We start from the raw sequence: 72,089 nt of genomic DNA, 5'->3' as shown, positions 1-72,089 counted from the left end.
ATTTTCACTATCTTCAATGCGTGAGCTTTCACCTTTTTCTTCAATTGCCATCATACAAGTGTTTGCAACTTCTTTGTCACTAGTTTCATCATTTGATGAAGAGTCACTATCACTCCATGTTGCTGCCATTGCCTTTTTGCTTTTGTCCTTTCTAAACTTGTTTTTCTTCTTCAATGTAGGACACTTTGGCTTAATGTGGCCTGGTTTGTTACACTCGTAACAAACTATTTCACTTGAATGATTTGGAGTCTTTGGAGCATATTTCTTTGTGAACTTCTTGTATTTGCTTCCACCTTTAAACTTTACACCAAATCATAGTCAAACACTTTTTAGGCCAATAATGATGTTTAAAAGAAAAATCTTTTGAGGGATTGAAAATAAGCATCATTGACTTTTACTCCCCAATTCTTTTCACAAGTAATCCTAAAAATAAAACTTAACTTCTATACTATATGTACCTTCAATTCTGATTTTCAATGCAGCCTTGGAAGGTAACCTTTTCTTCTTTTATCTCCTTTGATTCGTCCTGTGTTATCCTTAGAATGTCATCCTTTCTTCAGAAGCACGAATCCATATTGAAATCCTTGTGTCTTTTTCTTTGAGATGCACAACACTTAAAACAATGTTAGTTTGATTCTAGTTGAGTTTTGGTATCATCAAAATCTATGCTCCTTTGAGCTTGTGGGGTCAATAAATATTATAATAATTTACATTTTAATTACATACCCAAAATAATATTATAAAAGTTCTTGTGCAATTGCTCAAATAAATTACATACATATAATTACTTGCATACATCAAAATCTAACGTATAAGCGTATACCTATGATATATCCGGAGCTAATCCTAATGAGTCTTCAAGGAATCTTACTCAACTGCTCTATAGTCCTTTCACCTGCGACAGCATACAAAGCTATCGCTGAGTAGTAAACTCATATATATATATATATATATATAGTGACAATTTAGAACAAAAATTGGAAATGTCGATTTCTTCAAAAATCATAAAATCAAGTTAATATTTTTAATGGTACAAATCAAATAATTGAGTGACCTCAGTCAATAATTAAATTTTTTTCCCAATCGTAATTGGTCATTTGAAACAATTCCATCAACTATGAAAATAGTTATTACAAAACAAATAATCTCTTTCAAATCAATTTTACTCAAATAACAGTTTAAAATCACCATTTCTCACTTTCTAAAACCATTCTTTATCTCACTAACAATGTCGGACTAATCCGTAAGGGCTATCTTCAAAGCGATTCTAACTCCCTATGGTTGGGGAGATCGAATCATCATGTACAATACAACACCACAACAATGTAACTTCAGAAAGGACCATGAGAAACTTAGATCTAACCTCTAATAAGAGGAGAATCTAAGCATATGCACGCACCATGATAATCAAAACAAAGCTAACTCTAGTGTCTCCTCAACAAATGAGGGACGGGTAATAACCTAGTCAAGCATCTATAGTGAGATATAAAATACATCATGAATCTCTTTGTCCTTTTTGTGAGCATAAATCACAATACAATTCAATTCAAAGTGAATTCCAATATCCAATAATTTTTTTATGCCCATTACAATTCAAAGCATATTTAATCAATTTCTCATGTTAAGTATAAACCATTTTTCAAATCAATTTTCCATGTAAACCATGTAAACGTATTTCAATCAAATTTTTTTTGAAGCTAGTCTCATTGAATTCATAACAAAATAAAATTATAATTAATTTCATTTTTCAAAACTAAACTCATTCATACCATAACACATTTCAATAATCATTGAAATAAATTCAATAATTGGTAAACATAATACATAAAGAAACTAAAATCATTTAATCAAATAAAATATGCAAAACATGAACAATTTAAAACTAGTTGTGCACAAACCCTTTTTGTTGACTCAATTTACTCAAATTTTCATTTCTCCTTCGAAAATCCCTTTCCAACTGAAACACATAAATTTAAAGTGCTTCAGTATCCATTTCTAATAATTAAATTCCAACAATTTCTTTGCAAACTTATCCTACTCATTACGGTTTATAAATTCGAGTCCTTTGCATTTTTGTGTATAGTGGCACTATTCATTACACTATTCAAGTCAAAATGTTGACTTTTCCATACTTATAGGTTTATTAATTCTAATTGCACCCATATACCACATTTTGGGTGTCAATTTTATTAGCATTGATTACCAATTCAATTTCTAATTTCCCTAGGTGCAAATCCAAAAAGTCAGTTTTGGGTTACTGCTTTCTATTGTTCCATTGGTCTGCCTACAGTGGAATTTTGGCTAAATGTCCTTCACCAAAGTTTTTTCTTATTGTCTTAGCTTTAATTTCCTTTTTGAATCACTCCATTTGAAGTTTTGTAGCTCAAGTTATGGCCATGTTTCTAAGGCTGGCCAGATTGGTCCAAACCCAGATTCTGGGTACCAAATTTGGTTCTGGCAGTTTTAAGCAACCAAATTTGGTTGACAATTTGACTTGGTTATGGGCAGAATTTGGATTTGTATTCTTCATTAAAGTTGTAGTACTATGTCATAGCTTTCTAATAGTTCAAAAATCAGGTCATTTGGACCTGCCTAGGTCAAGTTATGGCTAAATGAACAAATACTGTTCATTTTGTCATTTATGTACAGTGGTAGTGTGCCTTACCCGGATTTGACCTAATTTTACACCACTTTTTGTTCCATTTTAGGGCAAGGTTTCTTCACCAAAATTATTGCATTATGTCTTAATTTTCATCTCCAATTGACCTCACAACAATTGGAGGAACCAATTTCCAGTTACACCTATCTGAATGGGTAAGGGTCAAGCTGTCCAAAATTGAACATCACACATTCACAATCCCATTTCAATTTTAACCATTCAAACACATTCTAAATTACACCAATTAACTATTTTAAACCTTACTTAGGTCAAAGTACATCAATTTACCAAATTCTCAAATTTTCCCCCTAAAACCCTAAGGGTCAAGAACCCTAATTCGCTAATTGTTACATCTCATGCAATCAAAGTATATAAATCTCATTTACACATTCCATCAAGCTTGCTAACACTTTTAGTTTCATTAAAATCCATCAAATCCTACCTTTCCCTATCATGGCCGAAATTCATGGGGTCTCTTTACTTGTATAATTCTTTCAATTTTTCATCAAATTTCAACTTCATTCAAGTATCTAAGCATAAAGATAAGGAAAGAATTGAAGGAATAACACTAACCTTTGTATAGCTTTTCAGTCTTCAAATCTCTTCACTTTTTCCTTCAATTTATTTCTCCCACCTTCTTTACAAGTCTCAAATATAAGATTTAATCTAAGAAGCTAGAAAATTATGATGGAATTGAGGGTTAGGGAAGCTCCAAAGTGAGCTTTAATGGAGGAAAAATGTAAAAGAGAGAGAGAAGAGAGTGAGGAGCAATTCGACAAGAAGAAGAAGGAAATGGGAAAATAAGACTTTTATTTTAATTGGTCACTTTATGTTGTTATTATCCCACAATTTTTAAAAATTAAAATTATAGATTAATTAGGTCATGCTTACATGGGTGTGATGATGTCATAATTCTAATTTTCTTTTCTTTTCTTTTTCCTTTCTTTTTCCATAGTTCTTTAATTTAAATCTATACTACAAAATTTTAATTCCTCATATTTTATTAGATGGTTAGGCCATGAGTCACCTCTAGGGGTGAATTGACAAATTTGTCGCTCGCCAGTCTGATCCGATTTACTAAAAATTCAGTATTTCTTCCGGAACCCTAATCTAATTATTTGATCTGGTTCTCTACCTTTTCCTGTGATTTTCACATTTCCCCTAGCTTTTCAATTTTTCTTAGGACTGTGGTGTCATAATGTCCCATACGAAATTAGGGTTTTGACTGATCTCGCAGTCACTTCCCAGTGCAGTCACCCATCGCTGTGACCCCCGGCTCATTTAACCATTATGCTTTGTTTCCTTTATTTCCTTTTTACCTTCATGTAATTGCTATTTATTTTTGTTCAGGGCTTTTCTAGATGGCTTCAATATAGTTCTAATCCTCTTAATTTTTCAGATCGACACCGGTCACCAGAACAGTGAAATGCACAGAACTATGCATATAGGGGTGTTATAATTCTCCCCCCCTTAAAAGAAATTTCGTCCTCTAAATTTTGCCCGCTATCAGTCCTTAAACAGTCGTATGTATTGTTTTCTCACGTCTTTCTCACATTTCCATATGGCTTCATAGTCTGAATGATGGTCCATAACACTTTACTCAATGGTATTTGTTTATTTCTTACCGGTTTCATCCCATGTGCTAACATCCTTATGAGTTCTCCATACTACTTACTTTAACTTGAATTAGGGACAACAAAGGTTTATCCTTATCCCATAATTTTGAGCTCCATGGTTGGGCTCTTAACACTGTCATAAGTTAACTTACTTCGAAGCTCGCGCTTCTATGTGTTTATGCCATAATAAATATTTTTCCTAATGTCATTCCTTTGCCATCCTCATCTTTACTTTTCTATTTACTTCTTTTTCCATTCCACAAAGTAACTTTGATTATTTCATCCCTCAGTCTTATTTTTTTCCTTAACTCGACTGTCGAGTCAAAATTTAGTACCTCTTAACATCCCTAATAAATTCACTATACTTCGATATTACTCTGTTTTGGTCCTCTGACTATTCTAGTCAACACTCTCTCATTGATATTCATAACGTTTCTTTATTATATTTACACCAACTATTCAAATTTTCACTTCCACATCTCTTTTATCTATCGATATTCTATAGTTTATTTTTCACTGATTTGAAATCAGTGTCTTCTTTTCTACTTAACTATAAACTAGCCTCTAATATCTTAAGAAGGGGGTCTATAAAACTCTCCTTTTTTCTCTCATCATATACTAGTCATAATCTAGTCATTATGGTCCGCACAATAGAATTGTGCTCTTTCTAAGAAATACCTAGCCAATTATTCTTATCCTATCCCTGTCTTAATTAGAACATCATTTTACAATTTATGATTATCATCCATAGCATCCTGTCTCCTTCAAGGGAATGAAATTTTTCTTTGTGCCTTGTTGTTACACTAATATAATACTATTTTTTGCTAAACTTTAGGCGAAAGATCCATGACAATATCAAAATAATTACCCATATCAGAGACCGGATGACTTTACTGTATAGGTGTTATCATTAATTTATGACTATACTAAAATTTGTAGTTTTATAATGATTCCTGACGTATCGTAGTTCATGTTAGATAACTGAGTCAGTGACTCTAGCTATCTTATAACTATATCGTAGTTCATGTTAGATAACTGAGTCAGTGACTCTAGCTATCTTATAATTATAACCTTTTGATATTCTAACTTTAGAGTTTTAAATCCCTAAGTTGGATTTTCAAACTCATTTCCAATAATAAAATTTTGTCCTGGCATAATTATACCAAAACAGATGTCATTTGCAACTATTCTTATCTTGGTGTACTATCGAGTAGTACGTAGCTCTACACAATAATCTCAAGTCAGTACTGTAATCTGCAGCTTACAGTACAAACAATAAGAACATTGCATAGTTACTACGATACATCCTCAATAGATCAAACTTTCCTATATCTTATCCTTCTCAAATTCACTAATATTCAAAACTTATTTTGATTACAATATCCATTAATAATTACTAACAGTAACATCTTTGCCCTCATCCAGATCAATTATATTATTGTAACTTACTTTTAGGTCCTCATGCCTTATATTAAGTAGGCTCACTAATTAGCTTTATAAATTATTGCATGCTAGCAAATACTTTTTGCTGACTAACTCTTCCAAAACTAATTTCACTTATTATCGTAGTTTTTATCCTAAAGAACTATTCACTAATGCATCAAAATTTATTCCCATATAAAGGAACAGCAACAGAACATATAATTCTAACACTAACATACAAATAAGTAGTGTTGGGATCAAATAATAACTAGTTGTTTCTTCCAAAATAAAAAACTTGCTAGCAGCTATATCTAAAGTTTCTGCTCTTTCTCCCTGGCAAATAGTGGACACTCTGATTAATGCGTTACTATGTTCGGGTTGATTCATTGTGCTATGATTGCGAGGAATACCAACTCTATTTTTATCTTGGCCCTGACCAACTGTCTGTGAACTTTGAAGAGCAGATCGAGGTGCTCTAGTACAATCTCTAGCGAAGTGTCTGCGTTCAACACAATTGTAGCAGGCTCCAGTGGCTTTATGATAAATACCCCCATGTAGTTTGCCACAAGAGTTACAGATGCGGGGAGGATAGGAACTTCTAGTTGTTCGACGACTAGACCTTGGTGTCCTCTGTCCTGAAGATCCGTCTCTATCATATCCATGAGCTCGGGGTCCTTCAAATTCTTTTCTCTTCCCCAAATTACTACTCGAATTCTGACCCACAGATTTGTCACTCTTCTCTATTTCATGTTGCCCTTGTGGGGGTTGGGTCTGTACTTGGACTTGGCTGACAGATTATCAGCCATTTGTTGAAAGAAAGGGGCCAGTTGCTGGGCCATTTGCGCAGTAATTTGTACTGGTGGAACTGTTACAATCGGGCCTTCGACGCTCTGAGGAGCTGGGGCCTCACCTTATACTTTCGCCGTCACAGACTGTTCTATTGTCTCATCCTTCTCTTCCATATCTTTTTACAGGATTTTCTATATCCTGTACAACCAACACAAGGAGATTTCCCCCCTGTCAGTTCATATTTATGATGTAAATGTATTATATGTATTAAACATTAGAGCAGTTGTACTTACCAAAAAAATTATTTCAAATTCACAATTCAAAATTTACATTAAAACTTGCCCTGATACCACTAAATATGTCACACCTTACCCCTCCGTAAAGTATAACATGCTCTCATAGTACACCTAATGAATTACCATACTTTGCCTACCGGTAACCCATTAAATATACTACAAGGGATTTTAAAACAATTTTCGATCATTTTTATAGTGGTGGGAACGTTGAATATTTATTAAAAAGCATTTAATTAAAATTTTGGTCATGGATCAAATCCTCTATTAAAATCTGATGTTACGAAAATTTTTCAAAATTTCGGCAGAGTGCCAGTTGTATTTTGAGAAAACAATTCTTCAAAACCTACAAAGAAAAACACTCCCAATATTTTTACTCAACCACAACTCTAATATAAATAATTTTCATCTCCCAATTCAATACAATAAACTCAATTCAATTTTCAAGCCATACTTTTCATAAGGAAAACCATACATGGATTTTAAAACTCAAGAAGAATTTTGAATATCATACTCATTAGGGTAATAAAATTAATATTACAACAATATACAGGTAAATAAAATCTCAAATTAATATTACAATAATTTGCATTTTAATTAAATACCCAAAATAATATTACAAAAGTTCTTGTGCAACTGCTTAAATAAATTACATATATATAATTATATGCATACATCAAAATCTAACGTACAAGGGTATACCTATGATATACCCGGAGCTAATCCCAATGAGTCTTCAAGGAATCTTACTCAGCTTATTTATAGTCCTTTCACTTGCGACAGCATACAAAGCTATCACTGAGTGATGAATTCAGTGGTGTACAACTATAATTTAAAGTATATATATATATATATATATATATATATATATATATATACACGGTGACAATTCAGAACAAAAATTGGAAATGTTGATTTCTTCAAAAATCATAAAATCAAGTCAATATTTTCAATGGTACAAATCAAATAATTAAGTGACCTTAGTCAATAATTAAAAATTTTTTTCCAATCATAATTGGCCATTTAAAACAATTCCATCAACTATGAAAATAGTTAATACAAAACAAATAGTCTCTTTCAAATCAATTTTACTCAAATAACAGTTTAAAATCACCATTTCTCACTTTCCAAAACCATTCTTTATCTCCCTAACTATGTTGGACTAATCCGTAAGGGCCATCTTCAAAGCGATTCTAACTCCCTATGGTCAGGGAGATCGAATCATTATGCACATTACAACACCACAACAATGTAACTTCTAAAGGGGCCATGAGAAACTTGGATCTAACCTCTAATAAGAGGAGAATCTAAGCATGTGCACGTACCATGGTAATCAAAATAAAGCTAACTCCAGTGTCTCCTCAACAAATGAGCGACGGGTAATAACCTAGTCAAGCATCTATAGTGAGATATAAAACACATCATGAATCTTTTTATCCTTTTTGTGAGCATAAATCACAATATAATTTAATTCAAAGTCAATTTCAATATCCAATAATTTTTTTATGCCCATCACAATTCAAAACATATTTAATCCATTTCCCATGTTAAGTATAAACCATTTTTCAAATCAATTTTCCATGTAAACCATGTAAACGTATTTCAATCAAAATTTTTCCGAAGCCAGTTTCATTCAATTCATAACAAAATAAAATCATGATTAATTTCATTTTTCAAAACTAAACTCATTCATACCATAACACATTTCAATAATCATTGAAATAAATTCAATAATTGGTAAACATAATACATAAAGAAAATAAAATCATTTAATCAAATAAAATATGAATAACATGAACAATTTAAAACTAGTTGTGCACAAACCTCTTTTGTTCACTCAATTTACTCAAATTTTCGTTTCTCCTTCAAAGATCCCTTTCCAACTGAAATACATAAATTTAAAGTGCTTTGGTATCCATTTCTAATAATTAAATTCCAAAAATTTCTTTGCAAACTTATCCTACTCATTACATTTTATAAATTCGGGTGCTTTGCATTTTTATATATAGTGGCAGTATTCATGGCACTATTCAAGTCAAAATGTTGACTTTTCCATACTTGATAGGTTTATTAATTCTAATTGCACCCATATACCACATTTTGGGCGTCAATTTTGTTGGCATTGATTGCTAATTCAATTTCTAATTTCCCTAGGTGCAAATCCAAAAAGTCAGTTTTGGGTTACTGTATTCTACTGCTCCATTGGTCTGTCTACAGTGGAATTTTGGCTAAATGTCCCTCATCAAAGTTGTTGCTTATTGTCTTGGCTTTAATTCCTTTTTTGAATCACTCCATTTGGAGTATTGTATCTCAAGTTATGACCATTTTTCTAAGGCTGGCCGGATTGATCCAAACCCAGATTCTGGATACCAAATTTGGTTTTGGCAATTTTGAGCAACCAAATTTGGTTGACAATTTGACTTTGTAATAGGAAAATTTTGGATTTATATTCTTCATAAAAGTTTTAGTGCTATGTCATAGCTTTCTAATGGTTCAAAAATCAAGTCATTTGGACCTGCCTAGACCAAGTTACGACCAAATGAACAGATTCATTTGATCATTTTTGTACAATGGAAGTGTGACTTACCTAGATTTGACCTAATTTTACAACACTTTGTGTTCTATTTTAGGGCAAGATTTCTTCACCAAAATTGTTGCATTATATCTTAAGTTTCATCTCTAATTAGCCTCACACCAATTAGAGCAACTAATTTCTAGTTATACCTATCTGAATGGGTAAGGGTCAAGCTGTCCAGAATTGAACATCACACATTTACAATCCCATTTCAATTTTAGCCATTCAAACACATTCTAAATTACACTAATTAACCATTTTAAACCTCACTTAAGTCAAAGTACATCAATTTATCAAATTCTCAAATTTTCCCCCTAAAAACCTAAGGGTCAAGAACCCTAATTCACTAATTGTTACATCTCATGCAATCAAAGTATATAAATCTCATTTACACATTCCATCAAGCTTGCTAACACTTTTAGTTTCATCAAAATCCATCAAATCCTACCTTTCCCTATCATGGCTGAAATTCATGGGGTTTCTTTACTTGTATAAGCCTTTTAATTTTTCATCAAATTTTAACTTCATTCAAGTATCTAAGCTTAAAGATAAGGAAAGAATTGAAGGAATAACACTAACCTTTGTATAGCTTTTCAGTCTTCAAATCTCTTCACTTTTTCCTTCAATTTATTTCTCCCACCTTCTTTACAAGTCTCAAATATAAGATTTAATCTAAGAAGCTAGAAAAATTATGGTGGAATTGAGGGTTAGGGTGTTAGTAGTATGCCCTAGAGCATATCATTTAGTATATATCTTGTACATGTTTTATTAATAAAAGGCATTTTCACTTTTCCGTTTAAATAATATATTTATGTGTATTAGAAAAGGTCCATTGATATTTTGTTAGAAATTCTATTCTTAAGTTGTTAAGAATATGAGTGACAGTATTTCTAGCACAAAGTATTATAAATTGGTTCACAATCGAGGATACTTCATAATAAGGACATGACTTATCCGTAAAGATTATATTCATGTTTGTTCCCAATGTATTTATATGAGATATAAATAAGATGGAATGGTGAGTCTTATGCCATATAACAAACATGATAAGCACTTATACATGATAAGTAGACCGAACCAGTGACATTTATGACAAGCACATGGAGTTTACTCTTGTCAATGTATTGTCATAAATCATATCAGTGCATATAATCTTTAGACCTGAGATAGCATAGTTATCTTATATATAGTTGGTTTGAGTTTGATACTGCTTTCATACTTGTACTGTGTATGGGTATATGGGCATGTGTTGGCTCCTACTAGTTATATATGGAGGTAGGTGTTGATCAAGATGGAATCTGTTACCCTAAGTAAATAGGGATAAAATCCTATGTTCATTTAATTATTCTTGATGTTTCAAGTTCCTAGCCAGGACAGATAGATTTAATCAGAAAAGAGTTTCTGATTTGAAAATCTTTTTAATCAAGAAATGGAATTAAAAGAGAACATAATATTCATAGCATATGGGGTTTAACATAAACCATGACTCCAGTTCGAATTGGAATTTTGTAACAGAGAGATTCTAGTGCATGATAATATATGATTATAGGTTCATTTAAGGTAAACCTTATTACTAGTTGGGTGACTATGGCATGCTATGCTAGGTATTAACCATAGCCTATGAGGTGCCTAAAATGATTTTGAGAAATCATTTATGATAAGAAAGAGTTATGATGATATTAAGAGTTGATATCATATGTCATTGCCAATTAGTGATGAGCCTAGTGAGTCACACACATACACAAGTAATCACTAAGTTAAATGTGATTTAATTAATAAGTTAAAGAGTTTAATTGATTAATTAAATAGTTTTGGTTTGCAATTAGATTATAAAGTCCCTAGCATGGCTTGAAACCAAATATAGGTTATTAGATGTATAGTATAAGTTAAATTTATGTTTAAAGTGTTTAAATATGAATTTAATTATGATAAATTAATTAATAGAGATTAATTAATTTATTTATATTTGATATAAATTGATTATAAGAAGAGAAAAAAATTATTTTGGGTTGAGAACTCAAAATTAAGACACAATGGTATTTTGGTCATTTTCACAGGGAAACATGTGGCACCATGAGATGGTGACATGTGGCACACATAAGCTTGCCAATTGTCTTTTAATCATGTAAGATGATCAAAGTCAAAATTAAATCTAAGTTTGACACTTGGCACAATGTAATTGGGTCAATTAAACTAAGAGCCAATCAGAATGTGACATGTGGTAAGGGTTTTAAGTGGTGAACTAGCTATATAAGGGAAAGGATGAAAAAGAAAAGTAACAATCTGCTATTCTTTATTTTGTGCCACCACCCAAAGAAGCTCTCCCCTCTCTTCTTCTTTATCTCTCATCAATTCAAAGAGAATTGCCAACATTCTCTTGAATTAAAAATACTAGAAATTGTTTCTAGTGTCCTGTATGCATCTATAACATCTTTACAGGCAAAACCTATATTTATAATTGATTGGAAAGGCTTGAGAAGCTATTCAAGGGGCTGCCATTGGTGATCTTAGTGTGGACAAGCTGGAGGGACAACATCTGGTGTCCTAGGTGCATCCCAAAGGTGCCAAACACAACTACAGTGCATGAAAAAGTTAGTGCACTTATTTTTTATTTAATCTAGGGTTCTAATGAATTAATCTGTTAATTCTAAAATCTTAAATGGAAAATGTTGATCCAAAAATATATTAAAAGTGTTTTAATATGCTGTTTATCATTGAAATCAAATAAATAAATAATGAATCTTGCATGATGCATGAGACCCTAGAAGAAAAATTTTGAATTCAATTATCTAAACTTATGTTTTTCATGCTTCCGCTCCTTCATAGGGAAGCTCCAAAGTGAGCTTTAATGGAGGAAAAATGTAAAAGAGATAGAGAAGAGAGTGAGGAGCAATTCGGCAAGAAGAATAAGGAAATGGGAAAATAAGACTTTCATTTTAATTAGTCACTTTATGTTGTTATTATCCCACAATTTTCAAAAATTAAAATTATAGATTAATTAGGTCATGCTTACATGGGTGTGATGATGTCATAATTCTAATTTTCTTTTCTTTTCTTTTTCCTTTCTTTTTCCATAGTTCTTTAATTTAAATCTATACTTCAAAATTTTAATTCCTCAGATTTTATTAGATAGTTAGGCCATGAGTCACCTCTAGGGGTGAATTGACCAATTTGCTCCTCACCGATCTAATCCGATTTACTAAAAATTTAGTATTTCTTCCGGAACCCTGATCTAATTATTGATTTGGTTCTCTACCTTTTCCTGTGATTTTCACATTTCCCCTAGCTTTGCAATTTTTCCTAGGATTGTGGTGTCACAATGCCCTGTATAAAATTAGGGTTTTGACTAATCTCGCAGTCACTTCCTAGTACGGTTACCCATCGCTGTGACGCCCGGCTCATTTAACCCATTATGCTTTATTTCCTTTATTTCCTTTTTACCTTTATGTAATTGCCATTTATTTTTGTTCAGGGCTTTTCTAGATGGCTTCAATATAGTTCTAATCCTCTTAATTGTCAAGACCGACACTGGTCACCGGAACAGTGAGATGCACAGAACTATGCATATAGGGGTGCTACATTCATGAACTCATGTTGTCTCCAAATTTTAGCAGCCAAGAAAAGTGTTGGGCTTTGATGTGTTCAAATGATGTAAATGAGTTTAAAGATGATTATTGGTATGAGTATATGTATGAGAAGTGAAAGGGATTGAATTGATTGAGTTTGAAATTTAAAATTAGGGTTTGTGTATATGAATTGAGGAATTTTGTCTATGCTTGAGATTGACCTAATTGAGATGAAATTATTGCTTATAGAAGTGCTATGTATGCAAATTAAAGTAAGGAAGTTGGAGAAGATTGAAATTTTGGGAGTGTTTTTTCTGCAAGTTTGGGACTCATTGAGTCCAGCTTAAGTTTTGAGCCATAACTGATTTTGTGTTGCTCCAATTGGTATGAGGCCAATTGGAGGTAAAACTACACCCAAAACACTCCATTTTCCATGAAGAAACTATGCCCAAATTCTATCCAAAACTTGACCTAAACACTATCCCAATCCGGATGAACCTGTACAAAACCCAGAAAATGACCAAATGAATAGTACATATTCATTTGGTCATAACTCCCTCTATACTAGTCCAAATGACCTGAATTTTATACCATTGGAAAATTAGACATAAAGCTACAATTTTCATGAAGACCACAGAACCCAGAAAGGCTAAAAACCAAACCAAATTTTTAGCCCAAGTTGGGAATGGTCCAGAATTAGGTTGTCTAGAAACTGCTGGACATAAACTTACCAGACCAGTTTTGGCAAAATGGCCATAACTTTGTCTACAAGAATTCAAATATAATAAAACTAGTGGTAAAATGTCCAAAAGACACAGATCTATAAATTTGGTATTTTAACCAAAACTCAAAAATCAAGAGAACTAGGTTAAATTGTTAGAACAAGTCAATATATCAAAACCTGGAATCTAATCAAACTTCATTTGACCCCAGAACAGTCTTTTAGTCATATCACCCACTAGAAAAATCCAATAAGATTGAGCCATACATTTACAGAAACCAAAGAAACAGGGCTCCAACTTTATTTCAGAAACCTTCCTCAAATTATAAATGTAAGGACTTTAAAAGTTGAGCTGAAGTCACTGACCTGAACTGAATTCCTGCTGGCACAGGGTACATGAGTCCAGGTTAGTTAATTGGCCATAAATAATTCCACAAAACTTGAAAAATTGTGATACAAATTTCTCAATGATCATAAGACATAGGAAAAAAATTTCTATGAAGATCACCATGTCTAAAAGTAACTGTGACATGTTCCATTAATTAGGTAAACTCTAAGTCCAAAAGCTACCTAGTTAAGGAACCAGAATCTGGAAATGAGTAAGTTATGGTTATCCAACCATAACTTGAGTTGTGAAAATGAAATTGACATGATTCAAAAGGGAAAATAAAGATAAGACGTAGAGAAACAACTTCCGTGAAGGAAGTGTGGCCAAACAGTGGCTACAAACTGATCAAATGGACAGGTAAAAGTAAGACACAAAAACTGAACCTAAAGAAAGGTCCATGAGATAAATTATCTTATGGTAGGAATTTAACCATAACAAGCCATTAAACACTAAACCACATGAAAGGGGTATGTGGGACCTATTTTTCCACTATAAAGTGATATGAACATTCCAAATAAATAAGTAATAATGTGTCATTACCCATAATATACCTATACTTATTTATTTAATTTGGATCAATTGGTATACCAATTAGGGACTACAGATAGCAGTACTGCCCATAAGAATAATTATTAACAGATAAAATCTATTTGACATGATTGTTATATAGGCTTTATGTCGGTCCATTAGCCATTGTGCCTAATATTATATTTGGCTTAAATGCTTGCCCGCAGGCTTCATGCCTGACATGACCGACGTATACTGGATAAACATATGGCTATCTAACTAGTATACTCTCATGTATCTAGTTTTTATAATCCGTTATAGATTTCTTGGGCACTGATAAAAATTAATTAAGACTTAATATACAATAAGTAAACAGAAAAGATCCCTATAATTTCAATTGTTTCCAAAGTACAGTAAAAATGTAAAATACCTAGAAATTATGATTTTTCATAGAGAATTATTATTTCAATTGTTTAGTTATTGTGATTATAAATTATGCACCATTAAGCATTATGCTTAGAGCGTTGATTTTCCATCGCGTAGGTATTGGAGACCAATCCGAGCAGCAGCAATAGCAGTGCTCATATAGAGACCGATCAGATTTGCCAGTGTCTACTAGTCACCTCGACAGTTATAATTTTATTGGTAGAGCCCATGTATGTCTAGATTTTATTCTTTTGTTCATTGTACATAAACACATGATGTATTTCATTTTGGATTGTAATTAAACTTTGAGATTGTAATGTAAACTTGTAAATTATTGTCTATGAATTTCTATTATGAATGCAATAGAAAATACCTTTTGAGATCTTAAAAATAATTATGAATGATATGATACAATAGAATATGATATGGAAATGTGTGAAATGAATATGAACATGTTAACAAGTAATTAGTGGAACTCGCCAGATGCTAATAAAACAGAGGAGGCTCTGTCCGGGTTTCCACAGAAACAAGTTGTATAAAAAAAAATTTACACATGGATTACTTGTTTTTAAATGATATTAAAAAATTTACAATGGACATGATAAGACAAGATAGGGTGCTCTGGCACCGAATGTGACACTTCTTGCTCAGCTATACAGTAGACGAGTAATGGGCGTCACAAAAATTTTCACTGGTTAACTAGTTTTGTAAGACAGAGAATTTCAGACAACAAAACTAATTAACTAATTTTCACAATGGGTTAACTAATTTTGCTACTGTTTGACTTAAATTTTGAAAATTTGAGTTTTTGAAGAAAAGTTGTAAAAAAATTTTTAACCATTCAAAAATCTTAGAAATGATATAAAACACTTTTTAAACTCTTGAATCTAAAAACAAAATTGATTTTAGGTCTTAAATGGCATAATATCTTTAATCTTGTAAAATGGACCTAAGAACTTAATTTCTATCCTATTTCTTTATGGACTTTGATTCGTCTTGTGTTATACAAGATGATAATCTCCTTTTGTATCAACCATGTCAATAGAATAGTCCTTCCATCAATGTGCATATCATGACCTATAAAATCACTTCAAATGCTTATGCACCAAGGGTTAATGTCTATTTCATTAAGTTTTGTTATCATCAAAATCAAGCTCATTATAGCTTACAGGGCCTATAATCTCCCCCTTTTTGATGATGTCAAAACTTAATGAATCTATGAAGATCATAAAAATTAAGTTGTATAACTATCTACATATGTCATGTATGCAAGAACTTGCTTTGAGACAAGCTCCCCCTATATGTATGCACACGATCATTCAAAATGCAATAAAGTTGAAAAGCAACAAAATAGCTGATGTGTCCCAACCGCAAGTGCACAGATCGTTCAAGTAGTATAGAAAAGGATATCGTTCCCACATAAAGTTGTGTTTTCAATTGAATTTTTGATGTAAAATAAAATATGTTAAAATTGTATTTTAATCAAATAAATAAAAGAAATTTAGGAATTTGAAGCACAAGGTATGAAAATGCAAAACTAAATTCAAACAATAACTAATTTAATAATTCACAAAATAAAGAAATTGATAATATTAATAATGAAAATTAATAAAATGAGATTAAACTAAACACTCAAAAGTAAAATTTCAAGCAATAATTGATAAAAGACGATTCTGGAGTTAAGGGTTCATATTTAAGTCATTTTGGGATTTTTCCTAGCTAGCACAATCCATGAAATTTATGGGTTTAAAGGAGATTAATTTTAAAATCCTTTGAAAACTCTTTCGAGTGAGACTAAGAGTGCCTTAATTAACTTAATTCTACTTTTGTGGAGTTAAAATTAACCAAGACCCATTAGGTTCTTTAATCAATCTATTAAAATCCTCTTAACTCTTATTCTATTTCTAGATCTAAGTTAATTAAGTCTAATTTCTTGATTAACTATCACTTGGTTTTCTCTTTTCAGTGCTTCAACCAAGGATTAAGAACATAACTTAATGGGGCTCTTCATTAAGCATGTGAATAAGCACACAAGAAATGGATTAAACCTCATAAATTTCATTAAATTGGGACTAACCCAGTTCAAATCAACAAAAATAACTAAAATATTACATCCCTTACTCTAGAGTCAAAGAAAACTACTCACAATCTATGTTTAACATAAGAAATTCTAAGTAAAATAGGAAATAAATCGTGAAAATAAACTAAAACTAAAGAAACCTGATTGGAGAAATGTAGAAAATGGTGAAGAAGAGAAGAAGAAGCTGGATTTTGCTCTCCAAGAATGAAAGTCAACTGCTCCTCTATTTTTCTACCTCTCTCTTTGTCTTCCTCTCTTTCTTCTTATAGCCAAAAATGAGGTAAGGGCACTATTTATACCTTTTGACAAATAACCCTAAAAATGGTGTGTTTGAGGAAGGGATTCATGTGTAAAAATTCTTCTGCCAGCTCATTATGAAGCCTTGCACAAGTTGTGCAAGCTTCCTATGCAGATTCTGAGCAAATTTGGTAATTCCAGGTGCTTCCCATGATGTAGCATAAGTGACGCATGAGACTGCATAAGTTATGCAATTGGTTGTACAGATTTCAGTAAGTTTGGGTGCTCTTCCGTGAAGCTGCATAAGCAGGGTGCAAGACTACTTAAGTTATGCAGTTTTTCGTGAAGCTGCATAAGCAGGGCGTGAACCTGCATAAGTTATGCAGGTAAGTCATGTAGATTTCGACAAGTTTAAGAATTTGCTTCTTCTCCCTGTGCAGAACTGCACAAATTATGTAGCAGGTTATGCACATTTCAGTCACTTTGCATTTTTCAACTTTCAAGCTTTATTTTAGATATCTTTGGCTATAGGAATCACTCCTCACTAACACAATTACTTTTTAGTGCCTCAAAAACACCATTTTCACCTGTAAAACAAAAGAAATTACAATTTAACCCATAAATTGACAGTTATGAAAAATCATCTAAATAACTAATAAAATTAGCTAAAAGTGACTAACAAATAAATGAAATGGCCATGAAATTAAACCTAAATAACTATGCAAAATGCACGTATTAATAGCTCCCCCTAAATCTGATATTCAAAGCATTTTGAAGATAACAATATAAGTAACATGTTAAACAATTTCTAAGATCAATTCAATCATCATATATAGGATATATCAACCATAAGTTAATCATAAAAGAGCATCATTGTAACACCCCTATTTGTATAGCCTGGTATATTTTACTGTTCCAGTGACCGGAGTCGGTCCGGACAATTAAGGAGATTAGAATCACACTTAAGACAACTAGATAAGCCATAAACACAAATAATTAGTAATTGTCAATTAGTTAAGTATAAATAAGAAAAATAGAACATAAGAAGTTAAACGAGCCGAGAGTCACAGCGATGGGTGACCTTCTCAGGAAAGACTGCGAAGTCAATTTAAACTTAAATTTCGAACCGTAAAACGTGACGCCGCGGTCCTTAGGACCATTACAAACATAGTAGAAAATAGAAAATCACGAAAAAAAAAACTGTTAAGCGAGTCAAATAATTAGTTCAGGAATCCAGAAGAAATATTGAATTATTTGCAAACCGGGTTGAACCGGCAAGGGGCAATTTGGTCAATTAACCCCGGGAGCTGACTCCTGACCTAACTGTCAAATAAAAGAAAATTTTGGAGTCGAGAATTAAATTAAAGAACTAATAGAAAAACAAATAAAAAAAAAGAAAAAGAAAAGTTGAAAAGGTAATGACATCATGTGGTGACATAAGCATGATACAATAAATTTTTATTTTTAAAATTTGACATTTTGGGATAATTACTAACAATTAAAAAGAAAAAAGAGAAAAGAAAAAAAATGGTCTTCTTCTTTAACTTCAAGCCGTCCAGTCTCTCTCCCATCCCTTCCATTTACTTCATGAAAACCTCCATTGAAGCCACCTAAAGCTTCCTTTAAACCCTAAATCTTGCCATGAAATCTCTACATCCCATAACTAAAACTTGTGTTTGAGCTTTGATAAGAAGGTTAGGAGTAAATAAATCAAGCAAAGTTTGAAGAATTGGAGAGACAAATTCTGCTCACTTAAGGTAAGCTAATCCAACCTTTCTTTTTAGTATATATGATGTATTTAGGGTAGAAATGAATGAGATTATATGAAGAAATTGGAAAATATTGCATGATTAGGAAGAGAGGGAATTTCAGCCAGCATTGTGGGGAGTGTGATTTGCATGGTTTGATTGATTTGGATGGGAATATGAACCTCAAGTAGTTGAGTGATTATAGTTAAAGGCTTTGAATTAGCTAAATGCAAAGAATTGGTGAACTAGGGTTTTGGACACTTAGGGTTTAGAGACAAAAATGTGAGAAATTGGTAAATGATGTCTTTGACCTAGTTTGAAGTGAGAAATGGTCATTTGTGACCAAATGAAGTATGTTAGAAGTGTTTGAACCAAAAGCAAATTCGGATTCAATGTGGTCATGCTGCAGGTAGCTGGACCAAGGTCCCTTTGAGGGACCAAAACTGAAAATTTACAAATCCAATTAGTATGAGACCAATTGGGAATGAAAATAGACACCAAATGACACAATTTTCATTTAGGAAGCATGCCCAAAAAGTGACCAAAACCTAGTGAATAAATTGACCAAATCTAGAAATTCTCAGTCTACCCTATACAAACTGACCAAATGAACAGTGTTTGTTTATTTGGCCATAACATGAGCTAGGCAGGTCTAAATGACCTGAAATTTTACCAGTGGATAGATGAGATATAGACCTAAAAATTTCATGAAGAATACTAACCCAAATTATGCCATAACCAAGTCATTTGGCCACCCAAATTTGGTGACCTAAAACTGCCAGAACCAAAATTTGCCCAGAAATCTGGGTTGAGTCCAATCCGGCAGCCATGACTCAAATGGCTATAACTTAAGCTAAAAAACTCCAATTGGAGTGATTTAAAAAGGAGAATAAACTTAAGACAATAGGGAACATTTTCTATGAAGAAAGTTTTACCAAATTCTAACAGAAAAATGACCAATGGAATAGTGCAACTTTAGACACCAAAACTAAAAATTATCAAATTTGCCTAAAAGACTTAGAATTTGAGTAAACAACCAAAACCAACAAATTTAGTGACCAAAATGTGGTATGTGGGTGAAGTTGGAATTCCCATACCTATTAAGCCTTAGAAAGTTTACAATTTGACTTGAATAGTATAGTGAATAGAAACCCCAAAATACAAAATTTAAAGAACGTCGAGTCTAGCACATTAGAGCTAGGTAAAAGTGAATTTAAATTTATTTTTGGATTTGTGCTAAGTTATGATACTGAAACACTGTGAAACTGTGTGTTTCAGTGGAAAAGAACACCGGGAAAGAACTCGAGGAATCGAGTCAAGACCAAGAGGCGACTCGTTTAAGGTTTGTGCACAACGTATAATTTTTGTAAATTATCTTCTGCATATTGTTTTAAATAATGTGAAATATTGAATTATAACATTCTTATGATGCTTTTGATTTAAATTGTTGAAAGTTAATTGTGTATATTTGAAATGGCAATGTTTAGCAAATTGTTAAGATAAGTTTTGAAACCACAGTGTCATGACCATATATTTGAACACCTCACTAGCATGACTAGTGGGGGTAATCAGTTTCGAATTTTGATTCCTTCTCTGGCTGAAGTGTTGAGGTGTGTGCTAGTAGAAGAAGAAATTGAATAGATATCCATATATTTGAGCTAGCTAGCCTTGTGATGTGACTTCTCCTTAGCCTCTGGCTATTGAGATTATATTTGTTTCGAATGGCATGATATAACTGTGGGTTTTATGAAATGTGATTTGATACTTCAAAATGAAATTGTTTGGGATTAAAATCTCATAATTCATGTTTTGTATTTAATTCTCATGTTCAGTCCAATTTTTGAATAAATGTGATTTAAATTCTGCATAAAGAATATTTTAGTATGTTGTGCACCACTGAGTCCTAGTACTCAGCGATGGTTGTTATTGCTGTCGCAGATTTAAAGACTAGAGGAGCGGCAGACTGAGCTGCTGAGGATTGTGGAGCGACTTAACTTGAAGTTATATTAGGTATAAGTTATACCCTGACTGTAAATATTTATTTTGATGTATATAATGCACGTAATTGTATGGACTTGTAAAATTAGTCATGAACAGCTTGTACAAAGTTTGTATAAAGTTTGTAATAAATTTTAGTTTGAATTTCTTTTAATGTAAATTTTTAGTATGATGTATATATAAATTGTTTATCTTTAATGAAATAAGAATGAATGAAACTGATTGACAGTATCTTGATGATTACTGATTTTTTGGAAATTGATAAATGAGGATTGTTGAATTTTGAAACTTGAGATTGATTGTGAATTTGAAGAAGTTGTTGAGAAAAATTATTGGAAGTGCTTTTTTTCAGGTATTTGAAGAACTTTTTTCTCAAAATATAGACGGAACTCTGCCAAAATTTTTATAAAATTTGCGAAAAAAATAAAATGGGCCAAAAATTTCAACTAGCTTTCAACTTTAATTAAATGTTTTGATACCAACTAGAAAATGCTCACCACTTAACAAAAGTAAGAAAACTATTTTAAAATCCCTTGTAGGGTACTTAATGAGTTATCGGTAGGTGAAGTTCGGTAGTTTATTAGGTTTTCTACGGGATATATGCCTTACAGAGGGGTAAGGTGTGACATGTTTTAGTGGTATCAGAGTAAATTTTTGAAGTATGTTTTAACTTGAGAATTTGTGTCTTTCTTTGTTAAGTACAACTGCTCAATGTTCATATTTGTTACATACAGTGCATTACATCATAAATATGAACTAACGGAGGGAAATCTCCATGTGTTACTTGTTCAAGAGATACCCTAACTTCAGCCTGAAATGGAAGAAGGGGATCGCTCAGTTGAGCAATATGTTGAAGTTGAGGCACAAAGGGAAGTCCCAGCTCTACAAAATGTCAGTGGGTCAGTGGCACCAGCCCCACAAATGTTGCAGTTTCCTGCACATTTCGAACAGCAGATGGCTGCGATATTCCAACAAATGGCTGGGGGTATGCCTGCTCAAGCTCCACCCCAGACTGTTGTGGTGCAACCTCAAGCTCCAATTAGACAGTATCATAAGTTATTAAAGTATGGGGCTACAGAATTTAAGGGTATACTAGACCCGCTTGAGGCAGAGCAATGGCTTGAAAGGATGGATAGAGTATTTAAGAAGCTGCACTGCCAGGATGAATTGAAGTTTGAATACTCTGCGTCACTACTGCAAGGGGATGCGTATGATTGGTGGAAGACCATCCCCCACAGCTTAGCTGAACCACCAGTATTGACCTGGGATGACTTCATCAGAGAATCTAGACAGAAATACATCCCAGATGCATATGTTGATCAGAAATTGCAAGAATTTTTGAGTTTGAAACAAGGGAACCGATCAGTGGCAGAGTATGAGAGGGAGTTCTCCCGCTTAAGTCATTATGCTGGGAGTCTCCTTTCTACCAGCAAGGCAAGACGCAAGAGATTTGAGACTGGTTCGAAGCCCAGTTTGAGAATGCAAGTTGTGGGATTCAGACAGCAATTTTTCAGAACTCATGTCTGAAGCACTCGAGTTAGAGAGAATTGAAATAGAAGCGACACCTGTAAAAGAAAAATTAGAAAGGACTGAGAAAATAGAAAAAAATAAAGGTGAAAAGTTAGTAGAGCAAAGTTCTAGTGGTACCTCTAGAAAGAAGAAGAAATTTAGTGGACCCAGCAAGGGTCGAGGTGGAAGATTTGGAAGGGGCCGATTCTCTGGACAGAGACCCCCTAGGTGCAGTCGCAATGAGCAGGGTTCATATCCCGCTGCCTCGTGAGACTTGTGGCAAGATTCATGGGAGAGAATGCTATTGGTCTACGGGAGCCTGTTTTAACTGTGGATGCAAGGGCCATCTTGCTAAAGACTGCACTAGTGCTCCTAATATACTCCAGCTCCTATGACTGTAGAAGTATCTATTCAGAGTCCTGCTCCCAGAGGTTCACAATCAGTTGGCAGAGGTAGAGGCACTACTTCTGGCAGTCAGGGCACGGTTGGTCTGTCAGCACAAGGAAGTGCTTCAGCCAGAGTTTATACGTTGAGATAGCGAGAAGAGGCTGAGACTTCTGATATTGTAGCTGGTATTTTTTCTATCTCTGAACAAGAAGTATTTGTGTTGTTTGATCCGGGTTTAACCCATTCATATGTTAGTGCTAGCATAGTCAGTTCACTTGCTGTTCTATGTGTCCAAATAGGTTTTGAAGTGCTAGTAACTAGTCCGTTAGGACAAGAGGTTCGGGTCAATAGAATCTATAGAGACTGTCCTTTGGTGATCCAAGGATATGTTTTTCTGTCAGATTTGATTGAAATGCCCTTCAGAGAGTATGATATCATCTTGGGCATGGATTGGTTAGCCAGGCATCACACCATGATTGACTATAGACTGAAGACAGTCACTTTTGGTCTCTCTCTGTATGGTGATGTGATAATACATGGGGAGGCATTTACTGCCATCAAACATCATTTCGGCTGCACTAGCCAGAAGGATGATCAGAAAGGGGTGTGAAGCATACTTAGCACATGTGATAGACACCCAAGTGGGGAGCCTATCACTGAGAGACATCCCTATAGTATGTGACTTTTTGGATGTGTTTCCTGATGAATTACTAGGATTACCTTCAGAAAGAGAAGTGCAGTTTGAAATTGATGTTATGCCTGGTGTGGACCCAATCTCTATAACACCATATAGAATAGCACCTGCAGAATTGAAAGAGTTAAAAGTGCAGTTGCAAGAATTTCTTGACAAGGGCTTTATCCGCCCTAGTGTGTCCCCTTAGGGAGCGCTAGTGTTGTTTGTTAAGAAGAAGGATGGCACTCTCCACTTGTGTATTGATTATCGGCAGTTGAATAAGGTGACAATAAAGAATAGATATCCATTGCCCCGCATTGATGACTTGTTTGATCAGTTGAGGGGTGCAGCTGCGTTCTCCAAAATTAACCTGAGATCAGGTTATTATCAGCTGAAAGTACAAGAGCAGAGTATTCCTAAAACTGCCTTCAGAACCTGCTATGGCCATTATAAGTTCTTGGTCATGCCATTCGGGTTAACTAATGCTCCGGCTGCTTTTATGGATCTGATGAACACTATCTTCAGACCATACCTCGACCAGCTTGTTGTGGTATTTATAGATGATATATTGGTCTATTCGAGGAGTGCAGAAGAGCATGATAGACATCTGCAGATTATACTACAGACTTTAAGGGAGAAACAGCTATACGCCAAATTGTCCAAGTGTGAATTTTGGCTAAAGGAAATATCTTTCTTGGGGCATGTAGTATCAGAAGAGGGCATCAAGGTAGATCCAAGTAAGATTGAAGTTGTCCTTAATTGGAGGCCACCCAGAAATATCACAGAGATTCGTAGTTTTCTGGGTTTAGCTGGATATTACCGTCGGTTTGTGAAGGGATTCTCCATGTTGGCATCTCCATTGACCAAGCTGCTTAGAAAAGATGTGAAATTTCAATGGATGGATAAATGCCAACAGAGTTTCGATGAATTGAAGAAATGTTTGACTGAAGCTCTAGTCCTTACTTTACCTACTCCGGGTGAAGAATACACAGTTTATAGTGATGCTTCTCACAATGGGTTAGACTGTGTATTGATGCAAGATCAAAATGTCATTGCCTATGCATCATGCCAGCTAAAACCGCATAAGAAGAATTATTCGACACATGACTTGGAGCTCGCAACTATTGTGTTTGCTCTTAAGATTTGGAGACACTATTTGTAAGGGGAGAAATGTTACATCTACACAGATCATAAGAGTTTAAAGTATTTGGGCACCCAAAAAAAGCTGAATTAGAGACAGAGGAGATGGTTAGAATTGATAAAAAAAAAAACTATGATTATCTGATAGACTATCAGTCAGGGAAAGCTAATGTTGTGGCTGACGCCTTAATTCGCAAGACTATGGCGAGTCTACGGGTTACTCCTTTATCTATGGTACATGAGTTGAGATCATTACATGCCAGCTTAGAGATTAATGATGAGGGGCAGACAGCAGTTGCATGGCATGTACAGCCAGTGTTGATTGATCAGATTAGAATGGCTGCTCAAAATGATGAAAGGTATCAGAAGCTGTTGGAAGAAGTCCGGCAGGGTAAGAAACCAGAATTCTCGATCAGAGATGATGGTCTACTGCTACACCAGGGCAGAATGTGTATTCCTAATGATGTCGATTTTAGGCAAATCATTTTGAAAGAAGCACATGAGTCTACTTTTACCATGCACCCTGGTGGCACAAAAATGTATAGAGGGCTAAAGGAGCATTACTGGTGTATAGGTATGAAAAGAGATGTGGCAGAGTTTGTTTCTAAATGCCTAACTTGTCAGCAAGTAAAGGTAGAGCATCAAGTACCCGCTGGGTTATTACATCCACTACCAATACCAAAATGGAAATGGGAGAGAATAACAATGGATTTTGTGATGGGACTTCCGAGGACACAGAAGAGTCATGATGTAGTTTGGGTCATTGTTGACAGATTGACCAAGTATGCTCATTTTCTGCCAGTCCGGATGGACTACAGTTTAGAAAGATTGGCCAAGTTGTACATTGATAAGATTGTGAGACTGCATGGAGTGCCAGTATCCATCGTATCAGATAGAGATCCTAGGTTCACTTCTAGATTCTGGGGTAGTCTTCAAAGAGCCCTAGGAACTATATTAAACTTTAGTACTGCATTCCACCCACAGATAGATGGCCAGTCTGAGAGGGTAATTCAGATCTTGGAAGACATGCTACAGGCTTGTGTGATTGAGTTTGAGGGTAGTTGGGATACACACTTGCCTTTGATTGAGTTTGCTTACAACAACAGCTACCAATCAAGCGTTGGGATGCCTCCATATGAAGCTTTGTATGGCAGAAAATGTAGAACCCGTTGTGTTGGGATGACGTGGGTGAAAGAAAGATGATTGGGCCAGAAATTGTTCAACAAACTGAAGAGAAAATCAGATTGATCAGAGATCGACTTAAGACTGCATCAGACTGTCAGAAGTCCTACATTGATTTAAAGAGAAGAGATATTGAGTATGCAGTGGGTGAGAAAGTATTCCTCAAGGTTTCCCCTTGGAAGAGAATTATGAGATTCGGCAGAAAGGGGAAACTGAGTCCTTATTTCATTGGGCCATATGAGGTTCTGGAAAGAGGGGGTCCTTTGGCATATCGTTTGGCGCTACCTCTAGAGTTGGAGAAAATACATAATGTCTTCCATGTGTCTATGTTGAGGAGGTATCGATCAGACCCATCTCATGTACTACCAGTAGAAGAAATTGAAGTAAATCCAGACCTTACATATGAAGAAGAACCCATAGAGATTCTGGCTTATGAGGTGAAGCAGCTACGGAACAAGCAGATCCCGTTAGTAAAAGTGCTGTGGAACTATCATTCGGGCCAGGAAGCTACTTGGGAACGAGAGGAGGACATGAGGAGACAGCACCCATAGCTGTTCAGAGATTGATACCGGGTAAAATTTCGAGATGAAATTTATTTTAAGGGGGGGAGAATTGTAACACCCTATTTGTATAGCTTGGTATATTTCACTGCTCCGGTGACTGGAGTCGATCCAGATAATTAAGGGGATTAGAACCACACTTAAGACAACTAGATAAGCCATAAACACAAATAATTAGTAATTGTCAATTAGTTAAGTATAAATAAGAAAAACAGAACATAAGAAGTTAAACGAGCCGAGAGTCACAGCGATGGGTGACTTTCTCAGGAACGACTGCGAAGTCGATTTAAACTCAAATTTCGAACCGTAAAATGTGACGCCGCAGTCCTTAGGACCATTACAAACAGAGTGGAAAAGAGAAAATCATGAAAAAGAACAGTTAAGCCAATCAAATAATTAGGTCAAGGATCCGGAAGAAATATTGAATTATTTGCAAACCGAGTTGAACCGGTGAGGGACAATTTGGTTAATTAACCCCGGGAGCTGACTCCTGACCTAACTATCAAATAAAATCAGAGAAAAGAAAATTTTAGAGTTGGGAATTAAATTAAAGAACTAATAGAAAAATAAATTAAAAAAAAAAAGAAAAAGAAAAGTTGAAAAGGTAATGACATCATGTGGTGACATAAGCATGATGCAATAAATTTTTATTTCTAAAATTTGACATTTTGGGATAGTTACTAACAATTAAAAAGCCAAAAGAGAAAAGAAAAAAAAATGGTCTTCTTCTTTAACTTCAAGCCATCCACTCTCTCTCCCATCCCTTCCATTTACTTCATGAAAACCTCCATTGAAGCCACCTAAAGCTTCCTTTAAACCCTAAATCTTGCCATGAAGTCTCTACATCCCATAACTAAAACTTGTGTTTGAGCTTTGATAAGAAGGTTGGGAGTAAATAAATCAAGCAAAGTTTGAAGAATTGGAGATACAAATTCTGCTCACTTAAGGTAAGCTAATCCGACCTTTCTTTTTAGTATATATGATGGATTTAGGGTAGAAATGAATGAGATTATATGAAGAAATTGGAAAATATTGCATGATTAGGAAGAAAGGGAATTTTGGCCAGCATTGTGGGGAGTGTGATTTGCATGGTTTGATTGATTTGGATGGGAATATGAACCTCAAGTAGTTGAGTGATTATAGTTAAAGGCTTTGAATTAGCTAAATGCAAAGAATTGGTGAACTAGGGTTTTGGATACTTAAGGTTTAGAGACAAAAATGTGAGAAATTAGTAAATGATGCCTTTGACCTAGTTTGAAGTGAGAAATGGTCATTTGTGACCAAATAAAGTGTGTTAGAAGTGTTTGAACCAAAAGCAAATTCAGATTCAATGTGGTCATGCTGCAGGCAGCTGGACCAAGGTCCCTTTGAGGGACCAAAACTGAAAATTTATAAGTCCAATTGGTATGAAACCAATTGGGAATGAAAATAGACACCAAATGACACAATTTTCATTTAGGAAGTATTCCTAAAAAGTGACCAAAACCTAGTGAATAAATTGACCAAATCCGGAAATTCTCAGTCTGCCCTATACAAACTGACCAAATGAACAGTGTTTGTTCATTTGGCCATAACTTGAGCTAGGCAGGTCTAAATGACCTGAACATTTACCAGTGGACAGAGGAGATATGTACCTAAAACTTTCATGAAGAACACAAACTCAAATTATGCCATTAACCAAGTCATTTGGCCACCCAAATTTGGTGACCTAAAACTGCCAGAACCAAAATTTGCCCAGTAATCTGGGTTGAGTCTAATCCGGTATCCATGACTCAAATGGCTATAACTTGAGCTACAAAACTCCAATTGGAGTGATTCAAAAAGGAGAATAAACTTAAGACAATAGGAAACATTTTCTATGAAGAAAGTTTTGCCAAATTCTAACAGAACAATGACCAATGGAACAGTGCAACTTTAGACACCAAAACTAAAAATTATTAAATTTGCCTAAAACACTTAGAATTTGAGTAAATAACCAAAACCAACAAATTTAGTGACCAAAATGTGATATGTGGATGAAGTTGGAATTCCCATACCTATTAAGCCTTAGAAAGTCAACAATTTAACTTGAATAGTGTAGTGAATAGTAATCCTGAAACACAAAATTTAAAGAACGTCGAGTTTAGCATATTAGAGCTAGGTAAAAGTGAATTTAAATTTATTTTTGGATTTGTGCTAAGTTATGATACTGAAACACTGTGAAACTGTGTGTTTCAGTGGAAAAGAACACCGGGAAAGAACCCGAGGAATCGAGTTAAGGCCAAGAGGCAACTCGTTTTAGGTTTGTGCACAACGTATAATTTTTGTAAATTATCTTCTGCATATTGTTTTGAATAATGTGAAATATTGAATTATGACATTCTTATGATGCTTTTGATTTAAATTGTTGAAAGTTAATTGTGTATATTTGAAATGGCAATGTTTAGCAAATTGTTAAGATAAGTTTTGAAACCACAGTGTCATGACCATATATTTGAACACCTCACTAGCATGACTAGTGGGGGTAATCAGTTTCGAATTTTGATTCCTTCTCTGGCTGAAGTGTTGAGGTGTGTGCTAGTAGAAGAAGAAATTGAATAGATATCCATATATTTGAGCTAGCTAGCCTTGTGATGTGACTTCTCCTTAGCCTCTGGCTATTGAGATTATATTTGTTTCGAATGGCATGATATAACTGTGGGTTTTATGAAATGTGATTTGATACTTCAAAATGAAATTGTTTGGGATTAAAATCTCATAATTCATGTTTTGTATTTAATTCTCATGTTCAGTCCAATTTTTGAATAAATGTGATTTAAATTCTGCATAAAGAATATTTTAGTATGTTGTGCACCACTGAGTCCTAGTACTCAGCGATGGCTGTTATTGCTGTCACAGATTTAGAGACTAGAGGAGCGGCAGACTGAGCTACTGAGGATTGTGGAGCGACTTACCTTGAAGTTATATCGGGTATAAGTTATACCCTGACTATAAATATTTATTTTTATGTATGTAATGCACGTAATTGTATGGACATGTAAAATTAGTCATGAGTAGCTTGTACAAAGTTTGTATAAAGTTTGTAATAAATTTTAGTTTGAATTTCTTTTAATGTAAATTTTTAGTATGATGTATATATAAATTGTTTATCTTTAATGAAATAAGAATGAATGAAACTGATTGACAGTATCTTGATGATTACTGATTTTTTGGAAATTGAGAAATGAGGATTGTTGAATTTTGAAACTTGAGATTGATTGTGAATTTGAAGAAGTTGTTGAGAAAAATTATTGGAAGTGCTTTTTTTCAGGTATTTTAAGAACTGTTTTCTCAAAATATAGACGAAACTCTGCCGAAATTTTTATAAAATTTGCAGAAAAATAAAAAGGGCCAAAAATTTCAACTAGCTTTCAACTTTAATTAAATGTTTTGATACCAACTAGAAAATGCTCACCACTTAACAAAAGTAAGAAAACTGTTTTAAAATCCCTTGTAGGGTACTTAATGAGTTATCGGTAGGTGAAGTTCGGTAATTCATTAAGTATTCTACAAGATCATGTTATGCCTTACAGAGGGGTAAGGTGTGACAATCATCATAACTTCAATAACTTTTCAAAATAAGTTCAAAATATCTATATCAGAAAATGAACCATACAAATACTGAACAAAATTAGTTAACTGAAAATGTACCTAGTTAACTAAAAATATTCTGTCAGTTAAAACATTTTTCTATCTTCTCCTAATTTCTCCCCCTTTTTGACTTCAACAAAAAGATAGATATTCTCCTATTTTATCCTATTTTCTCCCCTTTATGAAAAATAGACAAAAAGACACAATTTTAAAAGTCATAAATCATATCTCAAAAATCTCAAGGTTTATCTTTGCTACTAAGGATCCTGCCACTTCTCCTAAAGTGAGTAGGATCAATAGGTTTGGCTTGTTTCTTCTTCTTTGGAGGGTATTTTTTAGGTATGGTTACTTAGATTTTTGGAGGAATGGGTAGAACTAATTTTCTGGCTTGTGCTTTGGTTCTTCTAGGGCCATATTGCATAGGTAAAAAGATGGTTGATTCAGGTACTGGTTGAGAGCTAGTAGGAACAGGGTTTGGTTGATCAGAGGATGGGTCTTGTGACTGCTCTTCTTCCTTATTGTCAGCATCTTCATTCTCCTCTTCTTGTCGTGAACCATTTCTACTTCCACTTTTCCCATTCTCACTGCTGTTGTTCCTTTTAGTATGAGATGAGCAGGATTCTCTTGATTTTTCTTTTTCCTATCCTCATTCTGCTTCTGATTTCTCTTCTGCAGTTTCTTCCTTCTCATCATTTTAATCTACTTCTTCAACCTCAGCTAGCTTACTTTCTTCTTTTTCCTTTTCAACGGTTTCCACATGCTCCTCTACTTCTTCTTCTTCTACTTTAGAAATTTTCACTCCACTTGGTCCAGTAGCCTTTGCATTGCTAGGACCAGTAGTACCCAGTGGTAGCTTCCAAAATCTCCAAACTTCCCAAAAGATTCACCAAACAACATTTGAGCCATTTTCTTCATGAACCATTCTTGTCTATCTAATCTATTAGTCAACATATCCATCTTTGCATTTTGCTCAGCCATAATTCCCTTCTGCAATTCATGAGATCTTTCTAAAATGCTCAAGCTCAGTCCACTCATTTCTTTGATTTCCTTCATCATTTCCAGATTTGCTTTATTTATTTTTACAAAATCTGACATTTTCATTCATTTTCTCTTTCTTCTTAGAGCTTTCCCCTTCATCTATCTTAGAACTTCTCTCTTTCAACTTGCTTATTGGGATATTTGATTCTGTTTCAGAGTTTGATTCTAATTCAGATTCAATCTCAATCTCAGTCTCTTCTTCTTGCTTTTTCTCTTCTTTCTTACTCTTTTTCCTACCATCATCAGCCTTGAATATCTCTTTAATGGGGATAGGATTGCTAAACTTTTTTTCTTTGCTCAAGTCAACTCCCATAGCTTGAAATACAAGAGTCAAAGGCATAGTATATAGTAACCTTCTATGCTTACCAGACTTAACAATCACTTTGAAAATAAAAAATGGCAAATTGAATCTGATTTTGTTAACCAAGTGCCACATAATGCATAAATCAAGGCTATTTGCATATGAATGACTACCACTTCTAGGATTGAGCAAATATTGAATGAAGGATTGTAGAGTCCTAAAATTTTGAGGCACTAAACTGATATTGGTCATTTCATTTTCGGGTGTACCCTCTGAAAAAATTGACAGTTGAAATGCCTTCTCATCATATATCCTTCAAGCTTCCTAGTATCTTTGAAGGTTCCAATCCTATTTCCATTATTCGGTAGGTTCAAAACAGAGGCTAAGAAATCAACATCAACAATTTGACTTTTCTTCTTAACTTTCACACTAAAACTTTCTCCTTTAACAACTTCTTTTATACTTCTATAAAATTCTTGAATTAAATAAGGATAATAATATTCATTCAACTCAGAAAATTCCATCCAGCCTTGAAAAGTAAATAAATCTTCAAATTCATAAGGCAAATCAGAAAATGAATCCCATTTAATGTAACTTGGCTCGAAAATATTCTGTTGCACAAAGGGATTCGAAGCAGGGGCCTTCTCCATTTTCCTCTTTTTCTTGGAAGGCTCTGACTCAGCAATACCCTTTCCTTTTCTTTACCTTGCTCGTTCTGCCACTGTCTCTATTTCTTCATCACTGTTCTCAACTTCAGTTTCTTTTTCTCTTTCCTTTTCGGATCTACCAGCGGCTTTCATAGCATCACCCATGAATTTTTGAGGTTTGATAGCCACTTGTTTTACTCCTGCCATCGATTTTTGGAAAATTTCAAAGAGAGAGAAGTAGTGACTTAAGGAAGAACGAGATTTTACCGTTATGAATGTTGAGAAGGAGAATTATTGGTTTCTATTTTTGAGAGAAATTTAGGTTTTTAAAAGAGTGGAGAATCAATTTGTAGCAGGGAATGAGGAACTTTTGAGAGATTGATTGAAGTGATATGTAGCAGTTACTGAAAAATTTCAAATTTTGAAACTGTGTCAGTTTATCATGGAGAACCGAGAATCTCTTTTTGCCAAAATTCAATTTTACCCTTTAAAGACATAAAAAGAGCTTAACTGTGCTTAGGGGTATATTTATCAAAATAAATTGTAAAGAGAGCGAAAATACCCATTAGAAAGAAAATAATTTTAAAACAGGCGCATTTTCTCAAATGTACACAGAAGCAAAATTAGTTAATTAATTTTGAAACCTAGTTGGCTAAATATTATGCAGGTATAAAACTAGACAACTGCAGTGAGAAAGTAATTAACTAAAAACACATATACGCAGAATATAGCACTAATAACATATTTAACCAAATTATGCACCAAATTCATATCAAAAGCAGCAAATATCATTCAATAGCTTCACTCATGCCAAGTTCCCTTCTAATCCTACAAAAATTTTCTTCATTTAGGGGTTTTGTAAAAATGTCTGCAAGTTGTTGTTCTGTAGGAATAAACTCTAACTCAATATCACCATTTTGAAAAAGATCTCTAATAAAGTGATGTCTAATTTCTATATTCTTTGATGTAGAGTGTTAGACTAGATTTTCAGTTAGGTTGATGGCACTAGTGTTATCACACCTTATAGGAACATGATCAACCTTTATACCAAAATCTTCTAATTATTGCTTCATCCATAGAATTTGAGCAATACAACTTCCTGCAGTAATGTATTCTGCTTCAGTAGTAGAAAGAGCTACAGAAGTTTGTTTCTTACTATGCCAAGACACTAAGGCATGACCAAGGAATTAGCAAGTACCTGAAGTACTCTTTCTATCCAATCTACTTCCAGCAAAGTTAGAATCACTATATCCAACTATATCAAATGTGTCACATTTAGGATACCATAAACCATTTAAGTGTGTGCCAATGAGGTATTTGAAAATCCTTTTAACAATAATTAGATGAGATTCTTTGGGACATGATTGAAACCGAGCACTCAAACACACACTAAAATGAATATCGGGTCTAGATGCAGTTAAATATAAAAGTGAGCCAATCATACCTCTAAATAGCTTTTGATCAACATCTTTACCTTTTTCATCCTTTTCTAACTTGATGGTGGAGCTCATAGGAGTTCCAATACTCTTCAAATCATCCATCTTGAATTTCTTTAGCATATCTTTGATGTACTTGGATTAATTAATGAAGATGCCACCATTGAGTTGCTTAATTTGTAGTCCAAGGAAAAAGGTAAGTTCACCCATCATGCTCATCTTAAATTCATTTTGCATCATCTTAGAGAAGCTTTTGCATAGAGAAGCATTAGTAGCACCAAAAATAATGTCATCAACATAAATTTGAACAATAAGCATATCATGTTTATGTGTTTTTGTGAAGAGTGCGTTGTCTACTTTTCCTCTTTGAAAACCATTATCTAAAAGAAACTTACTAAGCCTTTCATACCAAGCTCTAGGGGCTTGCTTTAATCCATTTAAGGCCTTAGAGAGTTTATTCACATGATTAGGAAATTCATAGTTTTCAAAACCTGGTGTTTGTTTAACATAAACTTCTTCATCAATATAACCATTCAAGAATGCACTCTTAACATCCATTTGATATAACATAAAATTTTTATAACATTCAAATGCACACAATATTCTAATAGCTTCAATTCTAACAACCGGAGCAAAAGTTTCATCACAATCAATACATTCCTCTTGATTATATCCTTGAGCTACTAATCTAGCCTTATTTCTAATAACATGCTCTTTATCATCCATCTTGTTCCTAAAAACCCACTTAGTGCCAATGATAGAATGATTTCTAGGCCTAGGAACAAGTTTCCATACTTTATTTCTCTCAAATTGATTGAGTTCTTCTTGCATAGCAAGAATCCAACTCTCATCACTTTGAGCTTCATCATAAGACTTTGGTTCAAGTTGAGAAATAAATGCAACATTACCAAAGTATTTTCGAAGTTGAGCTCTCGTCATCATCTTTTGTGAAGGGCTATCAATTATGTCATCCTTTGGGTGATCTCTATGATATCTCCATTCTTGAGGTAGGTCATCATGATATAGTTCATCAATTTGGAGTTCTTCAATATTGGGCAATACTTCTTGATCACCTTCTTGATCTTTCTAATTAGCATTTTCATTGACAACATCATTCCCAATTGCACTTTGGGGCTCAATAGATTGACTTTGTTGCTTTTGAGTCTCATCCCTTTTTTTTTTTTTTTAATTTTACCTAGTTCATCATCATCACAAACAATCTTTCTTTCCAAGAAGTTGTTAGTTTCATCAAATACAACATGAATGGTTTCCTCAACTAACAAAGTTCTCCTATTAAAGACTCTATAGGTTTTGCTTTGCATTGAATATCCTAGAAAAATACCTTCATCTGATTTTACATCAAACTTTTTAAGATTATTCTTCTTGTTATTCAAAATGTAACACTTCCAACCAAACGCACGAAAGTAAGAAATGTTAGGCTTCCTTCCTTTCCATAACTCATAAGAGGTTTTCTTTAATATTGGCCTAATCATTGCTCTATTCAAGATATAACAAGCAGTGTTTATGGCTTCAGCCCAAAAATATTTTGGAAGATTGTGTTTACTAAGCATTATTCTTGCCATTTCTTGTAAAGTTCTATTTTTCCTCTCTACAACTCCATTTTGTTGTGGGATTCTAAGAGTTGAAAAGTTATGAAAAATGTCATTATTTGAACAAAATTCATCAAAAGATTGGTTTTTAAACTCTCTTCCATGATCACTTCTAATGGAGGAAATGCGTAAGCCTTTTTCACTTTGTACTTTCTTACAAAAAGATGTAACTTATGTGTAAGAAAATATGTCTATGTATACCTAGTGTAATCATCTACTATGACCAAAGTATATGCTTTACCACCAAGACTTATAGGTGTAATAGGATCAAACAAATCAAGATGTAATAAAATCAAGAGGTCTAGATGTTGAAAAAACATTTTTTTATTTGAAAGAAACTTTGGTTTGTTTCCCAAGAGAACAAGGCTTGCAAACATGATCTTTTTCAAAGTTAATTTTTGGCAAACCTTTAACAATATCATATCTTAAAAGTTTTGACATTACATGCATGCTAGCATGACCAAGTCTTCTATGCCACAACCAACTATCTTCTTCAAGAGATACAAGACATTTTTCATTTCCATTTTCAATAACATTGAAATCTAGCAAATATACATTTTCACTTCTAGGTGCAATGAATAATGTACGATCATCATGCAAACTTCTAATCTCACAATGTGTAGAATTAAAAATAACTTTGCAACCTTTATCACATAGTTGACTTACACTAAGAACATTGAATTTCAAACCTTCAACTAGTGCAACATCCTTTATGTTTGGATTCTTCCCAATAGAGCCACTTCCAATGATGTAAGTTTTGCCTTTGTCACCAAATCTCACATGTCCACCACTTTTCAAGGTAAGGTTTGAGAATTTTTCTTTGTCTCCAGTCATGTATCTTGAGCAAGCACTATTAACATACCATTGTTCATATTCTTGCTTACTTCTAAGACATACCTGAAATTAATTGACTATTTCTTAGGTACCCAAGCAAGTTTGGGTCCTTGGGGGTTAGAGACATTAGGAATTGTTCCTTTAGGTACCCATATCCTTTTTACTTTTGAGGAACCTTTCCTTATAGGACAATGACTAACCATATGACCATTTTGGTTATAATAAGCAAATAACATTTGGTAATGAATGAGATGAAGCTTTCACAAAGAAATTTTTGTATTTTCCATAGTGCATGAATCCATCATAACCAAGACCAGATTTTTTATTTTATAATCTTTGAGAACCAAGTAAAGTATCAAGGATTTGTGTGCCATTTGTGAAAGCTAAATCATTTATCAAAGATTCCACCTTGGTTTCTAAAATCCTATTTTTCTCAATGAGTTTTTCACAAGCAGTTTTTGAATCCTCTAACTCCTTATTCAACTTATCAAACAAGAGCATTTGATTTTTATAAAACTTATTTTCTTGCACAATAATGCTCATAGAATCATTTTCTGATCTTAAGGAAGCAATTTCTTTGTTTAAAATAAAACATCTTTTCTTATAAACTTTGTATTCTTCATACAATTTGGCAAATGCATCTTTATAATCTTCAATACTAAGAGAGTCAGAATTATTTACCTTAGTGCTGATTTCTCTTTGTTGAGAGTTTTGTGGGTTATCCTTTTCCAAAGCCATAAGACAAATGTGTGCAACCTCCTTGTCACTAGAATTGTCACTTGAGGAGTCTTAACTGTCCTTCCAACCAGTAACAAAGGCTTTCTTGCTCTTGTCCTTTGAATTCTTCTTTTTCAGTTTAGGATAATTTGGCTTGATGTGGCTAGGTTTATTGCATTCAAAGCATTTAATCTCACTTTAATTCTTGCTTGTTTCACCTTTGGGAGAATACCTTTTTAGGAATTTCTTATATTTTGAACCTCCCTTTTTGAAAGCTTTCATGAATCTTCTTGTAATCATGGCAATATCATCTTCATCACTTGAACTATTGAAGCTGTCACTTGAGGCAGCCTTAAAAGCTATAGTTTTCCTTAATTCATCCTCTTGGCTTGACTTCAAGACAATTCCTCTCTTTTTCTTTTCACCATCTACATTACTCTTGCTCTTGTCATAAAGCATTTCATGAGCAATAAGAGAACCAATCAGCTCATCATAAGTGAATTTGGAGAAGTCTTTGGTGTCAAATATCACTGTCACTTTTGTTTCCCATGATTTACGTAGTGACCTTAAGACTTTCTTGACTAATTCTTCTTTAGTAAATTCTTTGTCAAGAGCTTTGAGAACATTCACCAAATCAGTAAATCTTGTGCTCAGTTCTGAAATGGTTTCTCTAGGTTTCATCTCAAATAGTTCATATTTTCGAACAAGCCTATTGGCTTTTGATTCCTTCACTTGATTAGTCCCTTCATATGTGACTTCAAGTTTATCCCACACTTCTTTTACAAATGTATAACCTAAAATATGATTATACTCAGTTGCATCAAGTGCACAATGAAAAATGTTTAAAGCTTTAGCATTTGAAGAAACTTTCTTCCAATCAAGTTCATTATATTCATCTTCTAGTTTTTCTCTATAACCATCAGCATGCAATTCTAATGGAATTTCAGGACCTTTAACAATTCTTTGCCATGCTTTAATATCAACAGATTGAATAAAATTTCTCATCCTAACTTTCCAGAAAGAATAATTAAAACCATTAAACAAAGGTGGTCTAGTGATGGAGTGTCCTTCAGCTAAAGGTGCAGGGATACCAGGTGTGTTAGATGTGCCAGCCATTATAGGATCTCTCTAAGGTGTTTAAACCTCAAGCAAGAGAGACGGGCTCTAATACCAATTTGTTGTCCCAAAGAAAGTGACTAAGAGAGGGGTGAATTGGACACTTTAGGCAATTTTTTAGTCCTTGCTCAAGACTTAATGAAAAATTGTGGCTTTGCATTTCTATGTATGTGTATAACACTGTTTCTAAAATGTAATTCAAGTGATCAAACAAATTATGTACAAATAGTAGCTCATAATCAAAATAATTAATTAATATCAAGTGTATCTTCTCATATAAAAATTAGAGTTTGCAGGTTTGATTATTCAAGCTTTGTTTTAACTCAATAAAACAAATTCTCAACACATTCAATATATAATCAGAGAATCAAAATGCTGAAAATTAAAGAGTTAAGGGAAGAAGAGAATCAAACAAAATGTTTATAGTGGTTCAGTTCGCTTAGCCGACATCCACTCTTTTCAAAGTTTCACTTTGAGAGTCACTCTACTATTTGATCTTTTCAACAGGCAAGATTCAAAGCCTTTACAATCTCAGTAAGCTTCCCAGATGCTTGAGAACCTTTACAATGTCTTTGCTTCCCACAAAACACTACAAGCTTCACAAGGGACTTGAAAACCTCCCACAAGCTTCATAAGGTACTTGAAAACCTTCCACAAGTGTGTCCTCACACTTACACAACCTTAAATAGATTTTGGAGTAGATGAATCACTCTCAATAACTCTCAGATACATAATTTAATGCTAAAAGATTGAGAGAGAAGATTTGACACTCAAGCTCAAGAGTATTTGAATGAAAGCTTTAAAAATGCCACAATAAATTCACGATGAATAAGAGCACTTTCATTAGGTAAAATTGTAGTAAATGATGCCTTTTATAAGTGCTTTTCATTGTTAAAAATGTTTGCTGAAAAGTGTGTCTAACGGCTCTTTAATTTTCAAAAAACTAGTCCTTATTTCTTTGAAAGTCGTGCAGTAGAGTTGTGTCAGGTCAGATAATGAAAATAGTTAACTAAAATTTTTACCGGTTAACTAGTTTTGTAAGACAGAGAATTTTAGACAACAAAACTAGTTAATTAATTTTCACAACGGGTTAACTAATTTTGCTAATGTCAAACTTAAATTTTAAAATTTTGAGTTTTTGAAGGAAAGTTGTAAAAAAATTTTTGACCATTCAAAAACCTTAGAAATGATATAAAAACACTTTCTAAACTCTTGAATCTAAAAATAAAATTGATTTTAGGTCTTAAATAGCATAATATCTCCAATCTTGTACAATAGACCTAAGAACATTAATTTCTATCCTATTTATTCATGGACTTTGATTCGTCTTGTGTTATACAAGATGATAATCTCCTTTTATATTAACCATGTCAATAGAATAGTTCTTCCATCAATGTCTTTGCATATCATGACCTATAAAATCACTTCAAATACTTATGCACAAAGGGTTAATGTATATTTCATTAAATTTTGTTATCATCAAAATCAAGCTCATTATAGCTTACAGGGCCTACAAAATGAAAAAAAGAATGCCATAAACACTTTATTGAGAATACTGTAAATTTTTTTTTTTTTTGAAAATGCTATAAATATTTTCTTTTGAATGTCATAACATTTCTTAATAATTGATTTACATTATCTTATAAATAAAATTATAAATTTAAGTTAAAATTTATTTCAACTTATACACATGTGGACCAATTATGAGAAAAAAGAATTATTAACAAAAATTGCTACACTAATCTTTTGAAATATAAGCATACATAAAACATAAATATTTTGATAGTTGGATATGTATATATTTTACTTTTACCATTAAAATAAATAAATAAATGTATTATTGAAATATAATTTTCTTTTTTAAAAAATTTTAATACATTTTTAATATTCATCATCTATAATATGTATTATAAATTAAAAAATAACAATAAATAAACCTACTCAATTATCATAAATTCTACTTTGAAATTCTATTAGAATTCCTATTTTAGAATTTTATTAATTGAAATTAATTAAAATATATTGATCAATTTAATTTTTTATTAGCCAATTAAAATAAAATAGAATTAGTGCTTTACTGCAATATTAATAAATCATTATATTTGTGTTATGGATATATACTTTTAAATTATATATGATGTTTTTAATTATATTTATACTGTAATATATTATATTATTACATAATAATAAAATAATATTTAAAATAATTAATAATCATTTAAAGACTAAAATTTAATTTGACTTAAAAATATATAATTATTTAAAATTTTAATAATATTTAACTTATATTTACTATATTTAATAAGATAGTATGATTTTGAAAATATTAAATATAAAAATATTAAATAATATAATTAAATAAAATAATAAATAATTCTTGCAATGAGGGGGCCGCATTCTGAGCATACTATTACATCATACTATCTTAACGAAGAGAACAAAAAAAACATCATAGTGAAAAGAAAAAAAAATGGTAATGATAACCATTACATAGCGAACATTTTCTCAAGGAAATGGTCTTCATCATATAATATAGCAAACCTGCTGCCCCTCGTAAATGCGGCCAGGCTGCTTCTTATTTACCACTGGATTGATTTATATAGTATAATACGTAGCCTCTCATGACCTTCATCGCTGTTTATTCATCGCAGCACTGATACATAATGAACCTCTCCATGACGCGGCCGCATTCTGAGCATACTATCCTTTCTGGAATCAGCCCTGCAGCGCCAGGGAGCACCAGCCTATTGCAGTGATGTTCAGTGTGAAGATCTTTAAGTTGATCTCTAAGTGTTGGCATGAAACCCTTTTGCTGGATCTGATCTTGCCAGGTACTGTAATTCGTCAGGCAGGTTAAAAATGGAGCCCCTTTGGCTTTCACCATCTCATCTGAACCTCTAGTGAATATGGCCCATCCACCTTGACTGCTATCGAAGCTGAGCATTGTCATGATCTCCTTCATTATGGGATCATTTTCTGCGGTTTTTCCTAATTGATTCTTCGAGCGCCACATGCTCTCTATCCTAACCCAGAAGTACCAGACTGAAGTCAGGTCTTGCCAGTAGTGGCTGAGTTTCTCAACAATGATGGCTTCAATGTTCTTCCGTACTCTATCCTTTGGGTTGCTCTTTCCTGCATAAACCATCCCAAGAGGGATACCTGCAGCTAGCGCCACTGCTCTTGCAGTGTTGGTAAATTTTCGAATCCAATCCATGTCCTCCCCTCCATACAAGCATATGTACCTTCCTTCTGTTATCTGGTGAAAGGCAAAGACAAGTCAATAAGCACAGCTTCAAAAATTTAGCATCACAGTCCTGGGTAGAAATCTAGTATTAATGAGCCAAAGTTCCCTACTACTCCAGTACTAATATATTAATACTAATTAGTAAAACTAAATGTACCCAATTGAGAACTATTGGATCAATGCCATCCACCAAGAGCTCAAGTCTCCAACTCTCTTCCCTCCAGAGAGCTTCCTCCCTTGTAGTGGTGAAAGGGAAGGCTAGACTGCCCCAAATCCACATCATATGGAGAGCATTTGGGCAGGCAACCCGCCCTTGTGGATCTAGTACCACAAGAATAGGCTTCTTCCCAAAATGCCACTCTTCTTTGATGAACTTGATCACTGCCCTGTCGATCAAGGAAGGGTGGTATATTGAGTACCAAGTCATACCAGCCTGCAGATTCTCGAATTTCTTTTGCATATTATCATTCCGCAGTATATTTGGGTCAAGAATTGGGAGCCACACAATCTCATACTGACTTTCCTGCTTCGTGGGATGGAGCCGCGACTCGTTGTATATCTGTTCAAGAATGGCAATCTCTTCTTGCAATATATCAAGATCTGATATGAGCAGCAGCACATTTTTTCTCCGCAGGACGTCAATGTTAACCTGTTTTTTTCAAGCAGAACATGAATGGCTAATTAGACCTGTCACCTGAAAGCTGATAGTTTGGAGAATAATTTGAATATTTTGTTAAAGTCAATTAGATGATTCAAAGGGGAAAGTGCAAACCCTCCTTTTGGTGGTTCCTTCAACAAGCGGCAGCAGATCATCCTTCGCATAAATCAATGCCTTGAGAACTCTCATGTTGTCAATGTGTGCCATCCCAAACAAATGTAAAAGGTTCTGGTAAGTTTCCAGGTGTTTCTTTTCATCTGCATGTAGTATACGATGATTTTATCAGTGTATATGTGCATATACCAACCTTCATCTGCATATATTTGCAGAGATTATTTAATTTTAGCTGTAAAACCCACCAATATGCTTATAACAGATCCCCAGTTGAGTTGCTAGGTGACTATGCATGTTGCTGAGCTTGTGAGTCAAGCTCGACAACTCCCAAGCCTCTGTAGTTGATGCTATGTACCTATAACCAACAGTACGGATGAGTTGAGAAACCACTAAACTTGCTGATCAATAAAAATCTCAATAAGGACATCGAATACGTACTCATGCCCCAGGCCGATAAGGCCAGTGATCTGGGATGCACAAGCCACGACACTTCTGATTGTCCAGTAGACAGTAATTGGTATATAGGCCATTGCAGTGGACAATGCAGTGACATCCATTGAAATGTACTGAGATGGAAGCTCCTTTAACTCGACAATGCACTTGGCAATATCAAGCATGACTTTTATGAGATTTTTCACAGCATCGAAACGGGGTTTAAGCATGCTCGAATGCTCGAAAATTTCAGGCAATTGTTTCAGGATTGCCACGGATTTGGCAAGCTGGTTTGAGGTGTAGTTCTGGGCAACCAGCCAGAACTCTCCATAATTCATCGCAAAAGCTGCCAGGGTTATCACCAGTTTGGCATCCCACGAATAGCTAGATAGCATGTTCAATATTGACATTGCAGTTGCATGTGCATCCGCACTCCCTGAGCATTTACATGCTATCTGTATACACAAGACTAGCTAGTTAGACGTGATCAGATACTATGGGCGGTAAATTCTTATTTACATCTGGTCAATCCTAAAATAAAAATAAATAAAAATATGAAAAATCACGTGTTTATATTTTAAATATATGATAGATCAGTTCTAAATAAAATTTTTTCTTCAGAAAGATGAAATTTGAAAGAGAAATTCTTATCTAGACTGGTATTATGATTAAATTAAAATATAAATTTATGAGATATATGTATATGGTAGACTAGATTTAAGAAAAAAAATTCAACTCAAAATGCATTGTTGTACAGATAACCAATGCGTTAAAATTAAAAATAAAGTTTATTTTTAATTTTAATATATTGGCTTTACCTTAAAAAAAAAAGAAAGAAAAAAAAAAACGATGTGTTTATGCAATAGTCGGGACAAAATCCATTTTATATAGAAAGAGATCACCTCACTAGCAACTCGATCTATGACAAACGCCAACGATTCAAGCGTGGCAATGAAGTGACCTTGGTAAGCTTTCTCATCCAGAGCATCTGCAGTACGTGCTTGATGAGTGCCCTGCAGAATATCAAAATGGATTAGCAGCTTATTTATGCTCAAGAAATATTAATTTGGATGGCTAACATGAAATTTACCGGCACGGCAAGGGCATCAATAGTTGGGGCGGCTCGATTAAATATATCCTCAACGAGTTGAAGAAGAGGTTTGGCATCGAACTCACGTCCATCAGGAGAATGCGTTGCCTCAATTTGCTTGGTCATTGCATTGTCATCAGAAGATGAGAACATGAGCCTGTCACCTTTCGTCAGTTTCTGCATACTGGGTGGGTTCTGCCTGGTCATGGCCATTCTTAGGCTTAAAAACAAGAGCAGAAGACAGAAAAGAAGGCTTTGGAAATATAGCAGAGAGGGATTAATGTGTTCTTCTTCTTGTATGCGGGCCTTTATATAATCATTAGAGAAATAGAATAAAGCACACATACAAATTCATTACTGAATCTTCCTTGCTTCCAATGAAGTTTTAGTACAAGAAACCATTGGAAAAGCCCCAGGACTCTTCATGATGGTTGCACTATATATCTTTTACCTTTTCTGGCAGGCCCACAAATCTGCAGCAGTGGTTTTCATGAAATATGAAGTAACAGTTACTGAAATTAGACCAATCCAAAAGGATGATTTGTAACCATCAACCAATCCAAAGGACGATTTGAACATATCAACATGTCCCAACTTTAAAATGCTTTGGAGCCCTACTTGATGTTCTATCCACTTTATGATTGGTCCAACTAGATGTTTTTGCTTCTTTGCTTGATAATTTTGTTTCTTCCTCGCCGGAAATTCTTGAGAATCAAACAAAGTGCAAGACATGGAAAAGTATCACTTCTGCTTTGTTCTTTGTTTTTTTTTTTTAGCTTTATCAAGGATTTTCATATTAAACGTTGAGTACAAACACTTTGTATATAAATAATAGGATTTTTCTTACTCAAACCTAATTTATTGTATTCACGGTGGACTCCAGATATAATATGTGTGTGATACCTATATATTAAATATATAATAATTCATGATGGACCAATTTTAGATAAAAATTTTCCTAATGGGATATACATACACTACAACAAATTTAGACTTTAATGGTATTGTCTTATATATTATTTTTTTTATAAATTATATTTTTTTATAAGCAGGGAAATTTATCCAAATGAAAAAATAGAAGTAACAAGATAAAAGGAAAAGTTCCAAACTAAGACCAGGCCAACATACAAATCCAAAGCACCCTCAACTAAGGAGCAAACCCAACTCAGGCATTTGCTGATAAAAAACAAAAACGATATACTGTTAAAAATTTAAAATATATTATTACTAAGAATTATCAACAAGCAAACAATGATACGCGTAAACCTCATAACTTAAAATTTTTAACAATGTTTTTATACTAATTTAAAATATTATTATAATAATGTTATATATATTATTTATTACGTTATACGCTATTTTGATATCTAAATACGTTATATCGGTGTTATTTATTACTTTTAACATTATATACAAAATAATGTTAAAAGTTGTTGTCGTGATATGTATAGATAAATCAACATTTAAACTTGAGTTTGTGAAAAAATAAAATTAATCTATCTGTATTTTTTAAAATTTTATTTAAAACTTTAATTTCAGTAAGTTTATCCATATTGCTAAAGGTTTTTGTAGTTTTATCTAATTTTTTTAATCAATTTTCAACTTCATATTTTGACTTATGTATAGATGACTTATAACGCCCTCACCATAGGTAGTCCGTATATTTAACTGTTCTGACGACTAATGTCTGTTCGGACAGTCAGGATGTCTGGAATTACACTTAAACTATAGTGAGGAGACATAAATTAATGAAATAAATATTAAAAAAATATAGAAAAATTTTGAGAAGTAAAATAAAATTTAGAGAATTTATTAATTGGTATAAAATAATAAAAACAACCCGATGAGCACCATGAAGGGCATTTTGGTCATTTCACCCCTAGAGGTGAATTTTGACCTAAATGTCAAATTAAAATAAGGAAACAAAATAATTAACATAAATTAAATTATGAATTTGAATTTGGAAAATGAGAAGAGAAAGAAGAAGAAGAAAAGTGTAACACCCCTCACCCGACTACAGTGTAGCCGAGCAAAGTGTGCTATATTCGGTGCCGGAGCACCCTATCTTATCTTACTTTATTCCTTTCATAATTTAATCTCATTATATTTTAATATTAATTATTTTTTTGACGGAGAAACCAGTGGAGTTTTCCCTATTTTATTACCAGTTGACGTGTTTTACTATTTACCTGTTTGAAAGTTTTAACAATATTTTCAGACAAAAAGTCTTATCCATGCTAATCATAATTATCTCATCAATCATTCTCATTGTAACACCCCTAAGTTCGGTAGTGCGTTCTACTGCTCCGGTGCCCAGTGCTGTCCGGACAGCTAGGATGCCTAGAACCACACTTCAATATGAGTGAGGAGACATAAAATAATGAAATACAAGAAAAGAAAATACAAGAAAAACAAAGGAAAAATCATAGCAAAGAAATGTAACCAAGTTAAACGAGCCAAGAACCCTAGCGATGGGTGACCGCACTGGGAAGTCACGGCGTGGACCGTTGATTAGCCCTGGACTGCGGCGAACCCTGAAAAATATTTTTAGGACTCCAATAAATATTTATTGAAGTATAAATATCATTAGAAATATCAAAGAAAAAATTAAATAATTAGTACAAAGAAAAGTGAGAAATCGAAAAACGGACAAAACCCAGTATTATCGAAAAATCGGGAATGCAACCCGAACAGGGGCATTATGGTCATTTGACATCCCGAAGTGTCTTTTGACCTAAATGTCCACTAAAAATAAATAATATTACACTTAGAAAATAAAATGAAAAATTAAATTGGTGGTACCTAAAGTAAATAGTAGAAATTAAAGGTTAAATGTGGAATAAGTGGGAATTTAGCTTATTATATGATTAAGTGACTAAGTGGACCACTAAGGGAATTAATTAAACACATAGTGGGACATGTGTACACTTAATATGCAGCTGGATACTTCATCTTCTCCATTTCCATAAAACTAGCCGTGAATGAAAGTGAGAGGAAACACCATTAACGTTTTTCTTCAAAGCTCCATGCACTCCCCATTTTCAACTCCAATCACTTTGATAGCTTCATGAAAAATGGTCTACACACCACAAGGAAGATATTGATACCAATTTTGAGAAGTTTGGTGAAGGTTTAGCAAGTTACAATTAAAGGTAAGTTTGCATTTTTGAGAAATTCTTTGTTAAAGTTTATGTTCATGTTATGGGTGTTAGTTTGGTGAAGGAAAATTTTGAGTTTGAAGGGTTATTGTTGTTGTCATTTTGGACAGCCATGAGTCACGTTTTTGATGAGGTATTTGTGCATATAATTGATGAGAAATCATGTTAATCATGGTGATTGAGTAACTTAGTGAATTATTTCATGTTTATATGGTGAATTATGCACTTTGATGGGAATTGGTATATGGGACGGCAATGTGATGTTGAAGAATGGTTTGTGGCAGCTTGTGGACACTTGAGTAATGGTATATATTGAAGGAAGTGTGGGCAGAATATTGACCTAGAAGGATTGATGATATGTATGTAAATTAACATTGTAAGGTGTATGTAAAGTTTGTAATGTTTTGGTGTGTTTGTAATGGTACTTAGAAATTGTAATTGTGAATGATATTTGGTGTGTTGAGGGTGATTGGAATCTGCCCAAAATAATGCTAATGTAATGTAGAAAATGCTTTTGGTAATGTGCCAAAACAGTTTGGTAGGTAAGTAAACAAATGGCAAAGGTAAGTGTGTGTTTGAAGTTGGGGTGTTAAATGCATATTGAGGGCAGTGTATATTTTAGCCTATAACCTTGAATGTGTAACCTCAATTGGTATGAGACCAATTTGAGGTGAAACTAGGCACAAAATGTGCCAACTTTCATTGAGAAACCATGCCAAAATTCTGCTTGCAAGGTGACCTAAAAAAATGACCAATTCGGATTAGGTGCAATTAGGACCTGAAAAATGACAAATTGGGCAGCAGTGAAACGGCCATAACTCACTCAAACCAGGTCCAATTGACCTGAAATTTTGACCAAGAATAGTTAAGACCCATACCTACAAGTCTTATGAAGACACCAAATCCCAGAAATGACCATAAGCAAGTCAAACAACTTGCACAAGTTTGGGTCCAAAAACTGGCCGAACCAGATTTGACCAATTTGACCTAAAATTGACCTAAAATGGTACCACTTGACCAGAAATAGTGTAATGACCATAACTTGGTCTACTTAACTTGGATTGACCTGAAATTTTGCACCGCGTGCAATAAGACCTAGATCTACAAGTTTGTAGTTTCGACCGAGACCCGAAAACCGAGGGAACTAGATCGTCCGGTTAGGTCAAACCAGTGTTCCGGAATCCAGCAATTTGCATTAAAATGCACTAAGCAAGGAAATGACTTTGGTAAAACATACCAAACCTAAAACCCTATCAAATGTGACATATTAACGACACTTAAACCTAATTTACCTAAAACGCAACGAGGGTCGGTATATTAGGTGATTAAGTGAATAATTGAGTTCAGTGCATTATTTACCAAACACCATCGATAGAGACAGTTTAATTTAGTACTGAAACACTTCAAATTGTGTTTCTCAGTTACCAAAGACTCAGGAAAAGGGAAGGAAACACTGAGTCCAGACCGAGAGACAGTCATCAGAGGTTTGTGCACAACTAGTTTTTAACTGATTTTATTATGAATATTTCATATGATTAAATGACATACTTTTCCTATGTATTATGTTTAACAAGCATTGGATTTAATTCAATGATTATTGAAAATTGTTATAGTATGTATGAATTTGGCTTTGTGAAATGGTATTTCCATAAGTATTAAGCATTGTTATGGATTGAGTAAATTATGTTTTGGAAAATTGTGATAGAACATGTTTTGAATTGTGATGGTAATATTCATGGAAAAATGCAAACTTTATGATTTGAATTGTGATGAGCATAAAAATTATTGGATATTGGAATTGACTTTGAATCGAATTATATTGTGATTTATGCTCGCTAAAAGGATTGTGATATTGTTTTATATCTCACTATAGATGCTTGACTAGGTTATTACCCGTCTCTCTCATTTGTTGAGAAGACAATGGAGTGAGTTGTGTTTTGATTACCATGGTACGTGCACAGGCTTAGATTTTCCTCTGATTTGAGGTTAGATCTAAGTTTATGTTATCGTTATGGCCCTTACGGAAGATTCATTATTGTGATGGTACTGTGCACGATGATTCGACCTCCCCGACCATAGGGAGTTAGAATCTGATTCGACCTCCCCGACCATAGGGAGTTAGAATCACATCGAATATGGCCCTTTCGGATTAGTCTTGCATAGTTAGTGAGATAAAGATTGATTTTTGAGATACAGTATGATTTTTGAGATACAGTATGATTTTTGAGATACAGTATGATTTTTGAGATACATAATGATTTTTGAGATACAGAATGGCTTTTGAATGGTAAGGAATGGTGATTTCAATTATGGTTTATGTATAATTGATTTTGTTGGAATTACTTAAATGGATAGTCATGATTTGATAAATTGAATTTTGTGCTCCAAGTCATTTATACAAATGATTTACATTATTGGCAATGAATATTTTGAGTTTTGGAATTTGATCAGCATTCAGATTCTCAAATTATTTACTGTAAAATTTGTCAATGTATATTGTACTATGTTTTAAATTATAGTTGTGCACCACTGAGTTCACCACTCGTGATAGCTTTGCATCTTGTCGCAGTAAGAAGAGCATAGAGCGATGATTAAGTTGCTTTGAGGATACATTCAGATCACTCGGGTATATCATAGATATACCCATGTACATAGTTTTGATGTAAGCATGTAATAATATGTATGTAAATTATTTGAGCGATTGTATAAAATCTCTTGTAAAACATTTTGGTATGTAATTAAATGTAAATTATTGTAAATGTAAATTTGAGATTTCATTTACTTGAATAGTTTTGTATTATATTTCCTTTATCTCAGTCTTCGAAAAATCACTATGGATTTGAGTTGAGAAATATGTTGTGTTGAAAAATATGTTGGAGTTGAGATTTGCAAATACATATTGAAGTGCTTTTCTGAGTTTTTCAAGAACTGCTTTGTCCAAAATATAGATGGCACTCGCCAAAATTTTCTGTAAATTCTAAATAAACCAAATGAGTTAGTTGTTTCACTTCAGTTCATCAAAGTCTTTAACACCTGTAAATAGTGCTCACCACTGTAAAAGAAGTAAGAAAAGTTTTTTAAAATCCCTTGTAGTGTACTTAATGGGTTATCAGTAGACGGAGTTGGTAATTCATTAGGTATACTACGGGATCATGTTATGCCTTACAGAGGGGTAGGGTGTGACATGTTTTAGTGGTATCAGAGCAATGGTTTTAAAGTGAATTTCGAACTGTGAATTTGAAATCTTTTTGTCGGTAACTACAACTGCTCAAATGTTTGATACATATAGTACATGTACATCATAAATATGAACTAATGGAGAGGAATCTCCTTATGTTGGTTGTACAGGAATAGAAAACTCTGTGAGAAAAATGGAAGAGAAGAATGAGATAATAGAACAGTCTGTGATGGCAGAAGAACAAGTTGAGGCCCCAGCTCCACAAAGTATCGAAGGCCCGACTGTACCAATTTTACCAGTACAAATTATTGCACAAATGGCCCAGCAAATGGCCACTTTCTTTCAACAAATGGCTGATAATCTGTCAGCCCAAACCCAAGTACAGACCCAACCCCCACAAGGGCAGTGTGAAATGGAAAAGAGGGAGAAACCTATCGGTCAGAGCTCGAACAGTAATTTGAGAAAGAGAAAAGAATTTGAGGAACCCCGAGCTCAGGGATACAATAGAGGCGGATCATTAAGACAGAGACCACCAAGGTCTAGTCGTCGAACAACTAGAAGTTCCTACCCTCCCCGCCAATGTGAAACTTGTGGAAAATATCATGGTGGGATATGCTATAAGACCTTTGGAGCCTGCTACAATTGTGGAAAACTTGGACACTTTGCTAAAAATTGTACTAAACCACCTCGATCTGCTCTCCGGATTTCACAGACCGTCAGTCAGAGTCAAGATAGAAATAGAGTTGATACTCCTCACCACTATAACACAGTGAATCAACCTGAATATGATAGCGCACCAGTCAGAGCGTCCACTATGCACCAAGGAGAAAGAGCAGAAACTTCAGATGTAGCTGCTGGTAAGTTCTTAATTTTTGAAAGAAACAATTAGTTATTATTTGATCCCAGCACTACTTAGTTGTGTGTTAGTGTCAGAACTATATGTTCTGTTGTTATTCCTTTACATGGGAATGAATTTTGATGTATTAGTGACTAGTCCTTTACGATAATAAAATGTATAAGAATTGTGATAATAAGTGAAATTAGTTTGGAAGAGTTTATCAGTGAAAAGTATTTTCTAACACACCATAAATTATAAAGCTAATTGGCAAGCCTACTTAATGTAAGGCATGAGGACCGAAAAGTAAGTTACAGTAATAGAATTGCTCTAGATGAGGGCAAAGATGTTACAGTTAGTAATTATTAATGGATATTATAATCAGAATCGGTATAGGATATTAGTGGATTCGAGAAGGATAAGATGTTAGAAAACCTAGTCCATGAGGTTATAACGTAGTGACTATATAATGTTCTCGATGTTTGTATTGTAAGCTGCAGATTACAGTACCGACACGAGATTATTGTGTAGAGCTACGTGCTTCCTCGTGGTATAATAAATTAAGAATATTTGTAAGTAATCTATAAATTGATACAGTTGCACCCGAATAGAATACTATTACTGGAAATAAATGTGAAAATTTTAGTCAGAAATTTAAAACTTCAGAACTAGCCTATCAAACGACTACACTTGTAAGGTAGCTAGAGTCAGTGACTCAATTACATTAGTGTGAATTACCTGTACCACAGTAATTGCTATAAGCTTAGAGATATCAGTACGACTTATTATCCTCAGATGGATGGACAGTCGAAACAAGTGATTCAAGTAAATTTTAAAACTCATTGAGTTCCTGTAAATAATGAAATGAAATGATAATAATAACCTGTAATGCGTGATAAGCCCTCGAGAATATACTGAGAACTTGTGTCATTGAATCCGTGGGGAGATGGGACAGATACAATCCACTAACAGAATTTGTATACAGTAATAAGTGTCAAGCTAGCATACAAACGGCACCCTATGAAACATTGTAAGGGAACAGATAACTATAGATTTTGTGATGAGATTTCCGAGGACACAGAATAGTCATGATGCAGTATAGGTCATAATTGACAGACTAACCAAGTCTGCTCACTTTTTGCCAGTCCGGATGGACTATAGCCTGGAAAGATTGGCCAGATTGTACATATATGAGATTGTAAAACTGCATAGAGTGCCAGTATTGGTTGTGTCTGACAGAGATCCTAGGTTCACTTCTAGATTCTTGGGCAGTCTTCAGAGAGCCCTAGGAACTAGATTGAACTTCAGCACAGCATTCCACCCACAGACAGATGGCCAGTCTGAGAGGGTTATTCAAATATTGGAGGGTATGCTACGGGCTTGTGTGATTGAATTTGAAGGTAGTTGGGATATACACTTGCCTTTGATTGAGTTTGCTTATGACAACAGCTACCAATCAAGCATAGGGATGCCTCCATATGAAGCTTTGTATGGCAGAAAGTGCAGAACTCCTTTATGTTGGGATGAAGTAGGTGAAAGGAAGATGATTGGGCCTGAAATTGTTTAGCAGACAGAGGAAAAGATTAGATTGATTAGAGATAGATCAAAGCTGCATCAGACCGTTAGAAGTCCTATGTTAATCTGAAGAGAAGAGATATTGAATATGCAGCGGGTGATAAGATATTCCTCAAAGTTTCTCCTTGGAAGAGGATTATGAGATTTGGCAGAAAGGGGAAACTGAGTCCTCGTTTCATCGGACCATATGAAGTTCTGGAAAGAGTGGGTCCTTTGGCATATCGGTTGGCATTACCTCCAGAGCTAGCAAGGATACACAGTGTCTTCCATGTGTCCATGTTAAGGAGGTACAGATCAGACCCATCTCATGTACTATCGGTTGAAGAGATTGAGGTAAATCCAGACCTCTCATATGAGGAAGAACCCATAAAAATTCTGGCTTATGAGGTGAAGCAGCTGAGGAACAAACAGATACACCTGGTTAAAGTGCTGTGGAACCATCATTCAGGCCAGGAAGCTACTTGGGAACGTGAAGAGGATATGAGGGGACAGCACCCACAGCTGTTCAGAGACTAATGCCAGGTAAAATTTCGAGACGAAATTTATTTAAAGGGGGGAGAATTGTAACACCCTAAGTTCGGTGAGTGCGTTCTCTTGCTCGGTGCCCGATCTTTGTCCGGACAGCTAGGATGCCTAGAACCACACTTCAATATGAGTGAGGAGACATAAAATAATGAAATACAAGAAAAGAAAATACAAGAAAAACAAAGGAAAAATCATAGCAAAGAAATGTAACCAAGTTAAACGAGCCAAGAACCCTAGCGATGGGTGACCGCACTGGGAAGTCACGGCGTGGACCGTTGATTAGCCCTGGACTGCGGCGAACCCTGAAAAATATTTTTAGGACTCCAATAAATATTTATTGAAGTATAAATATCATTAGAAATATCAAAGAAAAAATTAAATAATTAGTACAAAGAAAAGTGAGAAATCGAAAATCGGACAAAACCTGGTAATACCGAAAAATCGGGAATGCAACCCGAACAGGGGCATTATGGTCATTTGACATCCCGAAGTGTCTTTTGACCTAAATGTCCACTAAAAATAAATAATATTACACTTAGAAAATAAAATGAAAAATTAAATTGGTGGTACCTAAAGTAAATAGTAGAAATTAAAGGTTAAATGTGGAATAAGTGGGAATTTAGCTTATTATATGATTAAGTGACTAAGTGGACCACTAAGGGAATTAATTAAACACATAGTGGGACATGTGTACACTTAATATGCAGCTGGATACTTCATCTTCTCCATTTCCATAAAACTAGCCGTGAATGAAAGTGAGAGGAAACACCATTAACGTTTTTCTTCAAAGCTCCATGCACTCCCCATTTTCAACTCCAATCACTTTGATAGCTTCATGAAAAATGGTCTACACACCACAAGGAAGATATTGATACCAATTTTGAGAAGTTTGGTGAAGGTTTAGCAAGTTACAATTAAAGGTAAGTTTGCATTTTTGAGAAATTCTTTGTTAAAGTTTATGTTCATGTTATGGGTGTTAGTTTGGTGAAGGAAAATTTTGAGTTTGAAGGGTTATTGTTGTTGTCATTTTGGACAGCCATGAGTCACATTTTTGATGAGGTATTTGTGCATATAATTGATGAGAAATCATGTTAATCATGGTGATTGAGTAACTTAGTGAATTATTTCATGTTTATATGGTGAATTATGCACTTTGATGGGAATTGGTATATGGGACGGCAATGTGATGTTGAAGAATGGTTTGTGGCAGCTTGTGGACACTTGAGTAATGGTATATATTGAAGGAAGTGTGGGCAGAATATTGACCTAGAAGGATTGATGATATGTATGTAAATTAACATTGTAAGGTGTATGTAAAGTTTGTAATGTTTTGGTGTGTTTGTAATGGTACTTAGAAATTGTAATTGTGAATGATATTTGGTGTGTTGAGGGTGATTGGAATCTGCCCAAAATAATGCTAATGTAATGTAGAAAATGCTTTTGGTAATGTGCCAAAACAGTTTGGTAGGTAAGTAAACAAATGGCAAAGGTAAGTGTGTGTTTGAAGTTGGGGTGTGAAATGCATATTGAGGGCAGTGTATATTTTAGCCTATAACCTTGAATGTGTAACCTCAATTGGTATGAGACCAATTTGAGGTGAAACTAGGCACAAAATGTGCCAACTTTCATTGAGAAACCATGCCAAAATTCTGCTTGCAAGGTGACCTAAAAAAATGACCAATTCGGATTAGGTGCAATTAGGACCTGAAAAATGACAAATTGGGCAGCAGTGAGTGTTTAGGCCATAACTCACTCAAACCAGGTCCAATTGACCTGAAATTTTGACCAAGAATAGTTAAGACCCATACCTACAAGTCTTATGAAGACACCAAAGCCCAGAAATGACCATAAGCAAGTCAAACAACTTGCACAAGTTCGGGTCCAAAAACTGGCCGAACCAGATTTGACCAATTTGACCTAAAATTGACCTAAAATGGTACCACTTGACCAGCAATAGTGTAATGACCATAACATGGTCTACTTAACTTGGATTGACCTGAAATTTTGCACCGCGTGCAATAAGACCTAGATCTACAAGTTTGTAGTTTCGACCGAGACTCGAAAACCGAGGGAACTAGATCGTCCGGTTAGGTCAAACCAGTGTTCCGGAATCCAGCAATTTGCATTAAAATGCACTAAGCAAGGAAATGACTTTGGTAAAACATACCAAACCTAAAACCCTATCAAATGTGACATATTAACGACACTTAAACCTAATTTACCTAAAACGCAACGAGGGTCGGTATATTAGGTGATTAAGTGAATAATTGAGTTCAGTGCATTATTTACCAAACACCATCGATAGAGACAATTTAATTTAGTACTGAAACACTTCAAATTGTGTTTCTCAGTTACCAAAGACTCAGGAAAAGGGAAGGAAACACTGAGTCCAGACCGAGAGACAGTCATCAGAGGTTTGTGCACAACTAGTTTTTAACTGATTTTATTATGAATATTTCATATGATTAAATGACATACTTTTCCTATGTATTATGTTTAACAAGCATTGGATTTAATTCAATGATTATTGAAAATTGTTATAGTATGTATGAATTTGGCTTTGTGAAATGGTATTTCCATAAGTATTAAGCATTGTTATGGATTGAGTAAATTATGTTTTAGAAAATTGTGATAGAACATGTTTTGAATTGTGATGGTAATATTCATGGAAAAATGCAAACTTTATTATTTGAATTGTGATGAGCATAAAAATTATTGGATATTGGAATTGACTTTGAATCGAATTATATTGTGATTTATGCTCGCTAAAAGGATTGTGATATTGTTTTATATCTCACTATAGATGCTTGACTAGGTTATTACCCGTCTCTCTCATTTGTTGAGAAGACAATGGAGTGAGTTGTGTTTTGATTACCATGGTACGTGCACAGGCTTAGATTTTCCTCTGATTTGAGGTTAGATCTAAGTTTATGTTATCGTTATGGCCCTTGCGGAAGATTCATTATTGTGATGGTACTGTGCACGATGATTCGACCTCCCCGACCATAGGGAGTTAGAATCTGATTCGACCTCCCCGACCATAGGGAGTTAGAATCACATCGAATATGGCCCTTTCGGATTAGTCTTGCATAGTTAGTGAGATAAAGATTGATTTTTGAGATACAGTATGATTTTTGAGATACAGTATGATTTTTGAGATACAGTATGATTTTTGAGATACAGTATGATTTTTGAGATACAGTATGATTTTTGAGATACATAATGATTTTTGAGATACAGAATGGCTTTTGAATGGTAAGGAATGGTGATTTCAATTATGGTTTATGTATAATTGATTTTGTTGGAATTACTTAAATGGATAGTCATGATTTGATAAATTGAATTTTGTGCTCCAAGTCATTTATACAAATGATTTACATTATTGGCAATGAATATTTTGAGTTTTGGAATTTGATCAGTATTCAGATTCTCAAATTATTTACTGTAAAATTTGTCAATGTATATTGTACTATGTTTTAAATTATAGTTGTGCACCACTGAGTTCACCACTCAGCGATAGCTTTGCATGCTGTCGCAGGTAAGAAGAGCATAGAGCAGTGATTAAGTTGCTTTGAGGATACATTCAGATCAGCTCCAGGTATATCATAGATATACCCATGTACATAGTTTTTGATGTAAGCATGTAATAATATGTATGTAAATTATTTGAGCAGTTGTATAAAAACTCTTGTAAAACATTTTGGTATGTAATTAAATGTAAATTATTGTAAATGTAAATTTGAGATTTCATTTACTTGAATAGTTTTGTATTATATTTCCTTTATCTCAGTCTTCGAAAAATCACTATGGATTTGAGTTGAGAAATATGTTGTGTTGAAAAATATGTTGGAGTTGAGATTTGCAAATACATATTGAAGTGCTTTTTACAGGTTTTCTGAAGAACTGTTTTGTCCAAAATATAGATGGCACTCTGCCAAAATTTTTACAGAAATTCTAAATAAACCAAATGAGTTAGTTGTTTCACTTCAGTTCATCAAAGTCTTTAACACCTGTAAATAATGCTCACCACTGTAAAAGAAGTAAGAAAAGTTTTTTAAAATCCCTTGTAGTGTACTTAATGGGTTATCAGTAGACGGAGTTGGTAATTCATTAGGTATACTACGGGATCATGTTATGCCTTACAGAGGGGTAGGGTGTGACACTCATAATTTTCTCATATTTCAAATCTCATTCATACATTTCAATTTCATAATCATTTCCATACATACTCAATTCGTATGTAAACATTCTCAAATTACATAAGCAAAATTTTCAAATTTCCTTAATTTACATAATTTACAAAATAATTACAAAATTTCATAATTTACATGATATACAAATTAATTAGAATTTGCTAATTTATATTACAATATAAGAAATAATTTGTTGTCCCAAAATAGTCCAAGAGGGGGGTGAATTGGACTTTAACAATTTTTCGGCCCTTGCTTATAGCCTAATGAAAAATTGTGGCTTCGTTCAACTATGTGCTTCTCTATATAAAAAGAAAATAATATGTGCTTCAACAATGTGTTCCTAAGTTGCAATTCAATTCTCAATCAATGTATATGGCAATATCTAACAAAGCATTTATCAACCAATTTTCTCAAGTCACTCAATATGTTCACAAATTTATCAACTCAATCTATTTAATCAACATTCAATATCATGTATATGAGAAAAAATTTAAAATTGCACAAAAGTAAAAGGTAAAGGATAGAGAGATCAAACACAAGGATTTTATAGTGGTTCGGCTTAACTAGCCTACATCCACTCTCTCAAAGAACCCTCTTTGAGTCTTCTCTCCACTATTTGCTCTTTTGAAGGCAAGAGACCAAAAGCCCTTTACAATTTCTCAACACCAAGCTTTTACACCAAGGTAGCTTGAAACCTTCTCAAGTGCAATCACAAGCACTAACTCTCTCAAGCTTCAATAGGTGCTTGTACAACCTCTCTTGAATGCAATTCAATGTTTCAACACTCACTCTTACTCAATACAAATCAAACTATAAAGAAGAGATGAGTTGATTTGCCAATGGAAGCTCAAAATCTTAAAAGCTCTTGAATGAAAGCAATAAATGAAAAATCAATGTTGGAGTTCAAATGTAAGCTTTCATTTTGTGTAAATGAAGTAGAGAATGTGTATTTATAGTCCCAAATCATTTTAGACCGTTTGAAACCCTTTTGGAACGTTACACACACTGCCCAAGACAAAATAGCCGTTATTTTGTCCTTTTGTTCGAAGTTGAGCAGCTCTGATAAATTAGCAAACTAATAAAATTTTAGGAGCAGTCAGTAAACTGGTTAGTAAACTATCTTTTTTAGCAAACTTATTAGCAAACTAAAAAATTTAGCAAACCAGTTAGCAAACTAAGTCAACAGCTGCATGTCTCAACTTGCAATGCAAAATGATTTAGACCTTTTAAAAAAAATGTTTCAATAGTTGTGTTCAAGGTCATGATGAGAAAAAGTAATCAGAAAATAAATTTTCATTTTTGAGCTCCATATGACTAAATTCTCATCTATTCTTTTTTACAAAAAGACCTAAGACTCTAACACTATGCTTCTCATACCTTTGCTTTGAGTCTTGATTTCCATAGCCTTTTTCTCATTTTGTATTTGTCTTGAAATACCTTTGAGTATCCTTTCTCCTTAGATACAACTTCAAAGGTTCTTTATGCATAAGACAAAGAATCTACACATCACTTTAAGGTTAGGTTAGATAGATTCTCTTTGAGTTTTGTTATCATCAAAATCAATGCTCATTTTGAGCTACACGGGGTCAACATAATTAACATACACAAAATACATGATATGCTTAATGTGAGCCCTATCTACATGCATTGCTGAGGAGGTGACAACCTTTGACACTCTGCAGATCTGAACTCTCAAAATTTCCAGTCAAACGTCCAGTGGGTTCTAGCTTCAGTACCTGCGCGAGGAAACAATTCCATCGCGCTAAGCATTGCTGCTTAGTGGTGTAATAATATAACAAGGAAATAATATACAAATAAAGATAGACATAAAACATAATTCAAATAATCAAGATTTATTTATACTTCACATGCGGTTTCTAAAATTTAATGTGTTATATCCTAATTTAGTCTTCTTTGAAAGTGTTTATTTGCCAATGTACAGTAATAATGTACAAAGAAAAATGATTTGAAAATAATAAATTTATGCTTATATTGTTATATAAGCACATTTGCAATATTTATTTATGTTATAATTTTCTTTGCTAATCTTTTAGCATTTTCTCTATACTTGCTAGGTTGTCTCAGATTATTTCATAATAAGTAAATTTTGATATCTGTCCAGTTCATTTCGATTCTTTCTAATAAATAACTATCCTAATTTATTTTAGGTCATCTTACTCATTTATTTTATTTAATTTCTAATATTTTTAATTGCTAATATTCTTAACTTATCTCAATAAATTACACTGCCCAACTAACCTACGACAGTCGACTAAATCGATAACGGTCGTTGGCACCGACACCGCGGTGCCTCGGGCGTCATACCATGGGACGCAGAACGCCAACCACGATGCACGTCGGTATGGCTAAAAAGCCATGATAACACATAATCAGGCATAAAAGCCATAAATGTTGGCATAAAGCCATGAATACGGGCATAAAGCCATGAATACGGGCATAAAGCCTTAAATACGGGCATAAAGCCTTTCGCAGTACTGCTAAAACAATACCCTATTGGCATGCCAATCTATCCAATCTGACACACGTGTCTAGGCAATACAAGGGCACATAATATCATTAAATATTAATAAATGGTGTTTTATGACTTCATTATTTAATGATAAATTTCAATTATAATTCATACATTCATTTGATCATTTATATGATCACAATTCACATCAATTATCCTTTTTTTTACCATTGTACTCAAAATACTTCTCCTCTCTACAATAATGAGAATTAATGTCTCATTCATACATTAATATGGTTCATTTATTCATTCATTATGTTATTCATATTGATCACACTTCTAAACAATGGTTCACATGTACCATTGTATTCAAAACATTTTTGCTTTCTCATTTATACATTTAAGAATCTACTTATGTAGTCACAAATTTTATATTTCAAGTTGAGTTATTAATATTTTATGAATTCCATTTGTGATGGGCATGTAAGCCCTAATTATCTATTCACATCAATTAGGTGACTCATTTTTCATGTTTCAAGTAATCCATGAATATTTCATGGATTTCAAATTTATGGCCTTAATTTCTTTTTTAACAATTTTGACTAGGATGCATAGTCCACATTTGTCATACAATTCTAAGCATTTAAGCTTAGAATTGGTTCTAGGTCTTCATCTTAATTTACTAATCATTTTGATTACTATTCACCTTACTAGTCAACCAAAATGTTGACTTTTTTATACTTAATGGATATATTAATTCTAATTACACCAAGATCCCACATTTTGAGTTTTACATTTGCTAGTATTAATTGTCAATTGCAATTTAAAGTCCCCTAAATGCATTTCTAATTTCACATTTGAATTTCAAGTTTTGGTGTCACTATTCACCTCATTGGTCAACAAAAATGTTGACTTTTGGATAGAAAATAGGTACATTGGTTTTGACACTCCAAACATACCACATTTTGCATTTAAAACTTGTTGGGATTAATCTCCAAATCCATTTCAAGCCTAGCACTAAGGGGGCAGAAATTTCAGATTTTGTGCCCTAACTTCACTGTTCCATTAGGGACTGTTACACTAAGAATTTGAGGAAATGGTAAACATGAAAGTTGTTTCTTATTTTGTCTAGTTGAATTTCTTTTTTTGAATCATTCCATTTGGAGTTTTGTAGCTCCAGATATGGTCTAAAAACCACAGCTGGCCGGATTGGAAAAACTGCAGAATTACCAAATCTACAGTACCATGAACAGTAACTGTGACTGCCATTTGGGTTAGGTTCTGGTCATAATTTGGGGTAGGTTTCTTCATGAAAGTTGTTTGTCTATGTCTTAACTTGTTGCTGTAAATATTTCAGGTCAATTGACCCATTCTACAGTGAGTTATGGCCAAATGAACAGTTACTGTTCATTTGGTCATTCTGCAGAATTGGCTTGCAGGGTACCCGGATTGGGGCCAACTTTTGGTCCACTTGATTTGGTCTTTTGGGCATGGTTTCTTCAGAAAAAATGTGCCATTATAAGTCTAGTTTCATGTCCAATTGGCCAAACACCAATTGGACCTACACAGCCAAAGTTATGGCTGTCTAAGTGGGCTAGACTCACAGCCTCCCTACTGCTGTCACTAGGCAGCCTACCACTTTGGTTTGTAACACTCTAGTACACTTCAATTTATGATTAACTTACCTCAAATGGTCACTAATCGACCATTAGAATGTTCTTTAATAATTTCACAAGCCAAATCAAAATTTCACTCCTCAAAACCCTAATTCCCACTATAAATGTTCACAACATACCTTAATTAATCACTTTCATTCCTTACATATATATATATACCTTAAAACATACTCTCTAGTTCACTCTAAGTCCATCAAAACAATCTAATTCATTCCTTCCTTAGGGCTGCCAAAAATTCATGGTATACATACACATGAATTTAGTCCATTTAATTTACCATTTCATATCAATTTCAAGTTCCTAACATGAAATAAAAGGAATACTTGCATAAATAAGCACTAACCTCACTTGTGACCTAACTTGGACTTGCCCAACTTCAAAATTTCCTCAAATTTCTGCTGCCTTATGCTTCCTCAAGGTTTAGGGATAATTTTTTGTGAAGGAAGTTTAGGGTTTTGGGGTGGAGAGCTTAGGGAAAATCAAGCTTTGAACAAGAGCTTTCATGGAGTTTTTTTCTTCTCTCTCTCTCTCTCAACGTTTCTGCAGCCTAAAGATGAAGATGGCTGTCCACTTTTTCTAATTTTTATCTCCTTTTATTCATGTTTAAGTAGTTTATAATGATGTGTCAAAATTTGGTTGGGTGAAAATATTTTAATTGCATCATGCTCATGTCATAAATATGACTTTTATTTCATTTTCTTTTCTTTTCTTTTCTACTCATTTTTAATTTAATTTTTAACAATATTTATTCATATTTTAGATCATAATAATTATTTACTCAACTGGACAAGTCGGCCAAAAATCGCCTCTGAAGGCGAAATGACCAAAATGCCCTCCGTTTGGCTTAACAGGTCAAAATTGTCTGTACCGATTGAAAAATTTTTCTAAATATTTTCTTGGCATTCTAATGCCATAGGAACCTCAATGACCCTTCTCTGGAGTCCCAAAAATTATTTTATGAATTTTTCCCCGGGTCTAGGGCTCCTCGTTGCGAGAACCGCAACTTCACTCTGGTTACCCATCGCTTGGGCACCGGCTCGTTTAACTTGGTTGTATTTTATTTCAAAAATTTTTCCTAAATTTTTCTTATTAATATTTGAGTTAATTATGGTTCCTGACTTTAGTTTAAATATTTTTCCGGACGTTCTAGCTGTCTGAACCGACACCGGTCACCGGAACAGTAGAATGTACGGAGTTGCTACCGAGAGGATGTTACAAAAAGAAAAGAAAAGGAAAGAAAAGGAAAGGAAAGAGAAGAAAATAAAGGAAATAGACTTATGAAATTTAAAAACAATAAAGTACAATAATTATAGAAAATATATAAATGCTCATAAGTTGACAAAAGCCACCAACTCACTTCTTCTTCTTCTTCTCTCTCCCTTGTGTGCCGCCCACCATTGTTCCCTCTTCCTCCATTTTTTTTTCCAAGCTTCAAGCTTAAATCTTCCTCCATTTACCCATCAAAACCTTTAGCACCCTTCACAAAAAATACTCCCCACTCTATAAGGAAGCCATAGATACCCATAAGAAGCAATAAAGTTAAGGTTTGGGAAGCTCAAGTAAGGTTAGTGATTTAATCCATCTTTCCTTCTTCATTAACATGAAAGGCATGTTTAGCTAAGGATAAATTTCATGAAATTAAAAAATAAACCTTGAGGGAAGAATCTTTGATTTTTCGGCAGCCCTAGGGGAGACATGAAATTGATGGTTTTCATTGGTTTAAATTAGGTTAGGGAAGTGAACTAACAAGATATTATATGTTGGAATTGATTTGCATTTAAATTTCATGAGATTGAAATTTGTGAGTTAGAGTTTGACCTAACTTTGGCACTTTTGTATTATACCTTGCAATTGGGATTGTTGAGATGTGTTGATAATATATAGAAGTGCTATGAATGTCAAAGTGAAGTAAGGGAGTTGGAGGAAATTGAGATTGGGATTGTTTAATTTTTTGTAGGTTGGGACTCAATGAGTCCAGTCCACTTTTTGAACCATAACTGAAAATGTGTGACTCCAATGAGTATGAGGCCAATTAGAGATGAAAATAAACTCAAAATAGCCCATTTTTCATGTAGACACCATGCCCAAATTTTGCCAAAATCATGATCAATTCTCTACCCAAACCCAGATGACCAAACACTGAAACCCAGAAAATGACCAAATGAACAGTACGTGTTCATTTGGTCATAACTCTCTCTATACTGGTCCAAATGACCTAAAATTTACATCAATGGAAAGCTTAGACATGGGGCTACACTTTTCATGAAGACCACTTGACCCATTTTTGCCTTTAACCAAGTCAAATTGTTAGCACAAGTTGGGTCACTAAAATTGCCAACCCATAAATTATCCAAAATACTGTTCCTTTGGTATGCTTGACCAGTTTTGGCAAAAATACCATAACTTCATCTCCAAAGCTGAAAATTGAGTGAAACTAGTGCCAAAAGTTTTATAAGACATAGCACAACAATTTTTACGTTTGACCAAGCTCTAGAAACCATTGCATCCTAGGGAAAATATTAGCCAAAGTTAGGAATTGAAATCTGGAAAATGTTAAGTTGAATCCAGAATGCTATTTGATACACGTGTGTTCATTTGGCCATAACTCCCACTAGGAAATTCCATTTAAGATGTGCCAATATGATCTGAAAACATGATACTTAGGGCTACAACATTGATTTAGACACCTTTACCAAATTCTAAGTGTAAAGACCCTAAAAAGAGGAACAAACATACTGCCCTGAAGATTGACTATTGTCTTTATAGGATTAAGAGTATAGGTTAATACATTGACTATAACTCACTATAACAAGCTTGAAAAATTATTAAATTATACCTGGGAGTCCCTAAGACATAGAGAAACATATCTTGTGAAGGAACCTAAGTCTAAAAATGACCATAAAATGATCAAATGAGTGGTTAATGTTTATTGACCAGGAATTGTAAATTCTAGACAGCTTAGAGGCAAAGGGACCAGTTATGGTATTTTGATCATAACTTGAGTTCTATAACCCCAAATTCAGTGATTCAAAAATTGAAATTCAAGTGTAAACATAGAGGAGCAATTGTTATGAAGGAAGTGTGACCAAATAGACATTCTAGCCTAATCAAATTCCTAGATAAAAATAATACATCAAAATGAACCTAAAGAAATATTCATGGGAAGAATGCTATACATGGTGATTAAAATACTATAAGGCTAATTAAATATTAAAAATGATACGAATATGTAAATTGGAACTAATGTCCTATTAATATGAAATTAATGGTACCACTGAATAGTACCAGAAAATAGTAACAGTGAATAGTGCTAAAATAATTAAAAATGTTTAATTGCCCATAGTATACAACTTATTTATTTAGTTTGGATAAATTGGTATACCAATTAGGGATTACAGATAGCAGTACTGCCTACCGAGAAAATCATGAACTGACAATATATCTCTGGTATGATTATTCTACAGGCCATTGTGCCTACTTACTGGCCATTGTGCCTACTTTATTTTTGGCTTTACAAACCTGACAGCGGGTCTCGTACCCGACAACTGGCCTCATGCCTGACAGACGTATACTAGACAGACATATGGCTGTCTAACCAGTATACACCCGTGCATCCAGCTTTTATAATTTGTTATAGGTTTCTTGGGCTCTGATAAAAATTAATTAAGACTTAAAATACAATAAGTAATCATAAAAGATCCCGATAATGTTAATTGTTTCCAAAGAGCAATAAAAATGTAAAAGATCGAGAAATTATGATTTACAAATATTAATTCAATCGTTGAATTATTGTTATTATAAATTATGTACCACTAAGCGTTATGCTTAGAGCGTTGGTTTTCCATTGCGTAGGTATTGGAGATCAGCAGCTGCCACAATAGTGTTTGGGCAGAGTTCCGACCAGATCTGCCATCGACTAGAGTCACCTCACCAGTCTTTTGTATCTTGGTAGGGCTCATGTATAGACTAGTATTTGGTTCATTATGTTCAATCATAATGTAATTACTACTTATGATGTATTTCATTTTGGACTTGTAATTAAACTTGAGATTGAAATGAAAACTTGTAATTTATTATTTATGAATTTCTATATGATTTATTTAATTCTTATATTGCTTCATTTTTAGAACTAAATTATTCTTAATTAATAAATTCTCAGTAAATTTATTACAAATTTATTGACATAATAAAAATACTGACATCACATTTTACATAATTCTTTTGTGTAATAAAATTATGCATCAGTATTTTAAAAATTCTTTAAAGGGATGGAGACTATCAAAGCCATGACAGTTTATATTATTAACTAGACGATTGATCACTAAGCGATACTACTCGGACGAAATAACAATCTAGCAATCAAAACAACAACACTCGAGAAACAAGATATCCAATGTAACAGTTAATAGGTCAAAGCTTGTCACAAACCAAGTAGACCACCAAATCTCAAACCAAGTGAAAAGTAGCATGGCCCAAACCCATACCAAGCAATAGTAAAAGAACAACATCAAACTGAGCATAACGTGTACCCAACAAAAAATATCATCAAAATAAGGATAAAGGCAGATTCACAAGAGATATTCTCAACTTGACAAAATCCCCAATTATCTCTATTATAAGGGCAATAGCTATTTCCCTTAAAGTTTATAAATAACAAAGGAGACAGAGGACATAAGTACATACATTATCATTCACGAAATCTTATTACAATTCTTCTTCATATTTTCTAATCCAGTTTTCTGACTTGAGCATCGGAGTGGCTTATTGGAAAGCCACCCACCTCACTTTTTTCTTGGGACCGGACCCTAGGAACTCATGTCAACATCATGGCACCATTTGTGGGGAAGCTCAGATCAATAGCTGAGAACCTACATCTGAAATCATTTCTCTTCTTTTTAACATTTTCTATTCTATTAGTGATTTTTTATTCTTAGTCCTAATTATTTTTTATTATTTATGGTTTTTTGCCATCCTAATGGCTACAAATTTAAGGACTCCTAGCAAAAGCATCATCTCCATCACCGCCACACTAGGAGGAGATCTGCTTGCAATAACAATGACTCAAAATCTGACTAAACCCATGATCCTGTCTGGTGGTCAGATTCCACCACACAACACTGTCATGCCTGATCAGCAAAACCCATTTCAAGGAATGGCACCAGAGCAGGTGTACCAATGCATCAAAGAGATGGAGACCCAAATCACCTTCCTCAAGGATTGATTCCAAGGACCAGCACCCCACCAAGGACACCTATCCCAAAGGTAAGACAAGTCATAAGAACACCTTCCATGGAGGTAGATCCAATCAGAACTAAAGAAACCAAATAGGAGATCACTCGGTCGATAAAAAATTCAAGAAAAAAGATTGATCAAATCACGATGAGCAAACAAGAAGAACAATCTAATGAATTACTAAGACCAAAAGTGCTTTGGGGACTGGTAAATGTAGTACAGAGGTACTAAAAATAGGTGGAGGAGGAAAACTTTGGGATTGAATATGAGTCTCCATTGTCCTAGCCAATCTTGGTTGAATGGCTCCCATCAAAATTCAAATTACCTATGCTGGATAAATACAATGAAATAATGGGCTTGAGGAGCCATGTGGCGAACTTCCAAACAACAATGATGCTTCAAAATGTGAATGACTACCACCTATGCCAGGTATTTCCAACAACACTGACTGGGCTGGCACAAAAATGGTATCAATGCCTCAAGCCTAAATCAATTTAGAATTTCACCAACTTGCCACCGAATTCAAGAATAAGTTCATCTCTTGCATCCCTCAAAAAAAGCTGTCTTTGGACCTTTAGAAAATAAAATAGCAGGAGGCTGAATCTCTGAGGGAATATATCGCCCATTTCAATACTGAAGTAATACAAATTGAAAACTTGAATCATGAAACAACATGTAAAGCTTTGAAGAAAGGCATGAGGAACATAAAATATTTAGACTCACTGATAAAAAATCCAACAATAGACTATTACTAGTTGATAGAAAGGGCCCAGAAGTACATCAGGCTAGATGATGAGTTACAGGCTTTGAGAGAGAAGAGGAAATTTAGGCAAAATAATGAGAGACAAAATAAGAAAAATTATAGCTCAGATTAGAGAGTGTATCGTTCGGACAGAAACGAAGAGCAGAGCAAGGAGAGGTTCCACAACTACGCACCTTTGAACGAGACCAAATCCAAAGTCCTTATGTGGATACACAAAAATGGCAAACATATCAAATGCCGAAGAAGCTCAACACTGAAACATTAAGAAAGAGAGATAAGAGTAAATTTTGGAGGTTTCACGAAGATCATGGTCACACCACTGATTAATACAGATGGCTTAAGGATGAGATAGAATGGCTAACTAGAGATGGTTGGCTCAAGAAATTTATGAGGGATAGTTGGGATGAAAGAAGAGCGACCACCTCCAAAAACAAGGATACCATCACCGAAAAGGATAAAAGTCCAATCGGGGTAATCAATGTAATCACTAGCAAGATAGGCAATAAGAGACCAGCTTAGTCGAGCAATATCAGAGACCGTTGATAAAAATGAATTAAGAAAGGAGACAATCACCATCAGTCCTAGTGATAATGAGGTAAAACAATCACATTCTGATCCTTTGGTTGTATCAGTGTAAATGAAGAGGTACATGGTATGACGAGTACTGATCGACACAGGCAGCTCGATGAACCTCCTGACGAGAGGTCTTGGAGAAACTCAGACACAAGTCATAAAACCTGGACAAAGTTATGTACGCCTTGGTTGGCCTAGGCAACAAGACAATCCTAGTACTTGGAACCATTAATTTGGTTGTAGTCCCGGCGATAAAGGATACAAGAGGGAAATTTACACAAAGTTTATATTGGTTGATATTTGTAACACCCCTAAGTTCGGTAGTGCGTTCTACTGTTCCGGTGACCAGTGCTGTCCGGACAGCTAGGATGCCTAGAACCGTACTTCGATATGAGTGAGGAGACATAAAATAATGAAATACAAGAAAAGAAAGTACAAGAAAAACAAAGGAAAAATGATAGCAAAGAAATGTAACCAAGTTAAGCGAGCCGATAACCCTAGCGATGGTGATCAAGACGGAAGTCACGGCGTGGACCGTTGACTAGCCCTGGACTGCGGGGAACCCTGGAAAACATTTTTAGGACTTAAATAGAACCTTATTGAAGTATAAATATCATTAGAAAAATCAAAGAAAAATTAAATAATTAGTACAAAGAAAAGTGAGAAATCGAAAAACGGACAAAACCTGGTATTACCGAAAAATCGGGAATGCAACCCGAACAGGGGCATTATGGTCATTTGACATCCCGAAGTGTCTTTTGACCTAAATTTCCATTAAAAATAAATAACATTACACTTAGAAAATAAAATGAAAAATTAGTTTAGTGGTACCTAATGTAAATAGCCAAAAGTGGAGTGAAAATTGTGTAATTAGCACTTAAATCTTATTAAATCATTTTTCTTAAGTAAGTGGGGCACTATGGGATTAAAATATATGCTAAGTGGGCAGATTGCTTCCATCAAACTTCATCTTCTCCAAGGTTCCTCAACATTGCCGAATTGAAGAAGTGAAGAAACCACCATGGCCATTTTCATTCAAGCTTGATCCACCCCTTCATTCCACCTCCAATCACTTAGATTTCTTCATCAAAAATTGTCTACACATCATAAGGAAGAACTTGATACCAATTTTAAGAAGTTTAATCAAGGTTTGGCAAGTTTCAACCATAAGGTAAGTTAGTATTTTTGAAGATAGCTTTGTTAAGTTTTGTGTGCATGTTATGGGTGTTGGATTTGTGAAGAAAATTTTTGAGTTTGAAGAGTTATTGTTGTGTTCATTTTGGACAGCCATGGAGTCATGTATTTGATGAAATAATTGTGCATATATTGATGAGAAATGATGTTGATCATGATGATTTAATAACCTAGTGAATTACTTCACATGTATAAGGTGATTTTTGCACTTGGAATGGGATTTAATGAATTGTAGGACACTTGGTGTTGAAGGACAATTTTCGGCAGCTTGGGGACACTTGAATAAATGTATATATTCATGGAGTTGTTGGCAGAATGTTGACATAGAAGAATTGATGAATGTGTATGTAAATTAGTAGTGGAAATTATATGTAATGATTAGGTGTATTTATATACATATATTGCTAAATTTGGACTTTGTGGTTTAGGGTTGTATTTGATGTATTGAGAATATTTGTATTCTCTCCAAATTGACCATAGTAAGAAGTGATAAATGAATATGGAATGGTATAAAATCAGAATTAGGTATGGGGATTTAAAGTAGAGCAAGTTAAATGTGTGTTTGAATTGGGGTTTGAAAGGCATATAGAGGGCAGTGTGCAAATAGACCAATAAGTTTAAATGTGTAACCTTAATTGGTATGAGACCAATTGGAGGTGAAACTAGGCACAAAATTTGCCAACTTTCATTGAGAAAACATACCAAAATTCTGCTTGCAAGGTGACCTAAGAAAATGACCAATTCGGATTAGGTGCAATTAGGACCTGAAAAATGACCAATTGGGCAGCAGTGAGTGTTTAGGCCATAACTCACTCAAAACAGGTCCAATTGACCTGAAATTTTAACCATGAATAGTTAAGACCCATACCTACAAGTCTTATGAAGACACCAAAGCCCAGAAATGACCATAAGCAAGTCAAAAAGCTTGCAAAAGTTCGGGTCCAAAAACTAGCCGAACCAAAGTTGACCAAATTGACCTAAAAATGACCTAATTTGATGCCATTTGACCAGCAATACTATAATGACCATAACTTGGTCTACTTAACTCGGAACGACCTAAAATTTTGTACCGCGGTCCATAAGACATAGATCTACAAGTTTGTAGTTTTGACAAAAACCCGAAAACCGAGGAAACTAGGCCGTCCGGATAGGTCAAACTAGTATCCCGGAATCCAGCAAGTTGCATTAAAATGCACTAAACAAGGAAACGAGTTTGGTAAAACGTACCAACCTTAAAACCCTATCAAATGTGACATATTAATGACACTAAAACCTAATTTACCTAGAACACATCGAGGGTCGATATATTGGGTGATTAAGCAAATAATAGCTTTCAGTGAATTAATTACCAAACATTATCGATAGAGACAATATAAATTAGTACTGAAACACTTCAAATTGTGTTTCTCAGTTACTAAAGACTCAGGGAAAGGGAAGGAAACACTGAGTCCAGACGAGGAAGACAGTCATCAGAGGTTTGTGCACAACAACTATTTCTCTTGAATTTTTCAATTGAAATAAATATTGACTATTTGTATATTATTGTTTTAAATTGTGGAAATGTGTTTGATGGACACTTATTGATTGAAAAACATTGTGAATGGTTTGAAACTGTGAAAAATTGTTTGAATGATATTGATGGATACTTATTGATTGAAAAGCACTGTAAATGGTTTTGTGGAAATTGAAGTGAATTAAGAATTGTGTTGCCATTTTGTGAATGAAATTATAACTTTGGAAATTTATTGGATTCTTACGGATCATTTGAATAAAATGTTTGGAATTGTTTTGACTCACAATTGGCATGACACCGATACTATGTTCCTCCTCCATTAATGGGGTGAGTGTGATTATTCCTCCCTCTTTGACTTATCAGTCTGGGGTGAGTATGATTATGTTCCTCCCTCTTTGACTTATCAGTCTGAGGTGAGTGTGGATGAGTACTCATTATTCAGCTAGCTTCCTCCCTCATTGATTTTGATTATTGGGGTGAGTATGTCTTGTCGTGGTGTACAACACGGCATGTACGAAAAAAATTGTGTCATGGCTTAAATTGTGATATTGATTGGCAACACTGTATTCTGCAGTTATTTGATCGAATTGTGATATTGATTGGCAACACGGTATTCTTCAGTTATTTGATCGAATTGTGTTATTGATTTGCAAAATGATATTATTCAGTTATTTGATCGAATTGTGTTATTGATTTGCAAAACGATATTATTCAGTTATTTGATCGAATTGTGTTATTGATTTGCAAAACAATATTATTCAGTAATTTGATCAAATTGTGATATTGATCGGCAACACTGTGTTATTCAGTAATTTGATCAAATTGTGTATGAATTGGCAATACGGTATTCTTAAACTATTTGACTAAATTGTGTTATTATGAATTTTGATAATTTGTGAATTGGAGTTTAAATTCCTTATGACATTCATTGTCTTGAATTTAACTATGGTTTTACGTATCCACTATTTATATGGTTTATGAATTGTGATTTAAAGTTGTATTTGGTTAATGTTGTGCACCACTGAGACATTGTCTCAGCGATAGCTTTTTATTGCTGTCGCAGGTAGACAGACAGACTAGGCTGCTAGTACCGCCAGCGAGAGATTTTTGGGTATAGTGAGTATATCACAGTTGGCATTTTGTACTGTAATGTATATTCACTGTATGTATATTTTGTTTTGGTTTTGAGCAGTTGTAAATTCAAATTGTACCTTGAAGTTGTAAATTAATTATGAGTTATTTGACTTGTAAAAATTGTATCATATTTCCTTATCTCAGACTTTGAAAAATTTCTATGGATTTGAATTGAGAAAAATGTTGTGTTGAGAAGTATGTTGGAGTTGAGATTTGGAAATATATTGAAGTGTGCTTTTTATAGGTTTTCTGAAGAACTGTTTTGTCCAAAATACAGATGGCACTCTGCCAAAATTTTTACAGAAATTCAAAATAATCCAAAGGAGTTAGCTATTTCACTTCAGTTCACAAAAGTTTTTAATACCTGTAAATAGTGCTCACCACAGTAAAAGAAGTAAGAAAAGTTTTTAAAATCCCTTGTAGTGTATTTAATGGGTTATCAGTAGACGGAGTTGGTAATTCATTAGGTATACTACGGGATCATGTTATGCCTTACAGAGGGGTAGGGTGTGACATGTTTTAGTGGTATCAGAGCAAAGTTTTTAAATTTTGTTTTCACATGTTATTTGAATATTCTTTCTTCACAGTACAACTGCTCAATATCATTTTTTGATACATACAGTACATTACATTATAAATATGCACTAACAGGAGGAAATCTCCTTGTATTATTGTTCAGGAGATCTAAAATCCTCGCATTGACTATGGAAGAGGGTGATCGTTCAGTCGATCAATCTATTGAGGCTGA

General features: G+C 34.0%; 1 protein-coding gene across 1 annotated transcript; it reads right to left on the bottom strand.

Moving 5' to 3' along the window:
* Positions 1-40,115: 40,115 nt before the first annotated feature.
* On the bottom strand, positions 40,116-43,614 carry LOC110671474 (protein SIEVE ELEMENT OCCLUSION B). The gene is made up of 7 exons (XM_021833957.2): positions 43,323-43,614; positions 43,135-43,245; positions 42,239-42,687; positions 42,046-42,155; positions 41,801-41,943; positions 41,186-41,677; positions 40,116-41,040 (listed from the first exon to the last, which is right to left on the bottom strand). Exons 1-7 carry the CDS (start codon positions 43,533-43,535, stop codon positions 40,423-40,425), a joined length of 2,136 nt encoding a protein of 711 aa, XP_021689649.2. The 5' UTR covers positions 43,536-43,614; the 3' UTR covers positions 40,116-40,422.
* Between the last annotated feature and the right edge of the window lie 28,475 nt (positions 43,615-72,089).

This window comes from Hevea brasiliensis, chromosome 18 (genome assembly GCF_030052815.1).
Source record: "Hevea brasiliensis isolate MT/VB/25A 57/8 chromosome 18, ASM3005281v1, whole genome shotgun sequence".
Taxonomy (NCBI): domain Eukaryota; kingdom Viridiplantae; phylum Streptophyta; class Magnoliopsida; order Malpighiales; family Euphorbiaceae; genus Hevea; species Hevea brasiliensis.
This window is presented reverse-complemented; position numbering and strand designations above follow the sequence as displayed.

Excerpts from the sequence above, each read along its gene's own strand:
- LOC110671474 (XM_021833957.2), bottom strand. The coding sequence starts at position 43,535 with ATGGCCATGACCAGGCAGAACCCACCCAGTATGCAGAAACTGACGAAA. Across the intron at positions 42,688-43,134 it reads TAGATCGAGTTGCTAGTGAG|ATAGCATGTAAATGCTCAGG; the intron begins GTGATCTCTTTC and ends TTGTGTATACAG. Across the intron at positions 42,156-42,238 it reads CTTATCGGCCTGGGGCATGA|GTACATAGCATCAACTACAG; the intron begins GTACGTATTCGA and ends TGTTGGTTATAG.